Below are 65,212 nucleotides of genomic sequence, written 5' to 3' on the forward strand. Positions count from 1 at the left end.
AACAGCTTAATACTAGGCGGTATGGGGTTTGTTCGTTGTAGAAGTAGGAACGCTATAGTTTGTAACTTCTATATCATTTGTTCTTTGGTGGATAGTTGTTCCCGTGACAGATTAATACCAGACGGTATGAGGTTTGTTCGTTGTAGAAGTAGGTACGCTGTAGTTTGTAGCTTCTATATCACTTGGTCATTGGTGGATAGTTGTTCCCGTGACAGCTTAATACTATAGACGGTATGGGGTTTGTTCGTTGTAGAAGTAGGAACGCTATAGTTTGTAGATTCTATATCATTGGTCATTGGTGGATAGTTGTTCCCGTGACAGCTTAGTACTAGACGGTATGGGGTTTGTTCGTTGTAGAAGTAGGAACGCTATAGTTTGTAGCTTCTATATCATTTGGTCATTGGTGGATAGTTGTTCCCGTTACAGCTTAATACTAGACGGTATGGGGTTTGTTCGTTGTAGAAGTAGGTACGCTATAGTTTGTAGCTTCTATATCATTGGTCATTGGGGGATAGTTGTTCCCGTGACAGATTAATACTAGACAGTATGGGGTTTGTTCGTTGTAGAAGTAGGTACGCTATAGTTTGTAGATTCTATATCATTGGTCATTGGTGGATAGTTGTTCCCGTGACAGCTTAGTACTAGACGGTATGGGGTTTGTTCGTTGTAGAAGTAGGAACGCTATAGTTTGTAGCTTCTATATCATTTGGTCATTGGTGGATAGTTGTTCCCGTTACAGCTTAATACTAGACGGTATGGGGTTTGTTCGTTGTAGAAGTAGGTACGCTATAGTTTGTAGCTTCTATATCATTGGTCATTGGGGGATAGTTGTTCCCGTGACAGATTAATACTAGACAGTATGGGGTTTGTTCGTTGTAGAAGTAGGTACGCTATAGTTTGTAGATTCTATATCATTGGTCATTGGTGGATAGTTGTTCCCGTGACAGCTTAGTACTAGACGGTATGGGGTTTGTTCGTTGTAGAAGTAGGTCCGCTATAGTTTGTAGATTCTATATCATTGGTCATTGGTGGATAGTTGTTCCCGTGACAGCTTAATACCAGACGGTATGAGGTTTGTTCGTTGTAGAAGTAGGTCCGCTATAGTTTGTAGCTTCTATATCATTGGTCATTGGTGGATAGTTGTTCCCGTGACAGCTTAATACCAGACGGTATGAGGTTTGTTCGTTGTAGAAGTAGGTCCGCTATAGTTTGTAGCTTCTATATCATTGGTCATTGGTGGATAGTTGTTCCCGTGACAGCTTAATACTATAGACGGTATGGGGTTTGTTCGTTGTAGAAGTAGGAACGCTATAGTTTGTAGCTTCTATATCATTGGTCATTGGTGGATAGTTGTTCCCGTGACAGCTTAATACTATACGGTATGGGGTTTGTTCGTTGTAGAAGTAGGTACGCTATAGTTTGTAGCTTCTATATCATTGTTCATTGGTGGATAGTTGTTCCCGTGACAGCTTAATACTAGACGGTATGGGGTTTGTTCGTTGTAGAAGTAGGTACGCTATAGTTTGTAGCTTCTATATCATTGGTCATTGGTGGATAGTTGTTCCCGTGACAGCTTAATACTAGACGGTATGGGGTTTGTTCGTTGTAGAAGTAGGTACGCTATAGTTTGTAGCTTCTATATCATTGGTCATTGGTGGATAGTTGTTCCCGTGACAGCTTAATACCAGACGGTATGAGGTTTGTTCGTTGTAGAAGTAGGTACGCTATAGTTTGTAGCTTCTATATCATTGGTCATTGGTGGATAGTTGTTCCCGTGACAGCTTAATACTATACGGTATGGGGTTTGTTCGTTGTAGAAGTAGGTACGCTATAGTTTGTAGCTTCTATATCATTGTTCATTGGTGGATAGTTGTTCCCGTGACAGCTTAATACTAGACGGTATGGGGTTTGTTCGTTGTAGAAGTAGGTACGCTATAGTTTGTAGCTTCTATATCATTGGTCATTGGTGGATAGTTGTTCCCGTGACAGCTTAATACTAGACGGTATGGGGTTTGTTCGTTGTAGAAGTAGGTACGCTATAGTTTGTAGCTTCTATACCATTGTTCATTGGTGGATAGTTGTTCCCGTGACAGCTTAATACTAGACGGTATGGGGTTTGTTCGTTGTAGAAGTATGAACGCTATAGTTTGTAGCTTCTATATCATTGTTCATTGGTGGATAGTTGTTCCCGTGACAGCTTAATACTAGACGGTATGGGGTTTGTTCGTTGTAGAAGTATGAACGCTATAGTTTGTAGCTTCTATATCATTGGTCATTGGTGGATAGTTGTTCCCGTGACAGCTTAATACTAGACGGTATGGGGTTTGTTCGTTGTAGAAGTAGGTACGCTATAGTTTGTAGCATCTATATCATTGTTCATTGGTGGATAGTTGTTCGCATGGCAATTATTTGCTCCGGTTGAAGGCATCGCTGTGACTTTGAGACGAAGAACAGCAGTAAAAGTGCGTTTCCTTTGTTTTTTCAAAGCCTTTTTTCTTTTCTTTCATACGACTTTTTCTTATTTATTTATTTACTTACCTGTTGATACTGTTTATAATGCTTTTTTGTTATTTTTTATTTATATGGATCTTGTCTGTACACCAGCTTTCATTATTTGTAATATCTTCAATTTTTCACTTATTCTTACAACATTTGTATAAACTTCAAGATTATAAAAAAAAACGGTTTTTTTCTAAAGTGAACATTGATTGGTTAAATATTTCTCAGTCATGTCCTGTGTTTGAATTTGTTTGTTAGCTTTTTGGTCATGAATGTTTGTCTCTAATATTTAATTAACTGTGCATTTGTATTCAGATATCGCAGATCAAATTTATTCATTCATTGTTTAATCATACGTTTTTTGATTGCGTTAAGTCTGCCAATTGATATTTTATCGTATGTTTTTCTTTGTTGTGATGTTATGCTATTGTTTCAGAAAAAGGGAGAAGGTTTGGATCCATTAAAACGTTTAATCCCGCTGCAAATGTTTGCACCTGTCCTAAGTCAGGAATCTGATGTACAGTAGTTGTCGTTTGTTTATGTAATATATACGTGTTTCTCGTTTCTCGTTTTGTTTATATAGATTAGACCGTTGGTTTTCCCGTTTGAATGGTTTTACACTAGTAATTTTGGGGCCCTTTATAGCTTGTTGTTCGGTGTGAGCCAAGGCTCCGTGTTGAAGGCCGTACTTTAACCTATAATGGTTTACTTTTTAAATTGTTATTTGTATGGAGAGTTGTCTCATTGGCACTCACACCACACCTTCCTATATCTATTAACTTATTTATCAAAAACCGATATAAGGATATGGGCATATATTGTTATTTTCGTGAACAATAAACTTTAGAAATACATGTATAGGGATTAGTCGCTAGCAACTCAAAAACTTTGGGACTTTTTGGGAAGCACAACGCCAATGTTTGAAAATTGATTATTTTTTTATACCAACTTCAAATATTGACCACTGGTACTGAAAATATTCGTACTTCGGATTAAAACAAAACCAACCAAAAAAGTCTTTACCATTTTAATCAGATGGTTGAAAGTTGCCTCATCGCCAATCATACGTCATCCCCTTATTTCTATATTGCTTCGACTCATATTAAACCTTCTTCTGTATTAAAAAAATAAATATGCAAGATACTCTTACTCTTACTGAAACTTTGAAGAGATGATTGCAACTTTAATTTAATTTCTCCTTGATAATATGGATGTATTCTAATGGCCACCTATCGCGTCCTTTAAATAGCACGCAGTTTTGATCCTGTAATGTTATCAATCACATGCAATTAAAGGCCAAACTTAGTAAAGATCCGATTGACCGTTACCTTGATTATATATAATTTTGAATATTTAATAATTTTCAATTTATTTTGCGGAAACATGAGAACCAGGACAGTTACTTTAAGTACAATACACTATTTTATTAACGTCTCACCTTTTACAAAGCAATACATAACACAATGATTAAAACAAATTACACATATGTAAAAGCCATTCATATAGAATTATGAGAGACGATTATTTACACATTAGAAACAAATTTCACACCGCTTAAAACATTTAAAAAAAAAATACAAAAAACTATCTACATGTATATAAAAAACTACGTCTCCTATCTAAAATGTCTCTGCAGGTTTTGGCACACAAACGTATATTGTTTACACCACCTAGAATCACAGATAGCTTATCTTGACTAGAAAAATTATCAAAACCATCAATATTTAAAGTATTAAAACAACTGTCCCTAATATCATCATACAGTGGACAAAATAAAAGTACATGTTCTTCGTTTTCAATGGAGTCAGGACAGCAAAAGCAAGTTCGTTCTAGCAATCTTAGATTCTCGTATCTCCCGGTCTCGACGCGGATTGGCGCTACTCCACACCTAAACTTGGCGTAAGCACTTCTGTACGATGTTGGCATGTTCACTTTAAGGTATGACTCAGTCTCAAAAGTGTTTTTAAACTGTCTGTAGATTCGTAGCTTGTTTTGTCCGTTTCCTCTAACAGCGGCAATTCTGTTTAAATCTTCATGCCATTTGAAAATATGTTCATTTAAAACAGAATGACAAATAGTGTCTTTTATTTCGCAAAATTGAAGGTTTTCATCGTGAATATCATAACGCTCTAAAATTCCACACGTTTTAAATTTGTCTCTAATTTTAAAATTCCAGTTTTTGGAGTTTGAACAGGCTTGATTGTCAGCCCATACAAAGACCCTTTTATTCAACCGTCCACTATCAAAATTTCGAAGTCTATTCCACTGATTTAGCACAGATTTCCATTGTTTTACTATAACCGGAGTCCAACCAATATCCCCATGTACGGCTGTATTGGGCGTATATCGTCCTACACACATAAAGAAACGAGCTGCTCGATTTTGTACGGCAGCAATACACGGGAAATGTTTTGTACCCCAGATTGAAACACCGTAGCTAATAACACTCCAAACCATTGTATCATATAGTTTTGTGTAACAGTTATACGGGAGTCCACCAAACGTTTTAAACTTTGCAATTACTAATCCAAGTGCTCTACTCGCAGATTTCGCAACATTACTGGCCATGCGGTTGTAATCTAAATGTTCCGTAAAAACTAATCCTAGATACGTATATGTTTCTACTGTTGAAATTGAAAGGTCACCACATTTAAAACAAAACTCAGTTCTTTCATTGGATAACGGCCTGAAATGTATGACTTTAGACTTTTCAGCGTTTACAATCATATGATTATTAGTACACCAAGAAGAAAGAATGTTTAAGAGTAACTGGAGGTCCTCAGGGGAACTAGCTAGAAGAACCATATCATCTGCGTATAACAGAATTCCAATTGTTTCTCCATCTATACTAATACCAACATCAAGAGTTTTGACTAAGTTTACGAAATCGTTAATATAGAAATTGAACATCAAGGGAGATAATAAACATCCTTGTTTTAATCCGCAATTTACTGAAAACCAGTCTGTAGAAAATCCATTTACACGCACACAGCTTCGAACATCACTGTATAAAGATCGTAAAGCGTTTAACATAGTCCCATTTATACCAAGGTCTTTTAATTTAGTGAATAAAAGTTGCCTGTTGATAGAATCATACGCCTTCTTAAAGTCTATAAACGCGGCGTACGTAGACATTCGTTTTAATTTTCTGCACTCGATGATTGAAGTCAGTGTTGAAATATGGTCAATCGTGCTTCGGCCCTTACGAAAACCGTTCTGTTCGTCATTCAAAACGCTATGTTCTTCTTCCCAAAATACTAGTCGATTATTTAAAATGTTGCAGTAAATTTTGTATATAACTGGTACCAAGGCTATACCACGGTAATTTGATGGATCGCGGCTGTCAGCAGTAGAAGACTTTGGAATTGGGTTAATAATAGTTTTACTCCATATGTCTGGCACCATCCCAGTCTCAAAACATTTATTGAATAGAGTTAATAAAAACTTCACTAATTTAGGATTTTTCAATACTTCTCCAGGTATTTCGTCGATTCCTGACGCTTTGTTGTTTTTAAGAGAACGGATAGCTCGAATAAGTTCCTCTAGGCTAATGTGTTCATTTAAATATAACCTATCGCTTTCGTTTATTTCGTTTTGTGTTTCACTTATACTATTATTTCCCGTCGGATTTAATAAAGTCTGAAAACTATCTTGCCACACTTGAAGTATATCTGTCATATCATTACTTGTTGTACCATCCTCTCTGACCACTTCCATCGGAATGCGTTTACGTCTTTCTTGACCAACACCAATTTTGCCAATTTCTTTCCAAAACTGTTGACTATTTGAAGTTAGTAAATTTTCAATATTATCTTGCTGTTTTTTCCAATATATACGCTTACAATTTTGCACTTCTTTATCAAAGCACTTTCGTCTCTGTACAAATATGAGTCGTAATTCTTTTTTCCTATGCCCACGTAATTTTAACATTTCCTTTTCGGCGCAACATAAACTATTCCATAATTCAGTCAATGTTTCGGACCACCACGGTTTTTTTGATCGCCTTCGTTTGTTTGAAATTGCAGAATTAGCACATATTTCTTTCACCTTTAACTTATCCAGCATTTCAGCTTTCGTTAAATCCACGAAGACACTGTAACAATTGTTCAAATTAGTTTGAGAATTTACACTTGATTCTAGGCTATATATCATATCATTCAATTCTTCAATATTATCCTGAAACATATGATTAGGTATATTTTGTACATCAAATTTTAAATAACGATGTTCACTAATTGCATTACTTTCGACTGTTTTATCCATATCATGTATATTAACATTTAAATCCCACATAAGTAAAGAATGATCCGGTTTAACGGTTATTGAATCAATTTGTGAAAAAAGCTGAGTTTTCTCTGTTAATTCGGTAACGGTAAGAACTTCAAAGTTTGTAAATTTTTCGATTGATTCATATGGTACTAGACAATAATCTACCACTGATGAACCCTGAGTAGATACAAAGGTAAAGTTATCCTTTTTAGAATTTCGTCCATTCAAGATGCAACAGTTTGCATTGATGCAGAAATCGCACAAATTTTCACCATATGCATTAGCGGTGAAATCCAAAACTTTCCGTTCCGGGAGTATATCAATACCGGGAATAAAATCCTCCATTTCAGAACATCTACTATTAAAATCACCACATATGTAGAAAAAAGCGTCCTTGCCGTATATGTGAATCTGGCTGATGAGCATATCAAAGTACTCATTTGCATCGCATGTTCTGGTAGAATTTATTGGTGGTAGATAACAAACACATGAGTAAAGCACATCAGCTTTATTTAATTTATCTTGTAGTTTTATCCACAATATTCCTTCATACGAATCATCGCATATAACAACATGAAAATTTTCCATTATTTCATTTCGCACAAGGAATCCGATTCCGCCAGAGCCTGTTTTTGCTCGAACATGAAGCCGCTTTCTGTTTTGACCAAACCATGTATATCCTGTTACTGATAAAACGCTCTCTCCAGCCAAATGAGTCTCGGCGACCCCTAATATATCTATGTTTGTAAGTTCCAAGCAAGAAAATCGCAAATAAAAGTTGTCAGAGCCACTATCTGAGTTCCAGCCTCTTACATTCCAGAACCCGCATTTCCACTAATGTTGTTTTACACGCCTGCGGCTATCGGGGTATGTATTTCGTCTTGACTCACTTCCGCTTCTTTGTTGAAAATCACTAGGTACATTATACTGCTGTCTATTTCTACTGTAATTGTCGTACTCTCCCTGGTCAATACGGTTGAAATTGTTACGTTTCTCCCTATTGTCAAAGTTCCGCATTCCACTAGCCTGTCTTTCATACTGCTTCACTTGAATTCTGGAGCCTCGTATTTCTAGTTTGTCTTGACCAATCGTGCGGACTATGTTTCTCAAATTAGCATTCATTACTCTTTGTGCTTTAGGAATATCAAAGTCAATAAATACATTTTTGTAGTTTCTAGAGTCCTTTAACATCCTTTTAGCCTCCATGACTTTCCTTCTGTCGTCTGAGCTTTCAAAGCTTACAATAATCACACCGGGTCTGCTGTCATTGTTACTCTTTTTTCTGTCAGCCGATTTGACACTTATATCCTTTAATTTTAGTCCGTCTTTCAATAGCCCACCCACTTTATTTAGCAGGTTTTCATTCTTACTTTCCGACAAATTTCTGATGATAACATTATTTTGATGATCTTCCCTCGATACAAGTATTGGTGCTTGACTCGCGGTCTTCTTAAAGTCTGACAATTCTTTCTTTACACTATGTACGTCCTGTTTTAAGTCCGTTCTACACTTCGAAATATTACTTTCCATTTTCTTTTCCATCTTATCCAAGTCCTTTTGTGTGTTGCCTCTTTCTTTGCGCATTGCTGTCTCAATCCTTTTGTCTATGATCTTTTCAATCTTTTGAGTGATATTATTTTCTAATCCATCTATTCTAATTGACAACTGATTGTAAAAATGGTTCATTGATTCCGTTAAATTAGATATCATAGCCCTAAGGTCATTTGTGTCATTTGTATCATTGGTAACGTTTGAGCTTATGTTCACTCCAATACATGGTGTTTCACTTGATATGGCATTTATAGGTACACTATCACTACGCTGTTTCTTCGGACTTGTCTGTTTTAAATCAGAAGATATGCGACGTTTACCAGCGCGTTTAGTAGTATTTTTCTTCACTTGCTCATAACTAGATGTATTAAAATTACTCACTGGCTTTTCTGCGTGAACCACTGCAGTTACCTTAATAGCTTGGTTTAATACTGTAGGCGCCATGACAGCTTTGACATAATCTCCAGCGGACTTTTGACTAAGGGGATCCATGCCGGAATCTTGCATTTTTACTAAAATTCGTTGAATACCAAGGTTGATACACTCACTAGTAACACACACTAACGTTATATTGCACTATAAGATCCAAACTAACATATATTCCTTTAAAATTCTTAAAATTTTCTTTGACAGAATTCAAACACTGTATTACTTTTGCACATGCGTACTGTGTAAGTAACAAATAATATATACTTACATGAATCTGATGTACAGTAGTTGTCGTCATTTTGTGTAATTTATACGTGTTTCTCGTTTCTAGTTTTTTATATATTCAATTCAATTCAAAGTTTTATTGCCATATAAACTATACAGTTTGTGACATATAACAACAACAAAAACAAATAAAGACAATAACTAAGTAACTCAATATATATACACAAATTCAGGTAAATATTAAAGGGTCCCCTCTCCTCAGTTCCATTGACTTTTTATAAAGGATCCTAGTTTATTCACTTGTGTTGGTGTTGATGGATTAAGTATATATATAACTTTGTCATTGTCAGTGAGATTAGCAAATGAATTACTTTCTCTGTTAATGCAATTAAAATATGTTAATCTAATATTTGAATTATGAGAACAATTTATTAAGAAATGTTTCTCATCATCTAGTACTTTGCATTTTTTGCAAAGTCTCTCTTCGCAAGGAATTTTAAAATGCCTTCCTTTTTCAATTAATAATGAATGGTCACTGAGTCTAAGTTTTGTAATTAATTTTCTAAATTCAAAGTTTGGGTTAGAGAGGTAAGGTTTGATCAATAGATTTGGCTGAAGTCCTTTATAAAAATTTAATTTACTTTTATCATCAATAGATTTCAACTTATCCATCAACAGGTTGTTGTAATAAGAGTTTATTTGGGGTTTTAATATAGCTTTTAATATTTTTTAATTGTTTTAAATTATTACAGGTTTTTAGTCTATCTATATCAATGTTAGATTCAGAAAGAATATCTTTTGCAAAAGTGAACCATATGATGAATAGGAGCCACTAGAATCCAAAGTTTTAGTTAATTGAAAAGATTCATGTAATAAGGGATTCAAATTTAGACTAGACCGTTGTTTTTCCCGTTTGAATGGTTTTACACTAGTAATTTTGGGGCCCTTTATAGCTTATTATTCGGTGTGGGCCAATGCTATGTGTTGAAGACCGTACATTGATCTATAATGGTTTACTTGTATAAATTGTTATTTGGATGGAGAGTTGTCTCATTGGCACTCACATCAACTCTTCCTATATCTATTACAGCAAAAAAAGTCATTTTCTACTATAGATTGGGATAAAATTATTAGTCTCACATTGTGAAACTCTTTAAAAAAATAACGGCATAAGAGATGTTTTTTTCTTTTTCTTTTGTCATCATAGTTTCTTTTTTTTATGCTGTGATATTCCTTTGTCTCCTTCTTACGATGTGTATATATCAGAGCTTGTTTGCAATTGTCCGTGCCGGAAGGAACGTTTTTATAAATACGGCAAAGAACGTAGTCTAACATGTCTAAGTTTACCTGGTTAAATGCTAATATTTCGTTACCGCAAAATCAAAACTTTTAAATTTACTCAATTCTTTCATAGATTCAAACATTTGGTTTGTATTTTAAGCTGTATACTGCATAATGCTTTTTTTCTAAACGGAATATCACATCGGCCTAGTTCAGCGGCCTTTTATAGTGAATAGATGCAATGACAGGCTTATATAAAGACACAAGCCACCGTCTTAAAATAAATGCATAAATATCATCGGAACGAAAAATATATCAAGAATAAACTGTTGACACAGATCTCTCGCATTAATGTAATTTAGATTGTATAAATGCAAATGCAAAACTTAAACATGTAAACTATTCTAACAATTCGAAGTCAATATATGTCTGATGGACAGACCAAATTATCTCATATGCATGCCACGAAATATTGCCTTATCGTCATAGTGCCTTAATTACAAGGTTTTCAGTGTGAGGTAGGCGATTCCTGTCACGGCTGAAAATGATAAAATTGACCGGATTTTTTTTTATATGCAAACTAGTCTATGCAGAGCGGTAAGTAACTCACGGCTCGCATTAAAATTAAATTGGAAAGCGGATTACAGCTGCATGAATAAAACTACAAAATGCTATTTTCTGGTGAAGACACACACACGCTTTTTACCTTGTGCATGTATACGTATTTGAACTAAAATATATTTAAAACAATTATAAAATGGTATCCTTTTTAGATCTAATGAACGCGAAGTTTCGCATTTTTTTTTGTGGACATGTGAAATTTCCCCATCACTTGGCGTTAATCGTAGTCATCATTGTCTACTAGTATTACAAAGGTGAAATCAAAGCTGCACCAGCTTCTGTGAAACTATTGACTATATCTAAAATTACGAGGGCTAATTTGTCAGCCGTCATCACGTAAAAACGACGAATCAAAGAATTCAACTTTATATATAACTAATATAGTACAAAGGTGTAGATTAAAAATTACACCACTCCAGGCCCTTTTGTTTTCCACGTAATTAATATTGCCAATAATTAAGAAGTTCCGGGTCGAGTCCGATACCGATACCTATAGTATATTCACCTGTTACCGATTACCTTATCTGTATGTTCCGCATCTGACAGGCGCACTACCAAACGGTGTATTCGGGATTAATATGCTATATAGTATTACACGGGTCATAATCACAGGGTTGACACTACTTAATTGTCAAATTGTTACCTATTGTAGTATTTTAATCAGTTTGACTTTCTAAGATAACAATACGAATACTAAAAATCTGGACTAAAATAAGGCGTATAGGTACAGTTTTCAATTTCATGGTTAGCGGGCATGACGTAAAACAGCAAATCAAAGAATTCAATATTTATAACTAATATAGGACAATGCTGTTGATTAAAAAATACTCCATTCCAGGACCTTTTGTATTCCAAATAATTAATATTATCAATAATTGATAAGTTCCAGATCGACGGTTTCAAATAGAAAGATTTGAAAGCAGAGAAAACTGTGTATCTTATAATCAGCATGACTTTATCAGATGACAATACTAATACTAAAATAAGGCTTGCGCATAGTTATATAGGCTACTTTAATTCAGTACGGGTGTGTTCTAGTATAATTATATAGATATATATTTGTACATCAAAACTGTCAGGTAAACTTCTTTTAGGCGTTATATACTGTCTTTTAACGACAAATTCTAAATAAATACGTTGTAGGGGAAATTCGCCTAATTGCGGACAGCGGCGATTTGCGGACGGAAAACGAATATCACACTTTTCAATAAAAATTTGAAATAAATATATAAAATAAATATATGAAAAAATGTGTTTTGTTTTTTATTTACACTCTATTTTGTTGCAATGATGATATCATGTTCATTACTTACGATTTACTTCCATGCCATGTGTTTGAAAGTACATGCTATAAATAGCTTATGTCAACAAGTTTGAAACCCGGGAAATTTGGAAAAAAATCCAAAGTCATCGTGTCACAGTCAATACACAGTTATTCATGTAAACGTGGTAATTTATGTGTTGAAAAGAAAAAGGCACGGAGTATTATATTGAAGAACACATTTCTGTTTACTCTTTTTACTCTTTTTACTGATTTGTCTACATATGATTACAAAATATGAAAAAGCAAATGTCCGCATTTACACTACCGAAAATAACATGATAGCTGAAATGCGGACACAAGATTTTTTTGGACACGTGTAGTGGCAATGTCAATACCATGATGTGGAACATACGCAAAATTCTCTTAGTATCTTTAAATACATTTCTATATATACAGTAATAATGCGAAACAGATACATAAATATGATATCAATAAAGATTTGGATTGATTTGTTTTTTATTTCATTCTTCATATAACAAATATTATGCATTTGGGCCTTTTGGCAGTCTAATTTTTTCTACTGTCAACTGACACGTATTCTGCGGGTGTGACCCGAGAATTTCACAATTCTGAGGGATCAACCGGCACACCCGCCGGGTCATTGAATAACCCTGGAATTCCGAAAATGACCCGTTTTCACCTGGATTTCTTAGCCTTGAGATTGATTTCATAAGTGATTTTTTTTGAAATACCGGCAAATTCGTAATTCTTCCATGAACAGGAAGTTCATCTAGCTGTGTAAACTCAAACTCCATACAGCGTTATCGTATTTAGTGCATGGCTTCACTTGACAGCTTTGGTGCCAAACACATTGTTAATTAACAAGTACCTTAGCTTTAGATCGTAAATAAAACAACTGGAGTTCCTTCCCCTTATTTGTCACCATTCAAAATTGTTCCTTAAATTTACGTTTTTGGGGTTAAAAAAGATAAAATCGAAAGCAAATAGAATGCAAATACATATTGAAAAATTATTTTTCATTATTTTTATACCTTAATAAAAATATAAAATAAGTAGTTGAAATTTCTTTTTTTATCTATACTTCTTTTAACTGTTTAACTGTATTTTACTATACTCTAATTTTGAATCAAGCGATATTAATTTAAAGAGGGACAGTCATAATTGACAACGTCCTGGCTAAAAATGAAAAAGACAAACAATTAAACAATAATACACTTGACACAACAGAGAACATCACGAATCCCACATTAAATATGTAAGGGCCGATAAGTCATTCAAGGACTTAAATTACCTATTATAGCTGACTATGCGGTATGGGCTTTGCTCATTGTTGAAGGCCGTACGGTGACCTATAGTTGTTAATGTCTGTGTCATTTTGGTCTTTTGTGGATAGTGACTAGTCGTCTCATTGGCAATCATAAAAGTGTCCGCAATTAGGCGAATTTCCCCTATCTCATTTAATTTCAAAAGCAAAAGATCAACAAGGAAATATCTCTGTAAAAATAAGTCAACAAGATTGAGGATGTGACCTGTGACCAGGTGAGCCAAATTTTTCATGTTTACGGAAATACATTTGTCCTTCTGTGTGCGCATGCGGTTTCAATACTTCCGGAATAATCACCCCATAATCTAGATGACAGAAAGATGGAATTTTATGAATTTTACGCCGCTTTTTGCATAGTAGTCGATTGAATGGTCCTGAGACAATAAAACACTTTCACAATGGCTTAAGGAAACAGTGATTTAGCCATAAACAACAAAAAAATATACAAGAAATCGATCGAATACACGGAAGATGGCGACTAGTGTCGACCAAAACGTCCCCACACATAATGATCAATCTGTCATACAAAATATTCCAAAAGAAGGTGAATATCGCATATAATTTGTATAACTCTAGTTATCATTTCTTTGCAGAAACTCTAATTTAGGTCGGAAGCTGTCATAAATTTTACACACTCTAAGGTTGAGGCATAATAAATTATATTATAAGTCTTACATGAACAAATTTAAGATATGGTTATACTAAGGTTAGATGCAGTAATAACTACACTATAAGCATCACTGAGCATGATAAGCATATTTACATTATAATATCCATGTTAATAAAATTGAGAATGGAAATGGGGAATGTGCCAAAGAGACAACAACCCGACCATAGAGCAGACAACAACAGAAGGTCACCAACAGGTCTTCAATGCAACGAGAAATTCCCGCACCCGGAGGCGTCCTTCAGCAGGCCCCTAAACAAATATATACTAGTTCAGTGATAATGAATGATAAGTCTGGTATTGAATTAATGTATTATAGTCTTGTCTGGACGCTGAGCGGAAATCTACAAAGAATGTATTTCATTCCATGATTGTTCCAGGAAAGAATGAGTTCCTGTATACAACACTGGTGATCCTCTGTTGGTCATTGTTGGTAAAACACTTAACAGTAATACAGGAGATTCTAGATTTGATTCGGAATCTCCTGCTGCATTGACCTCGGGCTCGGCATGTGGGGAAAACTTCTAATAGCACATTGTGGTGTAATGAAATTTCTTGTTGCCTCAATTTTTTTCTGGAAAAAGCAATTCGAAATCATGTATATCATGATAACTGTTTGCCGCAGTCAGTATTATTTTCATGATCTTTTCAATTTTTAGTTTTAAATGTTTAAATGCTGAAACCACAAAATCAAATAACCACTCAAATTTGAATTTTCCTTTATTGTTCATCATCATTGATCATGATAATTGGTTCATTTAATTTATGCATTAAAAGATTATATAAATCCACAGTCATGACAGTATTATCATGATTATAACTACAATGGTAATATTATCATGATTATTTTAATGTTTACAATGTTTTATTTATCAGGTACATTACCGAGAGAAATATATAAACAATCACCATTAGAGGTTAGTACGTTTTATCATGTTTATAGTAAGGTTGTATATTGATATGAAAATATGGAGATGTGCCAATCATGTGGTATGATTGATAATAAGACACACATACACCAGAGACAATCTGGACTATCATGACTGTAAGGCTGTCAATAATTTAAACTTTAGAAGAAACTTAAAAGGCGTAAAGGGAAATGCATAAAATAATTGGAAAGACGACAAAAAAGCCTAATTATATATTGTACTAAAGAAATTACAATATATATAGCAAATGGACCATCAAAATATATGACACATGCAGGGGTGTGGAAATGCTATGCCCGACTCGCCCGACTCGTACATTTGAACAACCGGACAAGTAATTATTTTTGTCTTGGTTGCCCATGGACAAGTAAAAAATATACAAGACAAAGTTCAAATCCAACAAAAACATAAAATTTCAAAACATATAAAGATGTTTAATTTATGTAAAATAAACCAATGTTCAACAAGTAAAAATACAGTCAAACCTGATTAAACCGGACCCTGAATAAACCGGTTTCCTGTCCATTCCGGCCGAAAATGAAAGTCCCTTATTTTTCCATTCAAAGTCTTTGTTAAAATACCCTTTGTAAACCGAACCCTGTGTATTCCGAATTCCGGTCTAATTATGAAGTCCCAATACTCTTAATTACATTAATTATTACCTGTCAAAACTGGTTTGTCTTAATATGAGGCAGGCATTACCTGTAAATGGGGACGAAGTCTGTATGAATTATTTTTTTGTAACTTACATTTATATATTTGTTAAGAAAAAGAAACGGAAATACCGTAACGTTTCCGATTTTGGTTCTTTTGTTAGGGATTTTAGTTGTGACGTTATTTAAGTTATGACGTCATATGCAATGTAAACAAAGAAACGCTATCATCAGGTAACGTTTTTTCATATCAAGGAATTATTAAAAATGAAATTGGTATTGCGCATTCCTTCCTATTTTATACTAGACTGATAAATATATATTTTACTCAAAGTTTCATACAAACGAGACCGGAAAAAGGAAGTACATTGTACATTTCTGCGCAGGTCCAGGATTTCAAAACATGACATAAAAAAAATTGAACGATTTTGAGTTCATTAGTACAATGAAAAATTCGGGAAATTTTCCCGATTTTTTTTTTTATTGAATTTTCTACTGTTATTGGGGACTTCGTCCCCATATTAATTTCAAGATCGATATGCAATCAAAACATATTTGTTTATACAATATGGCTTTTTGTGATAATCAATTAGTCAGGTGTCAAACTGTGAACCTACAATCGTACAGTAGTGAGCTGTTTTATTTATTAAAACATTATAAACGGGTCAATTAAACAAAAATACACACCTAGTATATCTTGGATTGAACTTACGTTTTTACTTGGATAAACAAATTAAAATCGCGGAGTAAGAAATTCACATCGTGATTTCGAAATCCTGGGTTCCCTGTTGTGAACCCCTAAACAAATGACCTTGATAAAAAAAAACACCCGGATAACAACAATCAATGGATATTGTACACTGTACGACAACGTTTTGAAAGTGATGAAATTACTTTTGATAATATTCTGGCTTTTTAATCGGCCATTCCAACATTTCAAATTATTGATCATGGGAGTGAATCGAAACTCTCGTCTTACAATTCAAACAACGCGAGCATTATGATGCAAATGCAAACAATGAAAAACGAAGTAAAAGTATTTTAATTTATAGGATATAATTTACAATCAGAGAGAACTTTGACATACAAAATGTCGAACGTCACAAGTCATTAACTTCCGGTCAAAACGGAAACCTGAATAAACCGGCTCACTGTCCAAACCGGCCCTTTTCCAGAGTCCCGTAGCCGGCCGGTTTATACAGGTTTTACTGTATCAATGTTCATGACGATAAATATTACATGATACCGGAAATAGATCGATTACCAAAATAAATAAAAATAAGTATGCGAACCTGAGTCGCGTAACATTGCATTGGCTTTGTCTATTGACCCGGGATCGTCGATTAAGTTTCATCCATCATTTACTGGAAGTGTCATTTCTTTAAATTTTGTATCGAGATTCAGATTGACAAATACTTAATAAAAAGCTGGACAAGCAAGGCAAAAAGAATCATGAGTCGAGTAGAAAACCTTAAATGCAAACGGAGGACACAGAGTATTTAAAAAAAATAAATAATCAAGAAAAAACAACAAGTGTGTCAGTTGAGAGAAACACCACAAAATCAATAGTTAATCTATATTATTTAGTTTACATTTCTTCAATCACTGTCCTCAAATTTAGTATAATTATTATTTACCTACTGGCTACAATTTTTATTCCAAACTGCTGCAAAATTGTCCTTTACATGTTATTTCATTGGTTGGTTTGCTGTTACATTTCTGTCCCATTGATGTTAACCCATTTTCTACTTTTCTAAATTTTTGACACATATAAACAAATGGATTTCATTTGTTTGTGATGCACAATAGTGCTACATTAATTAAGAATCATATATTAGCTAACAAGAAATACTTCAATTTTTATTGGGATCATCAGGGCAAGTAAAACATTTTCCGGACAAGTTAAATTTTTAGTTTTACTTGCCCGGGGACAAGTGCTCACAACAAATATTTCCACACCCCTGACATGATCAACCAAGTTATGTCATGTGTTTATTTTTTTTTAGAGTAAATTCAAAACGGGGAAGTCGATGTAAACTAACTAATTCAATAAAAGACTGCATCAATCACTGCCTTCATTTTTTAAATATATTTTGTTCCATATTCATGTAATACTTGAGAAACTGTAATCAAATTTTTTTGGTCAGTAATACATGTACAAGACCAACAAATAACAGATTATTTTGAAAATTAACATTTTATTCTAGTCAAAAATGTTTCAGCATGTTGAGATGGTCCATATTTGAAATGCTCATATAGATGATATAGAGACCTAGGTGAGCAAATTATGCTATTTAGATCATTGATAATTTTTTCTAAAGAAATAAAAATATCTACAATTGTTTAATTTTAGCCACAGACAAACCAAAACATGGCTACAGATACACTGAGGCCGTCTAGTAGTATACATGCTGGTAAAGACAGAGAGAAGAAGATTGGACACAGGAGAGTGGACCATCACACAGGAATGGTCACTTATAAAAAGGTAGATATTATATAGGTGGTCATTATATTCTATACATCATGGACACAGGAGAGTGGACCATCACACAGGAATGGTCACTTATAAAAAGGTAGATATAGGTGGTCATTATATTCTAAACATCATGACTATGGTCTACAACAATCATAACAATGTAAAAATAGCAGTTTACATGTATATGAGTTGTGGGGGATAGAAATCGTCCTAATAAATGTTAATGAATATCAATGGTCTGTTCATTTATTTCAAAGTTGAAAAATCACTATGCATAATGATCTGATTCTGAACTTAGTTGATATAAAAACCCTACAAATCAGGACAACTTTCATCTTTTATTTCATATATAAATGTTTCAGAATCAATCAACGTCTTGTGCATGTACATGTATATGTGCACTTACATAAGGTTGATATCTGTCCCACAAAGCTCATGTGTCATTTATATACCAGGCCTCGACAATAACGCTAGTCCGATTGTCCGGTACCAGAGGGAAAAAAGGTCGAACAAGTAAAAGCTATATCAAGCTTGTCCGTTGGGACAAGTACAATTATTCTGCAGAAAATAAATTTCATCCAACTTTGATGAACAAAATATAATTATAAACAAAAACACAAATATTAATTTGACATGTTTCTGTATTCTGTTTATTTAAATGCAAAACCTTTTTCTTCGACTTGTTTACTTGCAATCAATAATTTTTAACTGGTTCTTTGTCAGGTACTTTTTAACAGGTCAAAAGTATACTATTCTCGGAAACCAGTCTTACTGTTCCGAATCAATGCTGCGCTTTATAGATAAGGTAACTTTACAGTACAGTTCGTCACCTGGACAGGTTTAGCTCAAAGTTTAAGACAGTTTGGCACCGTAGGACACATATTTAGTAGACATGATTGATAGACAGTTTGGCAAGACAGGAGACATTTCGGGACCAAGACAAATCAGTATCTCATTTTCTTACCTTATTATGTTGTTTATAATACATGTAATAAATATCATACCCGTAATTTTTTCACAAAAATATTTTTTTTATTTTAATTAATACCATAATTTCATAAGATTTACAAAATCTTATTAGATCATAAGTAGAAAAAAACAATACTTGTAATATGGTGACCTATAGTTGTTAATTTCTGTGTCATTTAGTCTCTTGTTGAGAGTTTTCTCATTGGCAATCAGACCTCATCTTCTTTTTATTGATTGCATTTGAATAAAACTTTTTTCAACTAAAAAAAACCAGGATACAAATCCAATGAGCAATGATATATATTTATGTATATGAAAAAGTTTTTGGCACAGACTGGTATCACAAGCCTATCAACACTGGTGTTGTGAGTTTTAACCCTGGCAGATATCTAATTGACTTGGATGTCAGTTATCCTACTGATTGTGTATGGTTCTGAAGGTACTCCAGCTTCCTCTGCCAATAAAAACTAATAAATCTGTTTAACTGACTGCTTTGCATCGTTAGTTAAACAACAAAAGTGACTGTCAAGTTCTCAGTTGACTTGTGCCACCTTTTAACATTCCTTAGTTGATATTTTTCACACAGTGTTCAGAATGTTGGAATTGTATTTTGTAGAAACCTACATCCGAGTTAATGGCTGCCATACAGTTGGGTATAGGACAGAGCGTGGGAGGTTTGTCATCTAAACCAGAGAGGGACGTTCTCATGCAGGACTTTGCTGTTGTAGAAAGTGTCTTCTTTCCTTCGTGAGTACTAGATGTTGATATAATAATAACTAGCAATAATTAAAGTTTCAAAAATTACATAAATAAATGCATGCAATAATTACAGTACCCTCGAAGTATTACCCTATACCAAAGTAGGAAGAGAGTATAGGAAGGTAGCAATATTTTTGAAAGATTGGAATAAATGTTCTTTCATTAGACATCACATTACAAACTAAGATGCTGCCGTGTTTGCCACTTAGTATACACACACTAAAATATAGTCCCTGATACTTTCCAGGCCTACATTTATATGTATATTTAAATATACACATAGGAACTGTGGAAAATTTGGTTTAAACTGTCATACTCAATATTTATAAGAAGATGTGGTACGAGTGCCAATGAGACAACTCTCCATTCAAAAAGTACGGCCTCCTAAACAGGAAACACAGAACAGCAAGCTATTAAGGGCCCCAAAATTGACTATTGTTCAATGTTAAACCATTCAAACAGGAAAACCAAGGGTCTTATCTATATAAAAAATATAGGAACACTTATGAACCACATCAACAAATGACAACCAATGGATAGCAGGTTCCTGACTTAGGACAGGTGCAAATAAATGCAGCGGGATTACATGTTTAACAGGTGCCAACCTTCACCCTAACCTGAAACAATAGGAGAGCATTACAACATATGAAAACACCCTCCAAAATATCCATTACTCAATCAAAAGACATATTAACAAATACAAGTAAACATACACTGAACAAATTAATTTAATCTATGAGACAATATAAATACAAATTGCATGTTACTATAGTGGATCCTTGTTTCTTGCTGTAGTATGGGCTTACCAGTGATATTGTTTGCCTCAAATTACAGCCGAAATTCAGCCTTTTCCCCTAGACAAAATTCCCAATTACAAAAAAAAATGGCTTTAAATTCCTCCCAAAAAGTTATACATTTTCCCAAAACAGCGATGGCATTGGTAGTAATGTTTGTAAATTTAGTATTCATATTATTATTTTGATATTAGAAAGCACTTTTGAGATCCAGTTTTCTGATCAGATTCATCATGGTGTTTGTAACACATGTGGTTTTCAATGCATTAAGTACCATCATTGTTTCTGTGTCTTTCCCCTCTCCAAAAAGTACCTTTTAGGTTGAAAATGTCTGACAACCAAAATATACGAAAAAACAGTGTAGAAAAGACAGCAAAGGTCAGCAAAAAATCGGAGATGTGTTTAAAATAAAATATACATATTTCCCAATTTCAATAAAAATATGCATTTTTCCCAATAAAAAACGGTAGAGGTAGTATTGAAAAAAGGCAACAATATCACTGCTTACTAAATATAGGATACAAAGTTATAAATAGATATCACTATAAAAACGTCCATATTTATCTTTCTAATACACATGTCAAGCAATAGAATAATTGAATCAACTCATATGTCATATATTTTCAGAGAAGGCAGTAATTTGACCCCAGCTCATCATCTGAGCGATTTTCGATTCAAAACATACGCACCAATTGCATTTCGTTATTTTCGTGAATTGTTTGGAATCCAGCCAGATGATTTTTTGGTAAGTAAGAAATATATTTGATATGTTTCCTGTCTATATATCTGTTTTTTAGAAGTTTTAACATGTTTAACAGATAGAAAAATCATAAAATTATGTTTTTTTGTTTTTTATTTTATCCCTATGAAGAATAATACTGTTATCACCAACATTGGCAATAAAAATTCCATTTACAGTTGATTTTAAAGATTCTGTTTCAACATTTTTGTGAAAAAGATGTGTAAATATTATATTTATTTAATATTTCTATCTGAATACAGTTATCCTATAAAATTAATCTATTATATGATTGTCAATGAGACAAATCTCCCCTAGAAACCCAATGGCATAGATAATAAAGACTAAAAGTGACTTATGACCTTCAACAATGAGCCAAACCAATACTGCATAATCTAATATAAAGTGCCCACAAAATGACAAAGGTAAAACAATTCAAATGAGAAAACTAACGGCCTGATTTATGTACAAAACAATAAATGATAAACTAATATCTAACTTGCTAAACAGTAACAAATGACAACCATTGAATTAAAGGTTCCTGACATTGGACAGACACAGACAGAATGTTACAGTGTTAAACATATACAAATATTACAGTACGCTCACCTGGCATACCCAGTGTTCTAGCCAGGATTTAAAAAGGGCAGGGTGCTAGTCAGAAAAAGAGCAATTTTACGTGTACATGTCATTGAAAAAAGGGCAATTTTACGCGTTAATTAATGTCATTAAAAAAAGGCAATTCGTTAAGCCTCATAATTAATTAGCACATAACTTTTATTATGCATTCTTGTAACTTCAAGTTTCAGTTAAAATAGACTAATACATATATTTCAATACTTTAGGGACAATTTTATATGGTTGACTTCATATTTTTATGGTGATGATGCTGAGACCCTGTTAGCATGTTAAGGAAGCTGTTTCCTTCATATTATATTTCTTTTTTATCTTTATTTTCCCTTGCTTCATTGTGAATTTTTTATACTTCATTTCACTTGATAGATCAGTTAACGGGAGTAAAGATGCAAAATATAATTTTCAAAATATTTATTTTTGAAGTGTATTCAAGTAAAAATAATTCAAATTTATATATGCATTTGCATTAAATTAATTTTATATTTAATCCTTTTTGAAAAGAAACATAAATTTAAGGAATATATTGTGAACAGGTGATAAATAAGGGGAAGTAACTCATTTTGTTGATATACACTAATTATGTATGACCTAAAGCTAAGGTAATTGGTGTTAATTAACAATGTGTTTGACACCAAAGCTGTCAGGAGAAGCCATGCACTTAATGGGTTACTTAATTTGACAGTTTGCACAGGTAGCTGAACTTCCTGTTCATGGAAGAATTACGAAATTACCCGTATTTCTAAGTCAGAAATTGCCGATTTTCCGCAAAAAAACAGCTGGGCACCCGAGGGACGGCAGAAAAAAGGCACGGGCGTCAATAAAAAAAGGGCGGTCGCTGTGCCCTGTTCAAATTTTGTAGCTAGAACACTGCATATCAAAACTTAGTCTAGATGTTGAGTTCATTATCAATTGATGCGGGGGATCTGAAGAGGTTAACTTACCCAAATGAACTAGTATTTGTATCTTATTACAGTTATCGTGTTGTGATGAAGCTCTGAAGGAGTTATCTAACCCTGGTGCCAGTGGAAGCATTTTTTACCTGACAAATGATGATGAATTTATTATAAAGACAGTACAGCATAAAGAGGCTGACTTCTTACAGAAACTTTTACCAGGCTATTATATGGTGAGATAGATAACTAACTAGTAAACTATAAAATAAAATATTAAAAATTAAAAAAACCCAAAAAAAACCAGAATTCTCATGCTGAAATAATGAAATAATAATGACTTTACAAATGTTAGTTATTTAAGAGGACTGAAACATGCAAAATGTTAGGATATAGGATGTGAAACAAGAAATATATAGAAAAATGAGATTTAATAAAAAAAATTAACCATTTTTGGTTATAATTATTGCAATGTATTAGATGGGTGTTACAATTTTTGGATTTCACATGTTTAAGGAAGCTAAATTTTTATCTTGGATGCTAATTCATGATTTATTTTGTTGGAAACCTGTTCTAAAAATATAAAGGAGGAAGTGAAAACAAAATTATCATTAGAAATCTTTTTTTTCTCTTCCTACTGACATGACTGATAAAAAAAAATATTAGTGAAAATGATGTGAACATGAAATTATTACAATTCACATGTTTAATGAAACTGAATTTTCTCCTTAATCAAAAAGATGGTATCTAATGATTCATTCTGTTGGCAATTTTATATTATTATAATCAAATACAAGAATCAATATAATCATGGTTTATATATTTTCATGGATTTCGTTAATGAGAAAAAGTAAAAATGACCCAAAATAAAATGTTAAAAAAAGAAATCCATTTCCTGCAAGCTGTTAGCAGAAAATTAATACAATTTGTTTTTATCCTTGAAATTGATACCCATGATTATAATTTTAAAACTATTTATATATTCTTGTATTATATATTTTGACAAGAAATGTACATGTTAGTTAATGGAAACACCTTCAATGTATTTGTACACATTTCAATATATGTTTTATATCTTACAGAATTTAAACCAAAATCCTTGTACATTGTTACCCAAGTTTTATGGTCTATACTGTTATCAGGTAGGTATTAAGTTAATCCTTGTACATTGTTACCCAAGTTTTATGGTCTATACTGTTATCAGGTAGGTAATTAGTTAGTTAAACCAAAATCCTTGTACATTGTTACCCAAGTTTTATGGTCTATACTGTTATCAGGTAGGTATTTAGTTAGTACCATTTTAAAGATAAGTATTGTTTAATAGGTTTTATTTCCTAAATAATGAAATAAGGAGATGTGGCATGACAGCTATCCACTTAAGACCAAAGGAAAAGGATGTAATCAACTAAAGGGCACTGTATGACCTTCAACAATGAGCAAAACCCATACTGTTTAGTAAACGTTATAAGGTCTATGGATGAAGAATAGAATACACTGCATTAAAGGCAAAAATACAAAAACATGAATGGAAATAATAAATCATTTGTTAATTTGAAGGTGAAATTTTGTACTTTCACCTTTTCTATCCTGTTTTTTGGCTAGTAAAATTTATATTTATATACTGAAACTCCTTCAACTGTTCCTAATGAAATATGTAGGGCAAAGACAATCATTAAAAATTTGGAGTGATGACGTATAAATTTTGCAAACCAGTACTTTAATGACATCATAAGTAAAACTCTACTGAAATGCATTGTCAAGATCATAAACAAGGCATAATATATGGTCAGCGACTGTATATCACATACACTTAGGGTTCTCACTAAGGCGAGTCCATGAGTCCTGGACTCATCAAAATCTGTCTGGACTCACCATTTTCAAAACTGGTGAGTCCACAGATGCATCAAGATTGAAATATTTTGTATTAACTTGACATAGTTTAACACAAATATCATCATTTAATGGCAATAATTTAAAAGTGATCTGAATTTAATGTCATTTCATTGCTCTGTTAGGAAATGGAGACTAAAATATTATATTATATTGCAATAAAACATTTTCTTCTTGCTGTTGTACTCATCATGGCCAAAAATGATGAGTCCCTGGACTCGCCTTTAAAAATCCTTAGCGAGAACCCTGTACAATTAAACAATCAAAGCAAATATGACTGGGCAAATAGCATCGATGCAGTATATATGTATATATAATATATTAAAGGTAGTGATTTGAACATGACACGTTTTATGAAATTTTAAAGTCTCGTTAACAATGATTTGTCTCATATAAAAACTTTTGATTTGTTGTGATGAATAATTTACTTCCAACACATTTATCAAATATTAAAATCTCATGTTTTTTTCTCTTTCAGTGTGGTGGTAAGAACATTAGATTTGTTGTGATGAACAATTTACTTCCGACAACAGTGAAAATGTCTGAAAAATATGATTTAAAAGGAAGTACTTATAAACGTAAAGCATCCAAACACGAACGTGAAAAATCTGTTCCTGTGTACAAAGACTTAGACTTTATAAATATACATGCAGATGGAATATATCTTGAAAAAGACAAACATGAACCTCTTATGAAGACACTTATAAGGGACTGTCGGGTAAGTTATAATATATACACAGGAACACACAAAACATAGGGAAGACAAACATGAACCTCTTATAAAGACACTTATAAGGGACTGTCGGGTAAGTTATAATATATATACACACAGGAACACACAAAACATAGGGACAGCAAAAAAGGCAGAAAATTTATGCAATAGGATAAGACCTGATTGATGTAGAAAAAAAAATCAATGTTATTGAACGAAATTTTAATATGTCATTCAGCAACTGATTTACAAGCATGCAAGCTCCTGACTTGGGACTGGCACATACAGAATGTTAGTGCATCATTGATTTCCAAAATAAAGAAGATGTTGGGTTTACCCCAATAAGACAGTAACCCAAATGCAAATAATGTGGATTCATTTATTCTTGTTGGTACCAATGGATTGAGGAAAATGTCTATGTTCGTAGATATTTGATTATGTAGTTTTGAAAAGCCACAAAATCCACGAAAATTTGGTATCTTACGAATAATAATGTATCCAAGGCAACTAAAATCTAAATATCAACAACTGAAGTGCTTTTATTTCTAATTGCTGCCAGATCTCAAAAAGTAGCTTATCAAAACTTTGTAATCAATAAGAAAGAAATTCCCTATGTTACATGAAAAAAGGTATATATTGATTAAGCATAAGATGAAGACAAAGCTCTGTAGATAGTTGTATGAAGAAGAGAACATCAACTCCAAGTATTTAACAGATCTGTTTAATACATAAGATGGAGAAAACAATCATCATCTAGAATTTATTTAGAATGACTATCTTCAACATGGCGAAAAAAACTTCTTGTTAACTTGCTAGAAACAATTTGGATATTAGACTTAAGAAATAGCTGTTTATTTCATGACAAATAAAGTCATTTATAGATCATAATCAAATGTAAAAACATGGCACCCATTAATTTGCTTGATGTGTTGCATCATATCTATTTTTAGGTACTTGAAAGCTTTAAAATAATGGATTATAGTTTGTTAGTGGGTATATACAACTTAGATCAAGCAGAGAGGGAAAAGGTATGTTAGTTTTATCATCTGTAAAAGATTTTACAAAGTTTAAACCTATAGGCTGTATGCCCAAAAGTGTGTGTACATGTTTGTTAACGGTACTGATCCTCTCTATACACATTTATATTCTGATAATCATGAAAAAATGCAAGTGCATGTATATATAACTTTGATAGATTTGTGAATATTCAAATACGAAATAAAAGATCAATTTTAGTGTTTTGTAGGGTTCTTACACCAAGTTGATTTTCAAACATTTACACACTTTCTGAAGAGATTTTTTCAATCTCACACAGTTTGACAAATGTATTGATATTCACTTGCATTAGGTCAATTTCTATCCGAACTGAAATTGCAAAAAAATTGTGAAAATTTCTTGAACAAATATAATAATCATTGACAATCAAAAACTTACTTGCATGTCTATTGTTTTCAAAGTATTTACAGTATTTACAAACTCAGCTTTAGATAATGAATTGCTTAGGTATGACTGTGCATGACAGCAGAATGTAAAGATGATTTCTACTGAGTCTGTTCATTTAAAAAAGATGTGGTATGATCGCCAATAAAACAACTTTTCACAAGAAACCAAATGACACACAAATTAACAACTATTGGTCACTGTACAACCTTTAACAATGAGCAAACACATACTGCATAGTCAGCTATAAAAGCCACTGAAATGACAAATGTAAAACAATTCTAACGTGAGAACTAAAGGCCTAAATTATGTACAAAATAATGAATGAAAAATAAATATATAACACTGCAACAATGACGACTGAATTACAGGCTGTTGACTTTGAACAAGCACATACAGAATGTGGTGGCTTTAAACATGATAGTGGGGGCCCAACCATCCAAAGTGACCAGTCCATTTGTGATTTATTTTCAAAATAGTAACTTGAAATCTTGTAAAGAAATAATAAAAGATACATTGCAGGGGAGATAATTTAGTTGTAAAATTGCAATGGATTAAAATAAAGTAAAATATTGTAAAAATTCCATTGTTTTTACAGGGACGTACACGAGAAGATTCCGGGGCAGATCATACAGACATTCCAACATTAGACGGTCCGTCTCCAGAGGCAGATTCTTCAGGTGCTAAACCCATAAATAAAACAGGTGTGCTTTACTAACAAACTAACATAGATATATATATATGTAGTAATCTAGTTTCTAGACTATTTTGTTAAGATAAAAAAAAAAAAAGCACACGAATCACGCTTAATTCAGCTTAACCTAGTATGTATAAAAATGGATGAGGTTAAGTTTGCTTGCTTGAAAATAGGATAAATCTTACAATTGTTTTATAATTGAAAAGAACTAGAAATTATACACAAATCAATTTATATCTTGTTAATGTTAGGTCGATTTTCAAGTCCACATTACCATCATATGTTCGTCATCACCCAATAAAACAGATCGCCCAGATAAAGTCTTTAAATGCTGATTCGGCTTAAAGCAAACCACAATTAACCCAGATAAAGTTTTTAAATGCTGATTCGGCTTAAAGCAAACAACAATCAAGTAATTAAATAATAACAATTAAATACTGCAATGTATTAGTAATGTTTTATGGTAATCAAGCTAGCTGACTGTATTTGGAAATACCATGTGGAATCATAATGAACACCCCCAAAAGGTTCTAAATAAATTAACTTTTCTTTTAATGTATTAACCTTACGCTAATTATAAAGAATATAAATACCTGTTTTTTTAGCCCTTCTCATAGAAATTGTTTTGATCTTTATTCTTTAAACATGCTTAAAATGTCTTTTCTGTTTGATGAAATACTTGCAAAATTTGAAAGTAATTCTAAATCACTGCAAATCTTAATTGTTTTCATTATTAACTGTTTGTAATTATGACAGTTATTTTTATAGACAACAAATTTTCAGGGACCATATAGAATGATTACATTTATTTATTGATGTTTAAAAACACAAATTTTAAAATTTAAAAATAAATAAAAATAGTTAGGGAGAGAACAATTACTATACATACAAAATGTAACCATATATGATAACTCATAAGTTTAATATCTAAACCTGAACTAATACATAGTGTAAATTGTGTAGAAATGTCAAAACTAAATTTATAATGTTAGTAGAATGTTTTCATTTCTTGTTTTAAACACTCGTTCTTATTGTCAAATTTAGCCAGTGAAGAAATAAGACCATATCGAATATGGATGTTTTAATTTATGAATTTAATTAATAACAATTGTAGTCTTGAGTTCTAACTGATGATTAACAAACTGCCAATTTTCCACTCTTTTAAATTTCTGTTCAATTTTTTCAGCAATATGAATTGGTTTTCTTTGAGTACTTTGAGGTCTTTGATAAATTTGTTTCTATTGTAGACTCCAATGGAGAGAGTTAGTATTAAACATATTACTAATCACTGGTGTTGGGTACTAATATATAACTTTAATTTTGGGGTGATTTTATAATTAATGTATTTTGAATTTCCCTGGTTCTAAATGTGTGTGTAGTATTGAATCATGGGAAATATTATGGACCCTGAATTGGATTGGTTTTAAATGTGTCTGTAGTATGGAATTATGGGTAATATTATCGAGTCTGAATCGGAGTGTTTTAAATGTGTCTGTAGTATGGAATTATGTACCTTGACTTTGGTTTTTAATGTGTGTGCAGTTTTGAATCATAGGTAATATTCTAAACTCGTATGAACATCACTGACGTTTGGTATGATCGCCAATGACCTTGCCAGACCCTCATTTGTAGTCAAGGTTGTTTAAGTAGTATGGTTGCTAACAACTACCTGAAGGTCAATATCTGCACACCTACAGGCAAAAGGTGACTATGGCTGAACACACTTCACAGAAAGAAGTTCAAAGAACACTCTCTATTTTAGAAAATCATTTCAAAAAAAATATCCAAGAAACTGATGTCCCTCCCAAATCTCTGACAAGTATAATATTTATCCTCTTTGACAGTTGTATATTAATGCTTAATTAATTTTTAAAATCAAACAACCTCCTATGAAGAAATACTGTATTGCACTGGGGACCATTCAAGTTTCTATTTTAATCTTGCTCAGAAACTTTTAAACTCAACATGATGAGAAAAAAATTATGAACTACATGTATATACATGATATATTGTCCTAAAGTAGTTGGTTCAAAATCTCCATCTGTTAATCAAATTTCTTCATATACCTTGGGGCCTTGGTGGCTGAGTAGTCTTTGTAGTTTGACTACTGTATCACTAGCCTGTTAACACTGAGGTAGAGAGTTTAAACCCCACATATTGCATATCAACTATCTCAATTTACAAAGATGGTTTTCCCGTCGTAGGTTGGTGGTTTATTCCCAGAGTGCCTGGCTTCTTCAACCAATTAAAACTGACTGCGGCAAAATAACAAATGTTGCTGAAAGTGGGGTTTAACATCAATCAATCATATAATTGCTTACTTTCATTTTGTATTTTTAATAATTAAAAGTTGACACAAAACCATATAGTTGTCATATGCTAATCTTTCTATCTTTATATAAAGAAAACATATTATAATTCTAGACATTTGCTTTATTAAAATTATTATTGTTACTATTTTTTATTTAGAAGCTAGTATAGTACAGATCTAATGCTATTAGTTAGTATATCAATTATTTATAAATTTAACCCTTTCCTTAATGGAATTTTCAATAAAATGCTGAAAATATGCCTGAAAGTATTAATGCATTGCAAAAAACAAATATTTCATCAAATAAATTTAAGTCAGATAATCTTATGAATATCCTTTTCATATTGGATACAAATTTTATTAAGTCTAATGCAGACATTTCGTAGTCAAAACCTTTCAACTGAGGTACTACACAGGCGTCGAAGGCGTCATTATGGAGTAAAGGGAGTGGCGCCAAAAGGCGTCATTATGGAGTAAAGGGAGTGGCGTCAAAAGGCGTCATTATATGGAGTAAAGGGAGTGGCGCCAAAAGGCGTCATTATGGAGTAAAGGGAGTGGCGTCAAAAGGCGTCATTATATGGAGTAAAGGGAGTTGCGTCAAAAGGCGTCATTATGGAGAAAAAGGTTGAGTCAATTAAGTCTGAAAGAGCCTATGTAAAACACAGAAAAGCCCAGTTTGCTGTCAATTTGATAGCTCAATCCTTGTTTGTTAATTGTTTGTGATATAAATATAGGGCCTTTTAAAGTATAGAATAAAACTTTTTAAATTTTATTTTGTGCCTGAAGCAATTTGCTTGATCCACCTTCATCTGGAACTATTAAACTCAAACAGAAACTTTTAAAAACCAGGGATATATTGAATTTATAGAACTTGGTCAAGAAACTGTTGGTCAAATGTTGGTAACTTATATTTGTTTGCTTGGTCATGGAACAGTTGTTTACTAATGTTGGCTTACTTTGGATTTATTTATTATCACATATATGCAAAATTCTACATTCAAGTCATAGAAAATTTGCAATTCTTTGAACATTTAAATTTGTGTTCAACTGTACCCACAAAATCAATGAAGAATTGATATCCAATATGAAAATAATGAATCCACAGTATTTAAACTAACCAAGTTCATCTGATTTCATCTCAGCAGAGTATGAGTGAATAAACTCATCATAGATACCAGGACTAAATTTTGTATATACGCCAGACGCACGTTTCGTCCACAAAAGACTCACCAGTGACGTTCGAATCCAAAAAAGTTAAAAAGTCCAAACAAAGTACGAAGCAAAAGAGCCCCGAGGACCAAAATTCAGTCCTACTTATATTTTTTGACATCAAGTTACAACATTTTCCCCAATAGTTGTTTAAAAAATAATACAAAAATATCAAAATATGTAAAATATAACATTTGTTTTGATTTGAAGCCATGTGGAGCACAATTGTTGCCTGTTTCGATTCCACATGCATCTTATTTAATAGAGATGGTTTTTGGTCAGTTTTAGGAGTAATAACAGATTTTTTACTGTTGAGAAATGAGCATTAAAATGTATTGGATTTACTTAGGTTTGCTTGAAATAAAATGAACACCAAGTTTTTAAGCAGTTTGTGTACAGCATATCAATTTTTTTTAATAAAGTGACAGTATTAAGTCTGTGATGAAAACAAACATGTTGCTGTGTACCATTTGGATAATTGAAGCCTACTTAGACTTAATGTACAATGTCAAACAAATCAATAGTTATAGATGGGGAACGTCTCAAAGAATATACCATAATATACCAACACTGTAATTAAAATAATGACATGATAATACACTGTAGTGATAACAAAGGATTGAATTTTATGCCTACATCATCTTTTTCCTTAGGTACCTCATTAACAAGAACTAAGTCAATGAAGACAAGACTGGCAAATTATTCCACGGCTATAGAATCTATACAGGCCAGAAATGTAGATGATGAAGAGGAGGAGGATGAAGATACGCCGTAAGTCAGGGGTTCTGTACAGGGGGGGGGGCACTAGATGTTAGTAGACTGGCAAATTATTCCACAGCTATAGAATCTATACAGGCCAGAAATGTAGATGATGAAGAGGAGGAGGATGAAGATACGCCGTAAGTCAGGGGTTCTGTACAGGGGGGGGCACTAGATGTCAGTAGACTGGCAAATTATTCCACAGCTATAGAATCTATACAGGCCAGAAATGTAGATGATGAGGAGGAGGAGGATGAAGATACGCCGTAAGTCAGGGGTTCTGTACAGGGTGGGGAGGGGCACTAGATGTCAGTAGACTGGCAAATTATTCCACAGCTATAGAATCTATACAGGCCAGAAAATAGATGATGAGAAGGAGGAGGATGAAGATACGCCGTAAGTCAGGGGTTCTGTACAGGGGGGGGGGCACTAGATGTCAGTAGACTGGCAAATTATTCCACGGCTATAGAATCTTTACAGGCCAGAAATGTAGATGATGAGGAGGAGGATGAATATACGCCTTAAGTCAGGGGTTCAGTACAGGGTCAGGGAGGGGCAGTAGTAATTCCCATTAAGGTTAGATTTTTATATCAATTAAAAAATTATAATACAATGATTTTGTTTCAAACCATGCATCTTTCTATTAATATATTTGTTTATTTTTAGGCCTGGTGGTATTCCTGCAAAAAATGCAAAAGGAGAAAGGTTGTTAATATTCCTTGGTATAATAGATATATTACAGAGTTACAGACTGAAGAAAAAACTTGAACATACCATGAAATCTATAGTTATAGATGGGGTAAGTCTCAAAGAATACACATGTATCATAATATACCATCAAATCAATAGTTATGATGGGGAAAGGCTCGAAGAACATACCAGCAAATTAATAGTTATAGATGGGGAAAGTCTCAAAGAACATACCACCAAATCAATAGTTATAGATCGGGAAAGTCTTCAAAGAACATACCACCAAGTCAATAGTTATAGATGGGGAAAGTCTCAAAAAACATACCATCAAATCAATAGTTATGAGGGGGAAAGTTTCAAAGAATATACCAACAAATCGATAGTTATAGATGGGGAACGTCCCAAAGAATATACCAACAAATCAATAGTTATAGATCATGTAGATGGGGAACATCCCAAAGAACATACCAACAAATCAATAGTTATAGATGGGGAACGTCTCAAAGATTATACCATAATATACCAACAAATCATTAGTTATAGATGGGGAACGTCCCAAAGAACATACCACTAAATCAATAGTATAGATGGGGAACGTCCCAAAGAACATACCACCAAATTAATAGTATAGATGGGGAACGTCTCAAAGATTATACCATAATATACCAACAAATCAATAGTTATAGATGGGGAATGTCCCAAAGAACATACCAACAAATCAATAGTTATAGATGGGGAACGTCTCAAAGATTATACCATAATATACCAACAAATCAATAGTTATAGATGGGGAATGTCCCAAAGAACATACCACTAAATCAATAGTATAGATGGGGAACGTCCCAAAGAACATACCACCAAATCAATAGTATAGATGGGGAACGTCCCAAAGAACATACCACCAAATCAATAGTATAGATGGGGAACGTCTCAAAGATTATACCATAATATACCAACAAATCAATAGTTATAGATGGGGAATGTCCCAAAGAACATACCAACAAATCAATAGTTATAGATGGGGAACGTCTCAAAGATTATACCATAATATACCAACAAATCAATAGTTATAGATGGGGAACGTCCCAAAGAACATACCACTAAATCAATAGTATAGATGGGGAAAGTCACAAAGAGGAAACCACAAAATCAATAGTTAACGATGGGGAAAGTCTCAAAGAACATACCATCAAATCAATAGTTTTGATGGGGAAAGTGTCAAAGAACATATCACCAAAACAATAGTTATAGACAGGGAACGTCTCAAAGAACAAACAACAAAATCAATAGTTATAGATGGGATGAGTTAAACAATATGACAAGAATTATACAAATTTTTCCTTCAAGGATTTGACTTTTTTCTTCTACCAAGTAGGTTGAGAGAACAAGCTGTACACATTATACTATAAACTATGAAATTTTCCTTGTGATTTTAGGATTCTATATCTGTACATAGACCTAGTTTTTACTGTCAAAGATTCCAGGATTTCATGTCTAAAAGAGTTTTCAAGAAACTACAAACTCGTAAGTCTTTACTGTGATTTTCTACAACTTTATATATATAGCTCTGTACTTTGATTCCTGTACAAGTAGAAGATAAAAGTATTTCATCTGAAATGTTTGACAGATTCACAAATGTGTTTATTCAATGTTTTTGAAAAGAAGTGAGTTTCTTATGTATTTGCATTGAGGATTTTAATTAAGTAATATTTAGGCAAGATATTTTACCTACACTTAAGGTGACTCTTTGGCTGAATAATATAAGTAGTTTATGTACTGTATCACTAGCCTAGCAATACTAAGGCTATGAGTTAGAATAAATCACATGGCAGGTTCATGCGACTTAGAATAAATCACATGGCAGGTTTATGCGACTCCAATCTTGATTGACAAGGATAGCTAGTTTTCTTGCTGAAGGTCTGTTGTTCTCTCATGTCATTCCCAGCTATCTTTACCAATAAAATAAAATAAAAACCACAAAGTTCAATGTTCAACCAATACCAAATTTTATGCATACTTCGGCAAAACAACGAAATTCAATATCAACGAACATGTAAGTTTTCAACAATCCACAAAACAGGTTATAGATATTATGCTTTGCTGTATAGGCACAATTATTTATTTTGCTTTATTTTTGCTCTCAGTGGACCCTCCGACATTCAAGGGATCCCAGAGATTTAGAAAAATTGCCAGATTAGGTAATAGTTGTCTCCCTTGAAGCAGTTGTTTTCATTTCATCAGTTGCCATATATTTTGTATTTTTTCCTTAATTTGTACTTTTGTTTTTTTTTTTTTTCACCAATATTTTAATTTCAGTTGATATTTACACACAGTTAGAATTCCCCATGGAAGCTGTCCCCTCAGATCTATAATTCATGTTTGAATACAATTAATGATATAAACTCAGGAGGACTAAACATACCATTGTTGACAAGGTGTCAAGGTTTCAAGGTGTCTTTTCTGTATTAATAAGGTACAGGTGACTGACTAGGAATTGAAGTGTTTTTTCAAAATGATGAGTTCTGTCCATAAAAATTGTAGGAAGATCATTTAAGGGGGACCATCCCTCCACCACCCCCACTCCCTTTTTTGTGGGAACAATTTGGTTGATCATATAGTGAATCACTGAATGGTGCCCCTCTTTGGCAGGCAATGGGCCCCTCTTAGGAATATTTCTTGATCCGCCACTGATTAAATCTTTTTATAGTATAAGCAAAATTTCCATGGAAATTCAAAATTTATGGAACAGTTTGGAATGTTTCAATGTATATTTATATTTATTAACCAAGTGTCATATTTTTTTGTAAATAGAAGTTTGTTTATTACAAACAAGAATCATTTTAAATATGAAACTTGATGAAACTTGATGAAATACCTGCTTTCCATTTTATATTTTTATAAGAAGGATTTAAAAGTTTACTATTGCAAGGTTGGATGTAGTTGCAGTTTCCATGGAAATTCTAAACAAAGTGTAGCATGGTTTTATTTTTCAGTATGTCAATATATTTAGTTGCATAATTATTGTAAATTTTTAAACGTAATTTAAAATATTGATTTATTTTTCTCTGTTCACATCACTGAAATCAATTTAAATACATATTTGTCTTAAAGGCAATACAAAATATTTTTTTCTTATTGATGCAGTATTAATAATTATTCCAATATTCTATATATTTCTCAATAACTGGTTCAAATTCTTCACTTTGACTTAATCTTAAGGCAGCAGTAATGTCATTCTGGTTGAGAACTTGAATCATTACTCCCAAACATATCAATTTGATTATTGATTTGAAAGTTTGAACTTTCTCAAACATACATATTATAAATGGTTAATACACTAATATAAGGGGTTGGTTCCCCATTTTAGATAAAGAAGCTTCCGATTCCTTGGTAACGGGTTTCTTGTTAAAAGAGATTAACCCTCAATTTTAAATCTTCAGGAAGAAAAGATTAACAAAACAGAGATCCTTTGATTTCAATAATTTGTATAGTGTGTTTTAACCTTTTATCTTATATATTTCAGTAGGTGATGTATTGTGTTTTGCTATGGTTGTTGTAATCACATTATATTTGTTTTACTGCAATTCAAAAAGGCTATGTTTTTCTTGGTCTAACTGTCATCAACAACAGAGAGCAAAACAAATCAAACAAAGTGTCTGTCTTAGAATGTTGAATCTCATTTATAATTGAGTAGTTGCTTTTTCTGTGTTCAGAGCTCACTGTGACTATTAGCTGAAGGTCAATAATAGAAGTGCTGCTCCTTTTTCTGTGTTCAGAGCTCGCTGTGACTTTGAGCTGAAGGTCAATAATAGAAGTGCTGCTCCTTTTTCTGTGTTCAGAGCTCGCTGTGACTTTGAGCTGAAGGTCAATAATAGAAGTGCTGCTCCTTTTTCTGTGTTCAGAGCTGGCTGTGACTGAGCTGAAGGTCAATAATAGAAGTGCTGCTCCTTTTTCTGTGTTCAGAGCTCGCTGTGACTGAGCTGAAGGTCAATAATAGAAGTGCTGCTCCTTTTTCTGTGTTCAGAGCTCGCTGTGACTGAGCTGAAGGTCAATAATAGAAGTGCTGCTCCTTTTTCTGTGTTCAGAGCTCGCTGTGACTGAGCTGAAGGTCAATAATAGAAGTGCTGCTCCTTTTTCTGTGTTCAGAGCTCGCTGTGACTATGAGCTGACGGTCAATAATAGAAGTGCTGCTCCTTTATCTGTGTGCAGAGCTCTCTGTGACTTTGAGCTGAAGGTCAATAATAGAAGTGCTGCTCCTTTTTCTGTGTTCAGAGCTCGCTGTGACTTTGAGCTGAAGGTCAATAATAGAAGTGCTGCTCCTTTTTCTGTGTTCAGAGCTCGCTGTGACTATGAGCTGAAGGTCAATAATAGAAGTGCTGCTCCTTTTTCTGTGTGCAGAGCTCTCTGTGACTTTGAGCTGAAGGTCAATAATAGAAGTGCTGCTCCTTTTTCTGTGTTCAGAGCTCGCTGTGACTTTGAGCTGATGGTCAATAATAGAAGTGCTGCTCCTTTTGGGAATGTTAATTGTGTTATGGGATATATTTGTCAAGTCCTAAAATATTCTGTCCTAAAAGTGCCACTTGGTTAAAATTTAAGTTTATATGTACATTTTTAGACAGCAGTAAGTCATTTGCTGGCATTCTTTGAAGTGATTGTTTTTTTCTTAGTGAAAGCGTTAATTTCTTTAGAAACCTAATACTATAACACGCTGAAATCTGCTATGGAATACTCTTATAATATGTATATATTTGGAATAACTATACATTATCTCAAAATTTAAATTTTATTAATTGAGTACAAATAAAAAAAATATATTTTGAGACAATGTTTGGTTATCCTTGTTAAACTGCAACCCTTACTTTTATTTCAAATGAAATATTTTGGCTTTTACATAAAAACCATCAAATTTAAATATAAAAGGATACAACATAAAAGTTATTTACATCTGTTTTCTTTATTGATCTCTTAATTAAAACTCTATAGAAACACATCGTCAACATCATAAACAAAGCAACAGTCAGTAACTATTTATATCACAAATGATTCTACAATCAATGCAATTTGACTGCTCAAATAGACGTATTTACACTTGTATGCAAATTTGTCCGCCATTACGTAAAATCACACAGGTTCCCGTAATCTTTGACATCATAATTTAAAATATTTGACGTCACAATTTAAAAGTGGATTGTTGCTTGGACGTCAAAAGGTGATTCGGAGTAGATCTAAGGTCATCCGGCGGCAAGATTCAGCTAAATACCAAAAGTGTAAATACGTTTATAGCAAATACAGTTGCAGAATGCATTGCTTCGGTTAAATAATCCTGATGACTCTAAAACTCTGCATTTCTTGCCATTGTATTATATTGACAATGACAATGATTGAAGGACAAGAAGGGCAATTAATATTTAAATGGAAAGAAAGTAGATTGCTCGGCTCACTGCAATATAGCATTTTTGTGCTGATGCAGCATTATTATTGCTTGGTATTCTCCCAGGTATAAATCTTGTGACTTTGATCACAAAAGATGAAAATCAAAGTCAGAAGAATCCTTCAATAACAGTATCATGCTATGTGTAGACCTGCTAATTATTTACTTACCCATTGTGTATTTATTTGGCTGAAATTATTATTGACTTCTATTTTATTATTTTCAGCCATTAAACATTCTCCTTCCAAAAGAAAACCTACATATCCAAGAAGACATGGAAATTCTGAAGGAGAAGGTGAAACCTCAAAATATAGGGCATATAGTTACTCAGAAGAGAGTCAACCCGTCTCAGGTAAAGGTCATCAAAATATAGGGCATGAAGTTACTCAGAAGAGAGTCAATCTGTCTCAGGTAAAGGTCATCAAAATATAGGGCATATAGTTACTCAGAGGAGAGTCAACCCGTCTCAGGTAAAGGTCATCAAAATATAGGGCATGAAGTTACTCAGAAGAGAGTCAACCTGTCTCAGGTAAAGGTCATCCAAATATAGGGCATATAGTTACTAAGAAGATAGTCAACCAGTCTAGGGTAAAGGGTATCAAAATATAGGGCATATAGTTACTCAGAAGAGAGTCAACCAGTCTCAGGTAAAGGGTATCAAAATATAGGGCATGAAGTTACTCAGAAGAGAGTCAACCCGTCTCAGGTAAAGGTCATCCAAATATAGGGCATATAGTTACTCAGAAGAGAGTCAACCTGTCTCAGGTAAAGGTCATCAAAATATAGGGCATATAGTTACTCAGAAGAGAGTCAACCTGTCTCAGGTAAAGGTCATCCAAATATAGGGCATATAGTTACTCAGAAGAGAGTCAACCAGTCTAGGGTAAAGGTCATCAAAATATAGGGCATATAGTTACTCAGAAGAGAGTCAACCCGTCTCAGGTAAAGGTCATCAAAATATAGGGCATATAGTTACTCAGAAGAGAGTCAACCCGTCTCAGGTAAAGGTCATCAAAATATAGGTCATAAAGTTACTCAGAAGAGATTCAACCCGTCTCAGGTAAAGGTCATCAAAATATAGAGCATAGTTACTCAAAGGAAGGTCAATTTGTCTGGGGTAAGAGTCAACAAAATATATGGTATATAGTTACTCAGAGGAAGGTCAACCCATCTCAGGTAAAGGTCATCCAAATATAGGGCATAAAGTTACTCAAGAGGAAGATCAACTTGTCTCGGGTAAGATTCAACAAAATAAAGGGCATAGATTTACTCAGAGGAGAGTCAACCTGTCTCAGGTAAAGGTCATATAGTTACTCCGAGGAAAATTGACCTGTCACAGGCAAAAGTCATCAAAATATAGAGCAAACAGTTCAAATGAGAAAACTAATTGCAGAATTTATAACAAAACACAACACCAAACACAACACAAATATGATATGTACGAACCAAGTACACAGCTGAATTATTGGCTCCTTCTTTGTAACAGAAACATAGATGCGGTAGGGTTAAACATGTTTTTGAGCACTTAACCCTTCCCTAATCTGGGACATAAATGTTATTTGAATCTGTTTTCTTTATTGATCTCTTAAATAAAACTCTACAGACATCTAATCTGGGACAGTGATGTAACAGCACAACAACATTTAAAAAAAACACTTGAAAATTCACTTGAAATGACTTATCTCAATATATCAGTATTAAGCTAAAAAACTAACTTACATAAAAACAAATAAAAAAACCCACAGATATAAGAATACTGTCAGTTACTGAAAGTTGGTTTAAAGTCAACAACATCTAAAAGATAAAACATGTTCTCCTAGAATTAAGTATAAATTCGTACACATCCACGAGATTTAGTATGAAAATGTCATAAATCGTCTGAGAAATAAATGTCCATGTGCAATGCAAAATTACAAGTTAAAATCCAATACTTTTCTTTCAGGGGCTACAGGAAGACGCCCAGATTTAGTCCCAGAAAACTCCACTCCTCCTCCTACATTCGCTGAGGCCCTAGATAGAGGGCCATCACCACGACAACAAAACAGGTCTCCTAACGCATCAAGAGTTTTATATACAGGAAGAACTATTTCTTCTGAATCTGAAAACAAAAGGTAAGAAATTGTCTAAATAAACTCATTATAGATACCAGGATGAAATTTTGTATTTACGCTAGACATGTGTTTCATCTACAAAGGACTCATCAGTGACGTTTTAAAATTCAAAAAAGTTAAAAAGACCAAATAAAGTACGAAGTTGAAGAGCATTTGAGGACCAAAATTACAAAAAGTTTTGCCAAATACAGCTAAGGTAATCGATTCCTGAGGTAGAAAAGCCTTAGTATTTCAAAAAACACTGTTACTTTGGTTTTTAACCAGATTTCAGAAATATCAGTTATTAATTTGGTGGGCAGGTAGTTGCTTTGATTTTAGCTTATATAGTTGTTGGGTGTTAGATCTTTTATTTATAGCAAAAAGTGATACATAGAGCAAGGCTCTGACAAATATTGTAAATTCAGAAATGATTGCATGCATTTAATATTGCAATTTTGTCATCTTAGACTAAAATGCAAATTTTAATTTTTGCGATACTAAGAAAAATCCTGTATAATTCATACCTCTCACCATATTTATTATGTATATTTCAGGCTAGATTATTCCAGTAGTGGTAAATTTACAGTAACATATCAGGAGACGACACAGATGCCAGCGTCACCTAATCTCAGTCTGTCAGAGTCCACGCCCACTCATACAGATTTTACAGAGGGTACGCCCAGTTACACGCCTTCTACACCCAGTTGTTACAGTGAAATAGGTACAAGTGACAGCACTGCTTGTCAATCAAAAGCTTAGATTTAACTTTGGCCTCTTTTAGCTTCAAATCTGTTAGCTTTTTATTTTATGACCACAATCACAAACTGTTGCAATGAGCGTGACAGTACTGCTTGTCAATCAAAATCTTAGATTTATTCTTGGCCAAATTTAGCTTCAAATCTGTTAGCTTTTTATTTTATGACCACAATCACAAACTATTGCAATGAGCATGACAGCACTGCTTGTCAATCAAAAGCTTAGATTTATTCTTGGCCAAATTTTGAGGAACTCTTATGTTGTTACCTTATCGTTGAAATGAGCCCTTTGTAGCATACTGTGTCATCATTATTTTTTGGGGGATACCAATGTCCGTGGGCACAGGTGAACCACGAATTCAAATGTTCAAGGAATAACATATTTTCAATAGTCTATGTATACAGAGATTGGCAAAACCATGAAATTAAATGTACATAAAAATGTTTTCAACAATCCACAAAAAATTGACAGTGATATTGTTTTTTTTCTTTTCTAAACTACCTCTACCCTTTTTTATTGAGAAAATATGTGTCATTTTTATCAAATTGGGAAATTTATAATAAACTATGAATGGAACTTAAATTTGCAGACCCCCTTTCAAGAGGTAAACCCTCATTTAAAATAAGACCCCTTATTGTCAGTGAAGATGCATAAATAGACCCTCAAATCTGCACATATAGTCATTCTAGGCATGAAAAATGTTTAAATGACTGTTTTTCAGTTCATGCACAATTACTACTGAGACTGCACTGTTTGGGAAAAAAGCTGTCTTTTTGGGAATAATTGTAAGCCATTTTTTTTTCAAATTGAGATTCTTCTCCAGGGGAAAAGCCTTTATTCTCCAGTAATTTAAGGCAAACAATATCACTGGTTGATACCCATGAAAATAGATGAATCCACGGTAGCTTCTGTTTGCAGTATAGCAATATTGTATAGCACTGCTTATTATATATTTAGAAATAAGTCTGGCTTCTTTTTACATACATTTAGTTGACAAAAAGTGACCAAGCTCCCCATATAATCTACCCAAACTTTGTTCATGTATGTATTTTAAGCTTGCATTGAGTTTTTGGTTTGTCAAAATAAAAGATCAAAAGCAGATTAATTACATTCAACGTGAATAAATAAGTCTTTTTTTACTGGTTCACAAAATAAAAGTGTTTTAATGGCAAAATATTACCAATTCACAAGTTCACAAAATAAAAGTATTTTAAATGACAAAATATTACCAATTCACTGGTTCACAAAATAAAAGTGTTTTGGTAACAAATTATATGACTGATTACAATAGTGAAAGAGTAAATTTAAGGCCTTTATAATTGAAACACAACCCTATCAAAATTTTAGTATAAGTAAGTTGAAAGAATTTAGACAAAACAAATATATTATAAGGTTTAGTAGTAAAAGCACCAAACTTCCTTGTGGGTTATTTATATCCCATTTATGAAGAAGCATCACTTTTACATAGTCGTTTTTTTTTAATGAGATTTGATTCATGTTTAATTGCTTCTAGAGTTATGGGACTTTGATTAGGAAATATTTAAACTTTTAACTTATTGACATTTACTTGATCCCAATAGCATATTTTTTCTGCACAGATTGAGAATAAACACCCTTCCATACAAGCTGTATTTGAAGTTTTTTTTCGTGAATAGCAGTTCATATTTTAATTCTTTATAACCAGACACAATGTTGCTATTTCTTTATTTTATTAGTTTAAGCAAAAGAATAAGCAAACAAGTTATATGGTTTTTTTATTTGTTAGCACTTCAAAGCACTGATATTTAGCTAGAAAAAGTAATGTAATGATAATTACATAAAAATTGAATTAAATCTTTATATCAGATTATATACCTACAATTAATAATTTAATGTATGATTCTTGAAATATTTATTCCTCTGACACTTGTGAGATTCAGAGGTTGTACAGTTTATACAAATTCTTACATCTCAGCCTCTATTTTATTCACATAATTGATAAATTGTTTGACAAAGCAGCAATGGATAATTGTTTTGTATTTGCTTAATGCTGATATGTAATCTTGAATTTAACCCATTTTTTCATCCTGACATTTACAGAACAAAGTTTTCAAGCTGAGCTGGACTCTGAAGCTCCATCATCTCAATCTTTATCTCCCATTAAATCTGTGAACAATACAATGATAAGTAGTACAGAGACATCATATGCCTCTGCGTTAGAATCACAGGGACCAGAAAACCAGGAACTCAATGGTGAACTGGATACTAAAAGTGAGGACACAACTTTAACAAACCAGGGGGGAAATGTGAGAAACCCAACTGAAAATCCAAGTCAGATTGATGAGGAGGAGGAAGAAGAAATGGTTAGTAGTTTTGTAAGCATTTAGGTGAAGGGACTGTTTTAGAAGAAATAATGTATAGTATGCTTAAACGGAGCTTCTTACAGAATACTTTTTGCAAGTCAGTCTGATTCTTTTCATATAAAAAAAGGAAACAAAATGATTGCAACTATGTATGATTTAAATGGTGTTTGATATTTAGAATATTGTGAGAATACCCTTTGATCTCTCCAAACAATCAGAACATAAACATAATCATGTGCAGTGGTTTAATCTGTTTATATTCATATTATAATAATGGTAATCCAGTTATCTATGACTTTATTGGTTTTCTGACCCTACTCTCGTTGCTGATTTGTTTTCATTTGTAATTTAAAAAATTTTTTTTGGAAAAAAGCTGTCAGATTGTTAACCTTTTTTTTTGTGTGTGTTTTTCATTAACAGGCGATTGTTTGTCTCTTTATCAGCATTTTCATGTATTTTCATAAATATTAAGATTTTAATATGAAAAATAAGAAGATGTTAAAGATGGAAAAAGAAGCATTAAAAAAAAATTAAAAATATGGAGTTCAATGAAAGACATTTGCTTTATTACTGTTTGTATTCAGACATCAAGTACACAAGTTTTACTTTATGTCAGTTGTTTGGATTTTATATTTTAATCTTCTTACATTTTGTGTCTGATTTTATTTATCTCTAAGAAGTCATTTGAAAGTTTCATTCCCCATATAATTTGAAGTCATACCATGTTTTTCTTTAAGTATCTTTAACAAATGCTGTAAATAATGGACCTATTAAAATCATTTTAATAAAATCATTTTTAGAAAGACAGGAGGGTGATAATTTATGAGGTAAAAGCATGATATGTATATCTACACACACAGACTACATATACTTCTCTATCTCTCTTTAGTTCTGTCTATTGTCACACAGAATAGATACAGTTGTATTACCCAGCATTCTCTAGTTTGACTGAAAACCCCTACATTACAACTTTTCATTCTTACAAACGTTTGCATGTAACTTTTATGTTGAATTAATTCATGCTAATATTGGGTTCTTCTTTTGCGATTCACACAATAATGGGTTTATATTTTGCAATGACCTACAAATATTTTATTTTATTATTTCAACAAATATGTAGGATACACACATAGAAAGGAAAAATCACTCAAAAATTACAAACACAATACACTGCAAATCATGGAGTTGTCTCTAAAATCATGAGGCATGGGTAGCTCAGGTCATTCAAATTTTTGCTTAATTCATTTATTTCCATACAAATAGACCAAATAATTCATTTGATATCACATAAACTTGAAGTTAATTCAGACAACATTTTGATATTCAATATTTTATGAATTGAAAATGATACAGTAAAACATTCTCCATTTGTTTTGTTTGCAGAAATTTTATTTTATAGGATAATGGGTAGCATGAAACACATAGTTTTTTTTTTCAATGCATGACATCCTGTGCAAACAAAAAATTAACAAAATAGATACACAAATGTTCCAGTCAGATATCCAAAACAAATCTCATGAAATATAGCTAAGTCGTAAGTCATCTTTTGAATTATTGGTAGGAAAGAAAACTTGATGGTAAAGGGTAGTACTGGAGTTACTTCCTGTCCTGTATTCTTGAATTGTTAAATTCCTCCTGTGAGGAAAACTCAAAAATACAAATTATCTGAAGAATGCTGGTATGTATTGCTGAAAATGGCTGAGGATTAGAGAATGATACAAGTTGATAGCAATTAAATGATTGGCTTTTAAACTGCAATAAATTAACTAGAAAAAAGTATTTAAAAAATTTGCTTTACTTGAATACATTTTGAACAAGCATCAACAGTGTTGGTAGTGCACATTATCATGAAACGTCTTATGAAAAAGTGAAATTCTTGTTAAATATTGACAGAGAATACAGTGTTTATATCCATCTAATGATAAGTTAAACCAATATCATGCAGTCAATGTATTATCAAATTCTAGGGAATATTATCACTTATAGGCAGAACAGACATTAAGATTACACTTGTTCAGACGTAAGTCATATGTTCAGTTGTTAAGTCACATGTTCACTTGTTTGTTTGTTTGTAGAGTTTCTTATTGTTATATCTGGGGACATTTTAACAACTTATTAAAAAGGATGTCATGAATGATTGTGAAGAGTTAAAACTTTGGAAGTTAAGTTTATTAAGTAACTGTGATAAGTTGGTGGTATTTGATTATCAGTTGAACAATTATTTGAATATCTTATTTAGATCCATCCTGAATATGCATTAAATGGTATCCTCTGGTTACTGACCAAACAACAATCAATCAATATTTCCCTAGTTTTTTTACGCCCAGTTACTTTTTATGCCCCATCTACAATAGTAGAGGGGCATTATGTTTTCTGGTCTGTGCGTCTGTCCGTTCGTTCGTCCGTCCGTTCGTCCATCTGTCCCACTTCAGGTTAAAGTTTTTGGTCAAGGTAGTTTTTAATGAAGTTGAAGTCCAATCGACTTCAAACTTGGTACACATGTTCCCTATGATATGGTCTTTCTAATTTAAATGCCAAATTAGAGTTTTTATCCCAATTTCACGGTTTCACTGAACATGGAAAATGATAGTGCGAGTGGGGCATTCGTGTACTGAGGACACATTCTTGTTTAAAAATACTCAAAAAATGCTTTTAGCAGTTTTCCTGAAACCTTGGTGAATTGTTTATATCTATTAATGCAAGCTGCCTTTCAATTTTTATGACTTTCAGATTTTAAGTTTACGAGTTGTTGGGTTTCATTTATTAAAAAAAGGGGGATTTTCCAGCTTTCTGATAGTAACTCAAAAATGCTTTCAGCAGTTTTCATGAAACTTTGATAAATTGTTTATATCTTTTTTTGTAAGCTCCCATTTGATTTTTACAAATTTTACGTTTCAGACATCATGATTATGGAAATTTATGCATTAAAATTGTGCGATTTTCAATTTTGTTGATGATATCCTTAAGGTACTGTTCATTTGTAAAGATTTTAGTATTAATTTTCCTACAGAGATGACATGAATGTGATCAGGTCAGTGGTATTTGATGGCCATTTACAAAATTAACTGTGTCATCATATAATCTGCATAGATTTGATAATTTTCATTTCATGCTCAAGTATAACAGGCTATAATTCCTATAACATTGTATGAATAAAGGCAACAGTAGCATATCACTGTTTGAAAGTCATAAATCGATTGAGAGAAATCAAATCCTGGTTACAAACTAAAGCTGAGGGAAACACATCAACTATAAGTTACTGTATACACATATTTACATGTATACAAACTATTTCTGATTTGATAGGAAGAAAATACAGATGTATTGGAGGTATTATGTGAACACCTGATTCAATGCTTCTGTTCTGTTTCAAATGTTCTTCTCTTATTGTCTATGTTTCGAGTTTTCTGTCCTTGAGTTGAGCACTTCTAGCCAATGGTTGATTCTTGCTGTAAATCTTATTCTATCTGACCAAAGTATGTCTATCTTAAATCTTTTCTTAGAGAGGAATGCATTCTTTTTTCTTGCCAACTGAAATGATTCTTTGCTAGCTGTCATGTTTATGATTGATCATTAATTAGATAAAGGAAGATGTGTTTGACTAAAGCACTTGGATGATGACACTGTTGCCTATTACTGATATTATACATTGATGATTTCCAGTAGACAGATCACTGTTTCATGATTTTCTGATTTGTGCATATCTTGGTCTTAATTTTTGTTTAAAAAAAAGAAGTTGAAAACTGCATTTTTAAACTGGAAAATATTTGAAAGGAGAAAATTTAAATCTATCTTTGCTCCACTTCCAAGTATATGACACCTCTTCAACATTGTTTTATTATTTTCAATAGGAAGAGTTATCATTTTATTGGGCAGTGAAAGAAAAAAAAGCATTGTAATTGAAATATGTTTGTATTTGTGAAGAAATAAGTTTGTGATTCAGTGTGCATGGAAACTAAGGATTAATAAATTCCCTTATTGTACCATGTCTGTTGCAAACACAAATCAGATTTTCAATTTAAGTTTGACCCTGAACAATGCATATCACCCAGTTAATATCACGTTTATAGGAATGCTCTGTTTTTAAGAATGGTAGCATTTCAATGAATAGGTCATAAAAATATATAGCTTCCTTACAAATTAGAATATAACACAATTTCTGGAAAACCAAATTGATATATGTATACTTTAATCAGATTTTTCATGTATTATTTATATGCATGTGTTAATCTGTTCTTTTGTTCTTTGTGTTGAGAGTATTATGATATGTATGCAAAATCAAGTCAGATAATTTAAGCATGAAGACAGCATAATTAATTAGAAGTAACCTAAGTTAAAGCATGCGTTGAAACTTGGTTAATGAATACAGCAAATTACAGAGGACTAGATGATGAGATATTTAGATTTAACCCTATGCTGGATCATTACATTTAGAAAAATAATATAGCAATATGATGACCTATGCAACCACTGAAATCGTGTAGAAAATTGATATTACAGAAGAAACTTTAAAGTGTATATACATTTAAATAGTCATCGACTACTTAATACAAATTTTAAAAAATAAAGATTTTAAAGACTTCTTTATATTACTATCAAAGTTTTGTTATTTAGAACCTGGATATTTGAATTGACATCTAATTGTCAGATAAAAAAGATTTTAGATAGTGATATTTGGAAAGAAATTAATTCTTGTATCTCTTTATCTATAGATTTACTACTAAAGTATTTGATATTACAGTACATGCAATTATTTGTCATAAGTATATTATTAGATCACAGGATGAACATTTTGTATGCCAGACACTTGTTTTGTCTAATAAGGACTCATCATTGCTGCTCAAATTCAAAAGGTTGAAAAGCAAAACATGGCAGCAATTCATAACACATTTATAAGCATGATCTTTAGCTCACCTTGCCCAAAGAGCCAAGTGAGCTTCTTCATCACTTGGTCATATATGACACCGTTTGTTAAATTTTACAAAAATCTTCTAAGCTGAAACTCTTGGGCCAAATTTAAACAAACTTGGGGAGGATCATCATTGAGATATTTTGTTTTTAAAAATGTGTCCGATGATCCCGCCCCTATCCAAGATGGCTGACATGGCTTAAAATTGAACATAGAGATAAAATGCAAGATTTTTCTATAATTTTGAAACCATGAATAAATAAAGTCTGAGAAGGGTGGAAATGTTCAGAATGTAGAGCTCTACCTATTGAATGTAAAGGTTGATGTAAGCCACTTTAGGTAACTTTAGCTAGCAAAAATGAGTAAACACGTCCTGTATATTCATCTATAAATGGCCCATATTTTACAAAAATTGAAACCATCCAAATTTATGGCAAAAGAATAAACTTGATAAAATAAAGCATAATTTATCAAAGACAGCAACCATAATGATATTTCATTTACTCACACTATTATTATGACATTTGAACTTTCATCATGTTCATATTGCGTAATAAGTATATTAAGCATAATATAGGGTTATTGCTAAATATTGGGGAATATTGTGCCGAGTAGAATTTTATATTACACGTGCTTGTGAGTTCAATATGTATTCTACGAGGGACAATATTCCCTAATATTTATGCAATAACCCTTTTATTGTATAGCAATATAATATTTGAAAGTAAAGATTGGTTTAAACTAAGATTTTGTCGTTGATGACGTCATGAATTTTGATATTTATTGCACTAGTGCAATATTAGAATTTATCGCACGCTAACTTTTGGTTACTTTCTGTGGGAAATATTATATTGCTATGCAATAATAAGAATTATTAAACATATTGGACAATACTTTATGCCACATTAATCACCAACACCCAACACCAACCAGTCTTAATACTTTTCTCTTACTCCTGTAATTTGTTGTGACTTTTCTGAACCATTTAACCTGTTTTAGCATGAACTAAGATATCTTAACATCTATAATTCATGTAGTTTGCTGTATATTAATTATATAAAGTAACATTGAGATCTAACCAAATGTTTTGTATTTATTTACAGCTGTAGTGAGGTAACTTTAGCTTCATTGGTTGTGGGTAAAAATGATAATACAACTAGCTGTTGACATGGTAATACTGTCATGTGACAAGTCATGTGACATAAGATACTGGTGACCTGAAATACAGTTGTAGGGATAAATGTTGACGTGAAATGTTTTAGGGGAAACACTTAATAAGTCAGGTGACCTGAACTACTAATTTAAGGTTATGTGATATGTTATGCTTACATAATATGAGGCAGGCATTTCCTGTGAATGGGGACGAAGTTTGTTTAAATTATTTTTTTTGTATTTTAATTATTTGTTAAAAAAAAGATACGGAAATACCGTAACGTTTCCGATTTTGGTTCTGTTGTTAGGGATTTTACTTGTGACGTTATTTAAGTTATGACGTCATGTTCAATGTAAACAAAGAAACGCAATGCATCAGGTATGCCTAACGTTCATTCATACCAAAGACAAAGAATGATTAAAAATGAAATATTGGTATTGTGTTCCTTGAGTTCCTATATTTTACTAGACTAATCAAAGTCTCACGACAACAAGACCGGAAGAAGGAAGTAGAGTTTTGTGTTCTGCGCAGATCCGGAAATTAAAAAACACGACAAAAAAAATTGAACGATTTTGAGTTCATTAGTACAATGAAAAATTCGGGAAATTTTCCCGATTTTTTTTTTTTTTTTTTTTTTTTTTTTTGAATTTTCTACTGTAATAGGGGACTTCGTCCCCATATTAAACAGGTGATCTGGCTTAAGTCACTGTCATGAGAGACAAAGAATTTAGTCATATTTATAATAGTTTTATTTTGGAATCTGTGGACTAATAATCAACCCCTCTTTAAAATTACACTGATTATCTTTAACAATCTCCCAATTTTTTTACCTATTTTGTTATGTTTTAACTGTGAGAGTATTGAAGTCACAGCTAGTTGTAACCATGACAACCAAGTTATGGATCTTTTAACAGCTAGTCGTAATTCTATTAATGTAGTTATTGCCAGTTGTAACCACTAACAACCACATGTTTAGTAACCATAACAATTACAGTATTATTCCAGATGTTGTTATCAATGGATATTTTTGAATGAAACCCCAACATTTCTGTTGTAAGGCCTTTAAATGTTCTTACACAATTTACCTCTGTTAACCCGGGACAATGATATGTTACCATGACAATGAAGGTCTATATTGTTAGGTTTTTTTTATTTTATTGTTTTACCATGATGTCAGTGGTGTAATTTATTGTTGTTTTCTTCTAATTTATTAACCTTTTTAAATGGTGTTATATGTATGTTTTATTGTCAAATAGAATGATAAGGTACTATTTGAATATTGTTAAGATAAGATTATCTGCAATTTACTACCAATTAGGTGATATCCCTCCATGAAAACAGTTACTCTGATTTCATTTCATAAAGTTTGTTTCTCTTTCTAAAATCAAGTCAAGGGTAGCAATTTGGTTGTCTTAAGAATCTAAGTGTACTCCCTATGTCCTGGCTTGTAGGCAATGAGGTCACTTAGGTTTACCTTTGTTCCACTATCTGATGTTATGAAACTCGATTACGATGCAGATTTTTATTTCCGTCAAACACTGATTCTGTTCAAAATTTGGGTGTTGTCACGGTAACTGTTTATGAGTTATGTCCCTTTATGAATAGAAACAATGACTGCTTAATTTGATATTTCCACAATCAATGAAATGTTTTGAAACTTGTAGACAATGTTAAACCACCAAACAAAGATCAATTTTAATTTCGGTGGTGTCACTTTCACGCTTTTAAATTGACTATTGCTTAATTGCAGTCAATGGCATCTCTCAGATTGACACACTTTTCTTTTATTCTTATAAAAATCATCGAAGATACCAGTCTATTAATTTTTTAAATCAGACACGTATTTCATCTTTATACAGTGATATATGACTGAACAAAGAGACTCATATCAAAATTCTTTAGGCCAAATCAGGGGGAATGTAGACTTCTTTAAAAGTTAAAGTTTGTTTAAAAAGAGGTAGCATAGAACAATTTCATCAAACTGTTACAATTTTATGCTGACTTATAATAATTATATTCGTTAATTGAATAGTGGCCTTTTAATGCAATTTTACTAACATTTTTTACAATTAGTTAGCATGTACCACATATAGCCAATTATAATAATATTTCACATACTATAACAATTTTATTCTTTTTTTTTTGTGTATCAAGGGATCAGAATAAAATATTTTGTAGGATTTAAGTATACAAAATATAAGTTTCTTGTGGCATCAATTCCCCAGTATATTTTGTTTGTATTTGTATTATCTGATTTTCAAGAGTTTTTATCGTTTCAAAAACAAACATCATATTGTCATTTGGTTTCTGTTTGAAGGTGTCATCATTCGCAGTCTTACCACATCTTCTTTTTTTTTGTGACAATTTAGTATAGATTTATCTTTTATTAACTTCCATGTTCTGACTAAATTTGATACATTGGTATAAGTATGTCATTTAGTTAGTCCTTTAGATTAAATTATTCCTCATTATTTGGCAATTTTTCTATTGAAGAAATTTTAGAATAATTTTTATAAAGTATTAACCTCTTTCAAATAGTCACCCAAAATTCGCTTATAAATAATAATATCCCCTTTTCAACTAAAGTGAACAAAGTTTTTAATTTGTTTGTGGGTGTTCAATACTGTCCAAGATGCCCAATTAAGTGTTATATTAACATTGTCTGTAAGATGAACTCATCATAGATACCAGGACTAAATTTTGTATATTCACCAGACGCGCATTTCATCTACAAAAGACTCATCAGTGATGCTCGAATCTAAAAAAGTTAAAAAGGCCAAATAAAGTACGAAGTTGAAGAGTATTAAGGAGAGACATCATGTAGAGGGATGGGGTTGAGAAGATTATGTTTTATTAAATTTTATGAAAAGAGTCATTTCAATTGACAAATTTAGTTGATAACAATATAATTTTGATACTGGAAGCTTTAAAAGTACGAATATGTTTGTTTTTTTATGTATACACTTTTTTTTATAAATAATACCCTTTTCTCTCTTTTTCAGACACATTTGTAGCATAAGGAAAACTTCCAGATGTAAAAACTGTGATTGAAATATTCCCATGATGCAATACAATAGACTCATCCATTGATCATCCACTTCCTGTTATCCCATAATTCATCTCTGTGAATAGAGCATCCCAAGAAGGAACAAATTTATTATTATTTATTTATTTTTACTGTCAGTTATACTGGTATTTTAGATCAATTTTATGTCATTTATTTATTTTAAATACAGTCATTGTCTTACTGTGTAATACAAATAACTATTTTGAAAACAGAAGGAGATTGAACATTTATACAACAACTTGTCGAAACATTCCTTATATAAAACTTTTGTGGTCATTTAATGCATTGAATGACTTAATTGAAGGAAGGAATTTTTCAAATGTACAACTTTTAAATTTTTAAAATTTAGTGCAGATTCATTTTTGATATAAAGAAAATTAAGCTGATATCAGTATTTTGTCCAGTTGCATTACATACGTGTTCTTTCCAATTATTAATTAGCATTTTTATATCTATAGAAGAAAAAATTATCTCCAACAGTAGTTACATATTCATAACCACAACAAGATTATATGGGCTGAAAGATAACCTTTCTGCATCTCAGAAACTCACAACCTGCATAATGTAATCTAGCCATGGGAAAAGGGAAATAATCTGTGTACTACAACCAAATTGTGATAACAAATTGTAGTTCCCTGTGTAAGGTACCCACTGATAAATAATTGGGGGTCCTTAGTGTATGATAAACAACTAAGAAAGAATGTAACTTGTATTAAAATAAACATGTTTTGATATAAGAAAGAGATTGCCTGTATAACTGAAATATCTTCTGATTGAAGGAAGTAACTTCTCTTAAGTAAAACATAATATGATATAAAATGTGAGGCACTGTGTGTTTTGTTAATAGTGTTGCATGCGGAAAGTTCCTGTATATCATGTAATAAGGATATGAAATTTAAACTGAAAGAGATCATTCTAAAGTCGAAAAATGTTATTAAATGGACAGTAAGATCTGAATTCATTAAAAAGTTAAATATCTTATCAGTTATTCAGGCCATTTTATCAACTTCTGATTTTGTGCATTTTTGAAAACAAATTTATTTTTATGTTTATAGATAACAACTCAATCTTTGCATTTCAAAATCTTTTTAATTTATTTCTTTAAAATAATGCCCATGAAATGCTTGCTATGAATGTCCCTTTAAAAAATACCAATACACATAGCAAGAACAGTGTAGTGCTGTTTCACTTGGAATTTCTTCAAAGCGAACACTTCATGTATATTCACTTATAATGCATGTTATCATCATTACTAGGTAACAATTATCATGTGAACACTATGTTATAGAATATGTAGGATCAGATAATTATAATGTCACATAATTGATTCCACTCAATTGAACTTTGAACTATTTGAATAATCACATGATAGTCATGTGATTGATATGAAAGTGTAGACATCTATTGTAAATTAAATCATTGTAAAATTAAAATATTTTCTTACATACTATTTGTTTTAACTTTATTCGGGTTAAGATATCTGTAGGTTTTTGGGGTTCACAAGACTATAGAAGGTTAAGATATCTGTAGGTTGTTTGGGTACACAAGACTATAGACGGTTAAGATATCTGTAGGTTTTTTTGGGTACACAAGACTATAGAAGGTTAAGATATCTGTAGGTTTTTGGGGTACACAAGAGTATAGAAGGTTAAGATATTTCGGTTTTTTGGGTACACAAGACTATAGAAGGTTAAGATATCTGTAGGTTTTTTGGGTACACAAGAGTATAGAAGGTTAAGATATCTGTAGGTTTTTGGGTACACAATATATAAAAAAGAAGATGTGGTATGATTGCCAATGAGACAACTATCAACAAAAGACCAAAATGACACAGACATTAACAACTATAGGTCACTGTACGGCCTTCAACAATGAGCAAAGGCTATAGAAGGTTAAGATATCTGTAGGTTTTTGGGTACACAAGAGTATATGTACTCGACTTTCTGAAGTTTTGCTTTTGTTTTTTCTGCTTTAAAATGCTGTCCAGGTTTGTTCTTGTCTGTATTATCTGTCAATGACATTGTTGTATGAAATATACTACGAACCACAACCATAGATAGATGAGAAGGACAGTATGATTTCTTTATGGAGGTTATATACTTTGAGCATACATTCAATAGATATACACTATTTGAATACAATGGTAAAGATTGAACACATGGTTATGGCCCAAACAATAAATGTCAAGAATGGTTTTGAATGTCACAAAATCTACAGTTCAATATGTATTCTTTACAGAGAGTTACAAGAATCCAGCCAAAATAAAATTATGTAGTAACAAAAGTACGCAAATTGTACATGAATCTTTCAGTCACAGAAGAACAAAAACATGCAGTAAAAAAATACAAATAAGTGAGTAACATCAGATCAGGAATAGTACAGTAACAAAAGGAAAAAATAATACCAGTACTAAACCGCAGCATTTAAAGTCCATGCAGTAAAACATTTACAGGTTGCACTTTGTGAATACAGCTATTTCTCAAACCACACCTCTTTTGGGGCGATATGTAATATAAAAAGATATTTTGTTTTGCTAACATACTGGTTTCCAGGTATGATCTCTACGTTTAATCTCACAGGGACATTACTAGGGAATGTTACCAGTATAAATGCACATGGTAGGCAATGGAATTGAATTCTACGAAAGACCTAATGTTTCGTGAAGTGCAGAGTTTTAGTATAAGTTTGAACTTTGGGGCATATTAATGTTAAAAATATGCTACACAGCCCTATGCTTTGACCTTTGAATTAAAAAAAGAGATGTGCATGCCATCTTTCCATTCTAGGATATAATTCTTTACAAAAAATCATAGAAAAGTAGTGTTAGCCGTAAAGGGAGTTCTTATGGAAAATTGCATTGTGTATATTTACAGAAATTCAACCTATTATTGAGTAACATAAGTTCTCGGATCATTCAGTATCACTACAGGAACTGCATAACACAAGTCATTCAGTTTTAACAGAAAGATTTAGATGCATTTATAAAAGTACAGGATTTAGGGACGACATCAAAAGATCGATGTAGGATAAAAAACTTCAATCAAATAGTTTGGGGGTGGGGGAGGGGTCAATATTGCTGCAAGTTTTGTTAATCCAAAATCGATTTTACCTATATCCATATAGGTAAATAATTTTTTCCCAAATTAAGTTAAGAGGGGTAAGAGGGGGGAGGGGGTGGGGGTCAGTGAAAAAACTATGTGAATTAAGTTTTTTTTATCCTACATTGAACTTTTGATGTTGTCCCTTATGCTGTAACAAAATTATGCGAATAATCCGGTAAATATTTTTCACGAATCATTCAATTACAACTGTACCCGAGTCATTCACACTAAGCAGTACAAGAACCATTGCTTTCTAACTCATTCCTTTCTAATGTAATGAACTTTTCCTTGTTCTTCTAAATGTTGTCGTTATTATGGGAATATTTTCGTCTGCAGCATAACCACGTTTTTTTAGGTGTTTCTATGAAAAATTGATTTTGTGATTCTATGTCCTCTACATTATTAGATGAGCGAATAAATCTTATAATTTCGAATACAGACGATGGAAGGGATGATGATCTATGCAGGTATAGGTAGTTATCTGTTGGTTTGTGATATAATTTTATGTCAAAGATTTAAAAAAATGTTAATTAACAACACATTGCACTTTCTGCTGTTAACAATATACTAGTCCAGCATTCCAGTGAAGATTCCCTGTTTGTTAATACCAGAGATCCAGGGTTGTTTTCTGGTAAGCCCCTTTATATTAAATTAAAATTAGTTTTAATAAAACAGCTAAATTATAAAATTAACAAGGAAATATAAGTGAGACTTATTTGTTAAATTCTTTACTATATCTATAAATATATGTATACTAACTAGCAATAGTTGACTCTTGAGTACTGTTTCCGGAAATTTTCATATTTTCCTGGTAAACGTGTGTATTGTTCTTCTATAAAATATCTTCCTTGTTTTGAAACAAAATTGTCACACCGGTCATGACTTTAAAAATAAAACGAATAGATGTGATGTAGCATTTTCACAGGTATGTCTGAATCAAAATTTATCTATAGAATAAGGAAGATTAAAAGTAAATACATATTTCATTTTATAATATATCGAAGATTTTATTTGTAATAAATATCTTACACTGTAAAAGTTGAACGTTTGTCATTGATGTATCATAGTAAACTTAATGAATGAATGAATGAATGTTGGCAGCTATTTCAAAAAGTCAAGCAATTAATTTTTTATTTCGGCAAATAACACGATGCCGTCATTCCTAAATACTGAGTATAAATAAAGTCAACAGTAGTATACTGCCGTTTTAAAGTCATACATCGATTTAGATACCTACTATCCGGGTTACAAACTTAAACACTTCACTATAAGAAGAAAACAGCGAAACATCAAGCACTCACACTATATTGTATATATTGTTCATGATAATACTTTTCCGAGCAGCACTCATACAAGCTTTTATATATAGCACAACAGAATCACGAACTGTCTTTCACGTGACTGGTTCAACGTCACAAATGTGACGTGACATGTAAATTTCTAAAAAAAAAAGTTGATACTGTATAAGATCAGGTTTGTAACTTTGTTATTTCATCTATTTTATAACAATTACAAGAATATTAATGTAGAATTGTGTTCGTAGTTCGACAACCAATTATATTATCTAGCTATGTCTGTATTTTTTTTTTTAAATCAAACTGTAAAGCTAATAAAATGTGTGCATATAGTTGCTTTCAACTATAGTCTTAGAAGTGAACTGATTAATTATCTTTACTGTTACATCAAAAAGAAAATAGAAAAGTTGAATTACAACTGCAAACGACAAGACATTTATCAATATCCAATTAAAAATACAACATCATAACTAAATACATGAATGTTGCGAAATCCCACTCAGCAAAACAATCATATTAGGGAATAGATCATGTTCTGTACTTAAAATACAGAATATCTTTGAAGTCCATCTTTTAGTGTAGAAATGACAATAGTAAGAATGTTTAGTCAAACATTTTGATGATCCAGCAATGTAAATTTGAAAACGTGTGTAAATTTTCCCAGTATTTTAGAGATGATTTCAAAAATGCTCAAGTCTGTTTTACGCTTGGCGACAAAAAGGCTTCCATGGGAACACCTACTTTTTGTTTATATATTACGTTATTGAATTAAAGTTCTTTGTTTTCTATTGTAATTCTTAGTAATTTCAGAAATTCTTTCCTTGGTTGGAAAATTAACCCGCGAAAAATTACCACGCACGTAATACTACAGTTAATGTGAAGTGTTCATATTTATTTATGAAAGAAGTTAGTACAAACATTTTCTTCTATACTTCGAAACGCGGGAAATTATAAATATCGGTTACTAATTTCAGTTTAACTTCTAGTCTCATATATCTAATAAATAGTGATATCATCCAGGACTGTATTCTATATCAAGACGGCTCTGGGATATATAAATTATACCGGATGTAACTATTACTTCGTTCCAGTATGTATTTATAGCAGTTTGAATAGTTATTTTCCAATATCATTTTTGAGTGCAAAGTTAAGTGGTGCTAACAGAGACCGAATTCCATTTTTGTATATCATTTGTGTTAAGTTCACATGAATTGTTCACGTTTGTAATTCACAAAACAATTTAAAATCTTAATATTCAAATAACATTTAGATTTTTAAATCCAATTGTGTTTAAATGTTTACGGTAAATTCATGTGATTTCACATGGAAATTTTCACGTGATTTCCATGTATAAGCTCGTTTAAGGTGAATATCTCATGAAATTGTTCATGTATAAACTGAAGTCGTCATTATTGAGAGCCAAATTATTATCCAAATATCTAATCGTGTTATTCAGGTACACAATGAGTGTTCCACAGTAAGTCCCCATTGGAATTCCGATAATTTGACGATGTATGGAATCTCCACAGCAGAAACAAAAAACCGAAAAATTCAAGGGCAGTTATCGTATCGAAGTAGGTCAAGATGACATAGTTCTTGTATTTGTTTTGTTCTAAACAAGTTTGAACATAAATATTCGCAATCTGACTTTTTAAATGCCCTTTCAATTAGGTGTGTATTTTTTTTCTTAATAAGATTATCAGCCAAAGTGGTATGTAGGGAAATAAAAAATAAAACAGATTCAAATTCATCCAGATAGGCATGAATTTATCAAATACTTCTTACAAAGTAATACCACTATTTGCAGTGTCCTTATTGCAAGATAATAATACACATACCTCTTTTCTTAATGTATTAGTTCAGTAAACATAAATGTATTGTATTATAAGTTATATTTTTTTATGTCGATCAAATTATCCATTGAAAATAGATGATAATCAGGAAACAAACAAAAGTCTAATAAAAAATTGCAGTGTCACTAAAGGCAACAGTAGTATACCTCGATCTGTTCAAAACTCACAAATCGATGGACAATTGCTTTAAAACACTAAATCGGGGTAACAAAGTTAAACTGTGGGAAACGCATTGAATATAAGAGGAGAACAACGACACAACATTAAAATGTAACACACACAGAAATGGACTTAGCATTAGACAAAATCCGATGAGAATAACAAATATAACATCAAAACCAAATACATGAATTTGGGATAGAAAAGTACCGTGACACGTCTTATAGTAATGTGAATTCACACTTAAATATAAGAGAAAGGAAACGACACAACGTTGAAATGTAACGCATGCGAAACGAACTATAATATAACAAATGGCCATATTCCTGACTTGGTACAGGACTTTTTTTTAAAGAAAATATGGTGGGTTAAACCTGGTTTTGTGACATGCCAAACTTCCCGCTTTAATCAGTCGGGGCACTTAGCGAACTCCATAATATTATGGAATTGGCTAAATTTGACTGCTTTATGAAAAGCCATAATATTATGAGATTAAATAATATTTCCAGTAATATTATGTGTGTCCATAATTTTGAATATTATTGAATTTCATAATTATGCATGAAAAAATAAAATTTGATGTGTCCGAAAAACAATGTTTTGGGTACTGCTAACAAGTTCCGTAATTTATTAATCTTGAAATGCTATTTTTATGATCATCTATTGATTATATTCATCCGACAATCGTCGCCTTTCTCGCGTCTTATTTAAAATGCTTTCGTCTTCAATGTCTTTTATCTAGAACAGTATTTTGTACAAGGGAGACAAATCGTGTCGTCTTATAAGCCATATTTTTGTTAAGTGTATTATCGTTCCTTAAACAATGAATAAATCGTGTTTTAGAAAATAAATGTAGAAAATAAGTGTGTCAGTTGACCTCGTTTTCAATACATAAGTTTTATCAAGGGGAAATGTTATAAAAAAAATAGTACACATCCTTCAGACGTCTTTATAAATTATAAATGACTATGTACACAATAGGTATAGAAACACATTACTTTCACGTGTTTATATGTCTTGATTTGACGAAATTTAATTAATGGTCAGATCCACAAAAACTCATTACATGCAATTGTTATTGTTTCAAATTCAGTTTATGTTGCAGACCGTTTTAATGTTGCTTATGTGTATTTGTGTATATTGGGTAAGGTGGGTACATTAATTCGAATACACATGCATACAACGTATTTTTTCTGTCACCATCAAATTTGACATGTTTCTTTTCAAATCCTTTAAAAATAAAATTGTGTCTGTAAAAGAACATGTCTTACATGTAAATAAAAATTACATCTTAGAATAAAAATCGAGACATCAAGACAGAATTTAAATCATAATCTATAAACATAGGCAGGTAGAAATTAGATATTCATTTTGATGTATTACCAATAAATATTTATTTCGACGTCGGTCAATATTTGATGATAGATACACCTGAGTATTTAAAACAGCACAATGACATGTATGATTGTTATTTTCCTACATAACACGTTGCATATCAAAATTCAGTTATTGTCCATTTCACTTCTATATATCTGCAGAAAAAAATTCTTAAAAAATTAAAATAACATATTGGTTCTTGAGAACCACAAAACTAATTTATATACAAGTATAAAAACAGCAGAAGAAATAAATTGTAAATATTAAACTATTTCAATGCGAAGCAAGGTCATATGTAATACAATATTATTTAGTTCAGCAGTATCATTAATTGGTAAGAAACAGATGACATAATTTACGTTTGATATGAAAATTTATACACATTGCAGAATGAACTCATAATATTAATGCCTAGTTGAAATTATATCACAACGTACTAATGGGAGTGCAACCTGCCAAAATAATCTTTTGGAAATAAATTAATATATAAGTACTGTATGAAATGTGGATGATGACTTATACATGACGACATTTATAATAGACTTTTATTTTTGTTTGTTAATATATAATATTAAAATCGAAAGAAAAAAAATTCTATTTCTATTTATCCAAATTTATTCGTTGACTTCTTTACACATCATACTAGTCAAAACACGAAGTTTGTTAGTCAAAATATAATATAGAATAATATAAATAAATATATTAAATATTTATAATATAGAGATTTGAACACTCCAAACAAATATCAATCACTACGTGTTAATCGCAATTCATTGAATGGTAAATCAGTTGATTCAAACAATAAAATATAATATAAAAGCTACGAGAAATGTTGTATAAAGGTTTAAAAATTGTTCTATTATCTCGGCTAATATTCTAAAACTATAACACCTGTATTCCTTAATTTCCGAATTAAGTAGTATTTTTTTTTATTGAGAGTAATGACTTATTGCTCCGGATTCACAATAATATGTCCGAGTAGGACGTCATGTCTAATTACATAAAATTGAGATCGAAATAGGGAATATATGTAAAAGAGACAACTCCAGCCAGAGAGCAGACAACAGACTGACACTTTGTGAACTAGCAAGACTTGAATCCTGGTGAACATTTCAGACTAGTAAAAAGCCGGGTTGATATGGTATTATCGTGTTTTGTCGTAAGGAAACTGTTTTTCTCCAATTTAAGTTTAAACGAGTGAATTCATATAAGATGTATGACGACGTTCCATTGAATTGCTTTAAACTAATACAATAATAAATTACATATATGAATGTTACTACCTATTAAGTTTACAAAAATGTCGCGCTTACAAAATACTAAAACAATATAACCACTCTCTGTGAAAGATGGGCGACAGATTCCAGAGGGACAGTCAAACTTATAGATCGAAAATAAACTGACAAGGCTATGGCAAAAAAAGAAAAGACAAACATTCAAATAATAGAACCCAATACACAACACAGAAAGGTAAAAACTGAGCAACACGAACCCCAACGAAAACTGTGGATGATATCAGGTGCTCCGGAAGGGTATGCTGATCCTGATCCACATGTGGCACCCGTCGTGTTGCTCATGTTATTACAAACCCGGTAAATACTTTAATTCGGTATGTCATATACGTGAAAAGGAAAGGGGATTTTAGTTATGAAATAAGGAACATATCCGATATCATCTGTAAAACGGTTAATCCATAACTATCATTTATCATCAACAAAATACCACATTTAATAACATGCATACTCTATCGACACCATTCAAACTCTCGTTAATGGTCATCTTTGAAAAACTAAAGCTAATGATTGAAGACTTTTAAAGAAGGCTTATTTTCTTTGGTAAAGTGCTAGTATTACACCATAACGAATATTATGGTACACCATAATTTAAGATATATTATAAAAATCAATAATATTATAAGATAGCATAATGTGTGGATTAATATTATGAAATCAAATAATTTTGGAAATGCTTATAATGCATCAAGATATTAAAAAATCGATCATATCGTGATAACGATTTTATTGGAATATGTTTTTGTTTCGGTAGACATGTCTACCATGTGGTGATCTCATAAGATAAACACTGGCAATGTTTTGAATTTGACATAGGTAACAATTTATTTAAAAATAAACCATTTATCCTCCATTTCTTTTACTTTTAAAAAAATCATAACTAAAAAACAGGCAAATGATACCCAGAGGACATAAAAACACACAAGTCGAAAATAAACTGACTAAGCCATGGCTAAAAAAGAAAAAAAAAACACTCTGAAAACAGTAAACATTACAGAAGAATAAAAAAACGTAGACAATTTCATCTAACATTTACAACATACCCAATTTAATAACCATTCTGTATCGATGTACTCTTCGATTCTATTATATAAGTGCATTAATTTTAAAGCAATGTACTGATTCGTTCATTCAAATAAAGCAGTCAATATAAAAGTTTCGACACTATTCAAACTCTGGTTCATAGACATTTTTATAAAACTTAAGCTTATGATCGAAGAGATTTGAAGAAGGCTTATTCTCTTTGGTAAAGTGCTACCCAAAGTATTTTTTCGTGAAAGCAGCATACCATCCGTATATACATTGGACATCCGTTCTGTCCGGACATCTTTTTTTTTCATCCGTTAGGCGTCCGTTCGTGCTATCCGGTAAGGTGTGATATGCAAAGTACGAGAAACGGAAATGTACCGGACAGAACGGATGTCGAACGTACATCCAACGGAAGAGTATCGTATAAAACGCACACCTAACGGAAGCGTACCGGATAAAACGGATGAACAATATATACGGAAAAATAAAAGGCAACAATAATAATACATGTACATCGCATAAATATTCAAAATGTTTAGGTGTAACTGTTTTTGGTTTATTCTTCAAAATACCGCATAAGGTCAGCGTCTGAAATAAGAGCTGCTTGATTGTGAAGAATCGCCCTTATGTTAAGGTTGATTATGAATAATAAGAATTCATGAACCTTAAGAAATCTGACATACCAATAATTGGCATTTCTGATGCAAAAAATTCAATTGGCATATATCCGTTTCAGATCCGTTGATCATCCGTTTTATCCGTTATACGTCCGGTAGAAGTCCGTTTCTCATTCGTTTAACATCCGTTTTATCCGTTATACGTCCGGTTGAAGTCCGTTGGTGAGTTTATCATTTAGACCACCAACAGATGTATAACGGACACGTAACGTATACAAAATGGAAACGAAACGGACGAGTATCGTACAAAACGGACGCCTAACGGACGTTCAACGGACATTTTATCCGTTGGACGTCCGTTCAACGTTTTGAATATGCTCAAAATTTTCCACCGGACAGAACGGACGTCGACGGATAAAACGTACGCTTAACGGACATGCAACGGATATGGACGGACGTCTTACGAATAAGAACGGACGTCTAACGGATATGAACGGATTGAAAAAAGGTTTTCCGTTAGGCGTGGGTTCGAGCTATCCGGTAAGATGTGACCGAGGCTTTTCTTGCATCCTTATTTGCAACACACTATAAAACACGATTTTACATTTCTAGCGATAGACTTTACATCTACAGCGCTTGAATTTACATCTTCAGTGCTACACTTTATACGGATTTGGCTATACTTTTTGGACCTTTTGTATTATAGCTCTTCATCTTTTTTATAAGCTTTGGATTTCAAATATTTTGGCCACGAGCATCACTGAAGAGACATGTATTGTCGAATTGCGCATCTGGTGCAAGAAAATTGATACCGTTAATTTTATTACTACCACTGGGTCGATGCCTCTGCTGATGGACTATTAGTCCCCGAGGGTATCACCAGCCCAATAGCCAGTACTTCGGTACTGGCATGAAAATACGGATTTTTTATGTGTTATTAAAATTTGCTATTACAAAATGATAGAAATTGTTATAAATTAAGGAATGTATCTCCCTCATGCAAAGCTCTGATTCCTTTCACGGATTTGGCTATACTTTTTGGACCTTTTGGGTTATAGCTCTTCATCTTTTTTATAAGCTTTGGATTTGAAATATTTTGGCCACGAGCATCACTGAAGAGACATGTATTGTCGAATTGCGCATCTGGTGCAAGAAAATTGATACCATTAATTTTATTATATCTTCAGCGCTAGACTTTACATCTTCAGCGCTGGACTTTACATTTCCAGCGCTTGACTTTATATCTCCAGCGCTTGACTTTACATCTAGATCTCCAGCGCTTAACTTTACATCTCCAACGCTTGATTTTACATCTTCAGCGCTAGACTTTACATCTCCAGCGCTTGATTTTACATCTCCAGCGCTTGACTTTACATCTTGAGCGCTAGACTTTGCATATCTCTAGCGCTAGATATTACACATCTCCAGCGCTAGACTTTACATCCACAGCGATAGACTTTACATCTACAGCGCTTGACTTTACATATTCAGCGTTAGACTTTAGATCTCCAGCGCTGCATGGAGTTTACATTTCCAGCGCTTGACTTTACATCTCCAGCGCTATACTTTATACCTCCAGCGCTTTACTTTACATCTAGATCTCCAGCGCTTAACTTTACATCTCCAGCGCTTGATAGTACATCTTCAGCGCTAGACTTTACATCTGCAGCGCTTGGTTTTACATCTGCAGCGCTTGACTTTACATCTCCAGCGCTAGACTTTGCATATCTCCAGCGCTAGATTTTACACATCTCCAGTGCTAGACTTTACATCCCCAGCGCTAGACTTTACATCTTAAGCGCTTGACTTTACATATTCAGCGCTAGACTTTAGATCTCCAGCGCTGGAGTTTACATTTCCAGCGCTTGACTTTACATCTCCAGCGCTATACTTTATATCTCCAGCGCTTTACTTTACATCTAGATCTCCAGCGCTTAACTTTACATCTCCAGCGCTTGATAGTACATCTTCAGCGCTAGACTTTACATCTGCAGCGCTTGGTTTTACATCTGCAGCGCTTGACTTTACATCTCTAGC

At 32.4% G+C, this 65,212-nt stretch overlaps 1 protein-coding gene across 41 annotated transcripts; it reads left to right on the forward strand.

The window, feature by feature from the left end:
- The first annotated feature begins 13,729 nt into the window (after positions 1-13,729).
- On the forward strand, positions 13,730-53,899 carry LOC139496371 (phosphatidylinositol 4-phosphate 5-kinase type-1 alpha-like). 41 transcript variants are annotated; one of them, XM_071284905.1, is made up of 22 exons: positions 13,730-14,028; positions 15,028-15,068; positions 18,087-18,218; positions 19,795-19,925; positions 21,359-21,476; positions 23,080-23,232; positions 24,079-24,138; positions 25,365-25,604; positions 26,549-26,626; positions 27,637-27,742; positions 28,983-28,997; positions 31,909-32,026; positions 32,681-32,813; positions 34,141-34,228; positions 34,849-34,902; positions 38,362-38,487; positions 40,078-40,246; positions 40,780-40,946; positions 43,061-43,323; positions 44,124-44,150; positions 46,630-46,653; positions 52,388-53,899. In XM_071284905.1, the coding sequence occupies exons 1-22, from the start codon at positions 13,956-13,958 to the stop codon at positions 52,397-52,399; spliced, it is 2,328 nt and encodes a 775-aa protein (XP_071141006.1). In that variant the 5' UTR covers positions 13,730-13,955; the 3' UTR covers positions 52,400-53,899. The 41 variants fall into 41 exon arrangements, 37 of the variants coding, with proteins under 37 accessions (XP_071141006.1, XP_071141008.1, XP_071141016.1 ...); XR_011657636.1 differs by lacking the exons at positions 28,983-28,997; positions 34,849-34,902 and having other exon boundaries at positions 52,388-53,248; positions 53,338-53,899; XM_071284907.1 differs by lacking the exon at positions 46,630-46,653.
- The last annotated feature ends 11,313 nt before the right edge of the window (positions 53,900-65,212 follow it).

This window comes from Mytilus edulis, chromosome 11, assembly GCF_963676685.1.
Source record: "Mytilus edulis chromosome 11, xbMytEdul2.2, whole genome shotgun sequence".
Classification (NCBI taxonomy): domain Eukaryota; kingdom Metazoa; phylum Mollusca; class Bivalvia; order Mytilida; family Mytilidae; genus Mytilus; species Mytilus edulis.

What these genes read in the sequence shown, in the direction of transcription:
- LOC139496371 (XM_071284903.1), top strand. Translation starts at nt 13,956, where the DNA reads ATGGCGACTAGTGTCGACCAAAACGTCCCCACACATAATGATCAATCT. An exon ending in GAAAGTGTCTTCTTTCCTTC is followed by an intron (nt 19,926 to 21,358) that starts GTGAGTACTAGA and finishes ATATATTTTCAG; the next exon opens with AGAAGGCAGTAATTTGACCC. An exon ending in AGAGAGTCAACCCGTCTCAG is followed by an intron (nt 38,488 to 40,077) that starts GTAAAGGTCATC and finishes CTTTTCTTTCAG; the next exon opens with GGGCTACAGGAAGACGCCCA.